Genomic DNA, 72,089 nt, shown 5'->3' with positions numbered 1-72,089 from the left:
GTCTCCTGCCCCTATCTGCATCATAACGAAACCAAATGGAAAAAGAGCCTCCACGTCCACGAGAGAAGAGGCGCCACCTGCTATGAAGAAGCTCCTCGAAGCATGGCTAACTGATACCCTTGTCAGCGTGCTCATCAAATAAGCTTCATGCACGACTATAGAAACCACGAGAGTCCATGCAGCACCACAAGGGGACGAACAAGACGATCAACCAAACCCTCCGACTTCAGGTAAAACTCACAATGTTACCGACAATGCAGGTGATAACGTCTTCGCCACTGTGCTGAAAAGAATGGAAGAAATGAAAAATGAAAATAAGGCGCTCAAAGACCAAATGAAAGAGCACCAGGAACGAGTAGACAAGATACCTGGCACCCCCAAATTGCTGCCAAAAAGTGACGCTGATAGATTCATAAAACAACCATATAGCAAGGAAGCGACTCAACATGCCATACCAAAGACTTTCAAGATTCCCCTGTATCTCAAAATATACGATGGGACGACCGATCCCAAAGACCATGTAACTCACTACGTCACCACCGTAAAAGGAAACTACCTCACTAAAGAGCAGATGTTCTCCATTTTGCTGAAAAAATTTGGCGAAACCCTCACTGGAGGGCCATTGACATGGTATTCACAGTTACCAGCCCGCTCCATAGAAACATTAGAGGAGATGGCCGACAAGTTCATGACGATACATGCTGGGGCTAAGAAAGCTGAAACAAGAGTAAACGACATCTTTGCCATTAAGCAATCCCCAGCAGAGGGACTGAGGGACTTCCTCGCGGGATTTAACAGGGTGAGGATGACCTTACTAAATGTTTCTGAAGGAATGGCCATCATAGCCTTTCAAAATGGGTTGAGCAGAGAGGGTTCAATAGCAACCGGAAAGATGCTGAGCCGGGTAATGAAGTATCCACCAACCACTTGGGATGAAATTCATAATGCCTACTGTGCCGAGGTCAGAGCAGATGATGACGACCTCAATGGACCAACTCGACGACTCATCTCGGTGCAATCTGAGCCCAAGAAAGAACGCAAAGATAGTATAAGGATATATCACCCAGTCTCACGGCCAAGCAAGGAACGACACCAGCCCTACGCCACGATGCCTGCTCCTCCGCCCTTTCGTTATGAAGACGGCCTGTCTAGCCCGAGATCAGGAACTCACAGGAACGATAGAGGTATGCCCCCTTATTATCTGCTCATACTTTTTTGTGTTTCACCTACAGAGGTGGTCCACCCCCTTGAGAAGCTTGGAACAAATGTGAAATGAGCGTCAAAGATGAGGTCTGATCCGAGTACCAGGAAATCTGACGCCCTTTATGAATTCCATCAAGAAGGTGGACATAAAACATAAGATTGCATCGCCCTAAGGCTAGAGGTAGCGAACCAGCTACAACAAGGGCACCTTAAAGAACTGCTCAGCGACAAAGGCAAGAACACCTTAGCAAGGGGTCGAGAACGTCCAGGTCACCCAACACCACATTCACCAGCTCGTAGCATCAATATGATTATTATTGGCAGCGACGACGCTTCTATCAATGGCATCAAGTCCACCGCCACCCACAAGATCAAACGATCGATCACCTACGAACGATATGATGGACTTAAAGAAAGTATCATCTTCGACGGGTCAGATATCGATGGTTTGACATTCCCTCACAATGATGCATTTGTCATTATTTTACGAATTTTAGATACTAATGTTAAAAGAATCATGGTAGATGATGAAAGTGGAGCGTGTATCATCTACCCCTGAGTCCTCACACAGATGAGACTCGAGGATAAGATAGTGCCATGTTGCATCATACTAACCAGTTTTAACAATGTAGTTGAATGGACTTCGGGAGAAATTACACTCCTCGTTCTCACCGGTAGGGTGACTCAAGAGACAATATTCCACATCATGGACCAGGCCACCGCATACAATTCAATCATGGGACGACCATGGATGCACCCTATGAGAGTCATCCCCTACAGCTTATACCAAGTGATCAAATTCCCAACACTTTGGGGGGAATATTCAGCATACGAGGGAAACAGTGCATGTGCCGGGAGTGCTACTGAATCTCCATAGACAGCATGACAACTCAACAAAAGAAAAATAAGAAAAACGAAGCATAGCAATCAACAGGGTCGAGGTTGCTACAAGATGATGCTAAGGAAGTCATTATGGACCCCAAAATTGTCGAAGCCACAGAGTCAAACATAGAAGATCTCGATCCCAGCCAATTAGATCAGAGCGACCTTAGTAAAAAGGCCTACATCGGCTGCAAACTCTAAGAACTAGGTAAATTTAGTTAATTCTTAATAACTAACGCATATTTGTTTGCCTTCAGCCATGCAGATATACCATGAATCCCGAAAGAAATCTCCGTACACAAACTGAACGACAATCCCTTCTATCCCTCGGTAAGGGAAGTCTGACGAAAGTTCAACCCCACCATCAATGATGCCGTCCACGGAAAAGTAGAGAAGTTATTAGAGAACGGCTCCATCAGGGAATCTAAGTACCCCCCAAATAGATTTGCAACTTAATGATGGCCAAAAAGAAAAATGGGAAACGGAGGATGTGTGTGGACTTCACGGACCTGAACAAAGCATGTCCAAAGGATTCATTCCCGTTACCGTATATTGACCAACTCATCGATGCAACGGCGGGGCACGAGCTGTTAAGTTTTCTGGAGGCATATTCAGGGTTACAACCAAATACTCATGGAGAAAGAAGACCAAGAAAAAATCACGTTCATCACCCACAGGGGAACATATTGTTATAGGGTCATACCGTTTGAGTTGAAGAACGCAGGGGATGCCTATCAAAGGTTGGCCACAAAAATGTTCAAAGACCAACTCGGCAAAACCATCGAGGTATATATCAACGACATGTTGGCCAAATATGTGAAGGCAGCGGATCATATCGATCACCCAAAGGAAGCTTTCGATATACTAAGACAATACGAGATGAAACTAAACCTCGAGAAATGCGCATTTGGCGTAGCCTCGGGAAACTTTTTGGGCTTCTTAGTATCGCAACAAGGAATTGAGGTCAACCCAGATCAAATCAAGGCTTTCGACGGGATACCTGAGCAATTGACTACTAAGAAGCAAGTCCAAAGATTGATTGGTCGAATTGCCGCCTTATCTAGATTCATCTCGCGGCCGTCCGATAGATATCACAGGTTTTTCGACATACTCAAAAAGGACAACGGCCTCGATTGGACTCCCAAGTGCGTACAAGCACTGCGAGAATTAAAGGTGTACTTGTCATCACCACCCTTACTATCGAAGCCCGAGCCCGGGGACCACCTTCTCGTCTACCTAGCCATTTCCGAAGTAGCAGTAAGTGCGGTCCTAGTTCGAGAAAACAAAGGTACGTAATATCATATTTATTATATAAGTAAAACATTTGTTGACGCCGAGACGAGGTACCCACACCTCGAGAAATTAGACCCTATTTTCATTGCCACCCTATCTCGGTCGTTTCCACTTTTCCTTTAAGCAACATTTTACATAAACCCGAGCTGTCGGGGAGGCTGGCCAAATGGGCGATCGAGCTAAGTGAGCACGACATCGCATATCAGCCTCGAACAATAATAAAGTCGTAAGTGCTCGCCTACTTTGTCGCATACTTTACCGCAAAAGTAACGTCTGAGGCCTAGAAGGAAGTCACTCAAGATTCTCTTCAACCACAATACCTCTGGGTCTTGTACACTGATGACGCATCCAATGTTTCTGGGTCCGAACTGGGACTCATACTCAAGGTCCTTACCAGCAAAGTAATTCGCCAGTCTATAAGATGTCCGGATATGACTAACAATAAGGCTGAGTATGAGGCCGTAATTGCAGGGTTGAGACTAGCACTCAAATATGCGGTGAAGCAGTTGAAACTCAGTTGTGATTCTCAGCTCGTAGTCAACCAAGTTACATGGACTTTCCAAATAAAAGAACAAATGTTGCAAAAATATCAAGTCGAGATATGTCAATTGCTGCCAAATTTCGACGAATGCCAGCCTGACCAGATCCCACAAACTCAAAACATCGAAGCAGATGGCCTCGCCAAATTGGCCTCCGCCACCAAAAGCATTAAGGCCATAGACAAAGGCGTAGTCCATCTCCTTAACTTGTCACTAGATCAAATCAAGGTAAAATCTGTAAATTTAACTTGGGACTGGCGCAATTGTATTGTTACATATTTACAGGATGACATCCTCCCAAACGACAAAAAGGAAGCTAAAAAACTAAGAATGCAAGCGGCTAGATACAACCTCCTTCATAACGACTTATACAAGAGAACGTATGGCGGTCCTTTGGCAAAGTGCTTAGGCCCAAACCAAACCCAACGCGTTCTCGAGGAAGTCCAGAAATGCCATTGCGGAGCTCATTCCGATGATCGAGCACTCATTAGGTTCCTCATACGGGCCGGGTACTATTGGCACGCCAAGAAAAAACATGCCTCAGAGTTCGTGAAGAAATGCGAGCCCTGTCAGAAGCAAGCCCCAATAATCTACCAAGCAGACGAACACCTTCATTCGGTCACCTCTAAATGACCATTTATTAAGTAGGGAATGGACATCGTGGATCCACTCCCGCCGAGACAAGGTAATGTATGATTTATTTTAGTTTTAACTGACTATTTCTCTAAATGGGTAAAAGTTGGGGCATTTTCCCAAATTCGCGAGCAAGAGGTAATCACTTTCATATGGAAAAACGTCATCTGCTGATTTGTCCTACCTAAAGAGATAAGTTGCAAAAATGGACCCCAGTTCACAGGAAAAAGAACCACCGAGTTCTTCAAAAAATGGCATATCAAAAGAATACTTTCAACTCCTTACCACCCAGCTGGAAACGGACAAGAGAAATCCTCCAATAAGACAATACTAAACATCATGAAGAATAAACTTGAGGCAAAGGGACTGTGGCCGAAAATACTCACATAAGTATTATGGGCGCAAAAGACTACCCCGAAGACGAGTACAAGAGAGACACCTTACTCCCTCGTCTACGAAACAGAAGCGGTCATACCAATAAAATTCGGAGAACCTTGCTTGAGTTACTTCCATGAAAGCGGCATCGACAATGACGAGAATATGAGGCAAGACCTTGACAAGGTAGAGGAGCGACGAGACATGGCTTACATAAGAATGGTCGCTCAGAAACAGCAAGCAGAGCGTTATTATAACAAAAAGGCAAAGATTCGATTACTCAAGGTCGGAGATTACATACTCAAAGCCAAATCCCAAGCAAACAGGGATCCACGAGAAGGTAAATTGGGAACGAACTGGGACGGACCGTAGAAAATTATAGGAAAAGCAGACAAAGGCTCGTTCTAATTGGAAACTATGGAAGGGAAACTCCTACCGAACAATTGGAATATCATCCATCTCAAGTTCTTCAACTTCTAAGAAATAAGAAGTGCCCCGTAAGTCGTATTCTTTTTTCCCTCACTTGAGTTTTGTCCTAATAGGGTTTTCTCAAGGAGGTTTTTAACGAGGCGACGAGAGGGACACCTCGAGTTGGAACGCACGAGAGCAGACATATTTTTCATTGATGACTCCTCAAAATTCTCCAAGTAGAATAATGAAGGGATTAGATATACTAGGACTGGGATTGGAACGCCAGCCAACACCCAAAACATGTAACTTTCTCTAAAGTTTGCCCAAGGGAAAAATGATTTAATCAGAACAACAACGTAAAAAATAACAGAAGTAGACATTTATCGAAATCGCTCCAATGAAAGGTTAAGTTCGATCAAGCTCGAACAACACCTATCGGTTCTCGGCCATGATTTAATGAAAGGTTAAGTTCGACCAAGCATGAATATCACTTATTGGCCCTCAGCCACGATTTAATGAATGGTAAGTTCGACTAAGCTCGAACGACACCTATCGGCTATCAGCCACAATTTAATGAAAGGTTAAGTCGACCAAGCTCGAACAACACCTATTGTCCCTCGGCCACGATTTAATGAAAGGTTAAGTTCGACCAAGCCCGAACAATACCTATCAGCCCTCGGCCACGACAACACATATCGGCCCTCGGCTATAATTTAATGGAAGGTCAAGTTCGACCAAGCTCGAACAATACCTAGTGGCCCTCGACCACGATCTTATGAAATGTTAAGTTCGACCAAGCCCAGACAACACCTATCGGCCCTCAGCCACAACCTAACTTAAAGGTACGTTCGACTAGCTCAAACAACACCTATAGACCTTCAGCCACATCTCAACTAAGAGACATACTCGACTTGTGTAAACAAAGGGCCGATACGGCCCACGGCTATTCGGCCCAAAGGCTACGACCACCTAAAGGATGACAACAATGAAAAGAATAAAGAGGTAAAACATGTAAGTACAGAAGCAAAACATACAAGTACAGAAATGAAATGCATAAATGAAAAAGGTACATGTAAAATAAAAATCAACTTTGATATTCATATTTAGATGAAGAGTTTTTTACAAAAGCGCTCAAAGACGCCAACAAAAAATACAAGAAGTTAAAACAAAAACTAAAGGCCATTACTATCCCGGCCTCCGGCATTCTCTCCATCCTTGCCCTGAGGGTAAGCGGCATCATATCAAGCACCATCTGCGAGCTGGTTTACGCCATCTTCCTCATCATCATCGAAACCAGGCTGAGGCGTGGCAGGATCATAATCACAAGCGAGACGAGCCTCGCGAGCTTTGACTTGAGCATCCTCAAAGTGGTCTCAGAAATAGAGCCCGCCTTAGCAAATCGCGGATCATGTCCAGCCGTGCTTCAGCGTGGATCCATTCCTCGTACTACTCTCGAGGGATGTTGGGATACCCAGAAGCATTAGACATCGAGGGGCCCATAAGTAGTTGAGCCTTCTCGGCCTCAAGAGCGACAACTCGGTCATGCAGCTCAGAGTTCTTCTTATCCAACTCCCCAATCCTCTCCTCGAGTACAGCCTCCGCAGCCGATTGGATGCTATCTCATTCAGAATAGAGAGTTTTGCTTGCCAAGTCAAGGATATCCACCTTCTTCTGAACATCCAATCGAGATTAATCCTCCTGTTCAAGCATCCCCAGCTTCTCAGCAACCTCCCCCTGCAGAGCCTTCACTTGGAGTCAGCTCTCGTCCAACTGACTCTACAGTTGAACCACCTCATTCTGGAGGTTGTTGCATTGGGCCTCCACACCCTTGCTCAGCTCGAGATCCTCCTCATTCCTCTTCACCGCCCCCTCGAGGACGCTGAACCTCTCTACGGATGCCATCAACTTCTCATACTTCTTTTTCAGCTCTTCCCTCAAGGATGCCACGTTACCCTCCTCGTGGAGTCACCTTCGAGCATCCCGGTACTTATTACGAAATTCTTGGTATTTGCCTTTCAGCTTCTGATAAATAGATTTCCTTTTTTTCTACCTTCGCACACTCTTAATCTCCAGTATAATGGTCTACAAAACAAGTAAAAATAAGAGTTAGAGCCCTGAAATAATACGAGGCAAAGGAAAAAGAACGAGAAACGAAGACACTTACCCTGAGGGCGAGACCAGCAATGCTCTTCGACAGGGTGTCATCGATCAAAGTCTAGAAGGTCACCCGCTCGGCTTCATAGCAGAGAGGATCGAGAGCGTTGACCACATCCTCGGGAGTTTTTAGTAGATCGCGATCCCTAAGGATCGTGATAGACCTTGAACCTCTCTACGTCCTTATTTTGATTTGGGTGGTCCATTCGTCAATCATCATCAGGTCATCAGGGTCCATGTCCGAACCCGACTCATCACCATTGTCGGCGGTGCCTTTACCTTTGTTCCCATCAACAGGAGAAGCTTCCCCTGTGGCCTGGAGGAAGAAGCCTCCTCCTGCCCCTTCAGCGCAGAATCTTCGCCAATTGCCTTATTCGCAGCTCCCTCCTCCTCGAGGCACAAAATCATGCCAGCATCAGCAATTTCTAGCTGAGGGGCCTCAGAAGTAGCCCAAACATCATCACCGATGTGTATTATCATTGTTTCTCATATCAGGAGCTCGCCCTATAACATGTCGACGGCCGAGGGAGTTCCTTATATGTCCACGGCCTTCCTCTTGTGAGGCCTCAGGTTTATCTCATAATGAGGAACCTTTTCATCTCCATCAACTGGGAAAACAAGGAAGGAGTGGTTGCGACGGTTGAAACAGGGGCAGAAGCAGAAGGCAAGACAACCCTTCTCCTCCTAAACGATGGCACAAGCGTCATGTCCCTTCTCGTGGCCCCCCTTAACGAAACCTAGAGAAAAACGAAAAGGAAGAGAAAGGTAAATAAGACGAATGTACATCAACGTAATTACGGTATCGACTGAAAGAATGAGATTATCTGTCGAGAGGAGAGCCGGTTTGAACTTCTGAAAGAAGCTCAGTCAGTCACAAATCCCTGCCGTACAGGGTAGGATTTGCCTAATTCAGTTGGTGAGGTGTGCCACTAACTGAACAAGTCGATTGGTGGCTGCATAATGAGGAGAGCTATTCAACCAGCCCAACACAAACAAAACTTTTAACATGAATACTTACGTGTGGGGTTCCAAGCCTCAGGGAAGCCAGTAATGTCAGACACCACGACCTCGGTCCTAACGAAGAAGTAGTCGAGCCAGAACTGTCGACTACCCTTGTCATCCATCCTCACCACCAAGCACTTTCCTCCACAGTGGCGAAGATTCAACATCGTTCCTCGGTAAAAATAGGGTGCAAAAAGATGCACCAAGTGACGTACAGTAACCTCGATCTCGACTAGTTCAGCAAACTTCGCCAACATCTTTATCACTTTGAAAACATATGGGGCGAGTTGCATAGGACACACGTTGTAGTGGCGACAAAACTCCTCTACCAGCGGAGGGAAGGAGAACGTGTAGCCGGTGGTAAACGGATAGGCGTAGAGGGCACAGCAACCAGGACGGTGGATATGTACCTTATCAGTACCAGCAGGAACTAACTCCACGTAGTCATGAAGGCCAAACATATTCTTAAGCTCAATTAAGAGCTCAACCGTCATCGTGGATTGGAACTTTTCGGTCACCACTTCGGGTGGCTTGTGGAAGTCGGGCTTAGCATCGGGATATCGAGGTATAATCTCCTCCATAGAAGGGAGGGATTCCTTCTCAGCGACGACAACAATATCTTCCCCGCGAACGAGGAATATAGTGGCCAAAGGGACGAAATACGTCGGGAATCGGCATCATCATTACGCATGACGTCACCCCTTCTCTCTGGACTAAATGGTTCCAACAAATTACCCGAGAAAGTCAGGGGGTATAAAACTTATGGTACGCAAAGAGCCACGTCGCCTACTCATCACAACACTCATGGCCGCTATTATCTATTTAGTGAACTCGACCACAGAGACAACCATGAACGCTATCATTCGCTCGTTGAACCCACCCGCGAAGATGACCTCAACAAGCGGAGGAACTAACTATATCGGCTAAAAATTATCCTAATTATATGTAGGCTAAACCAACATTAAGAGAGCCTTTGAAGGCTGCCACGCGTCATCCATATGTTCTCGACAAAAGACGAAGGCAAGGTCGAAGTGGTCTAAGAAAGGACAAAGGCGAGGTCGAGGAGTCAACAGAGATCGAGGTTGAGGTCGAGGATGAATACTCTCCTTAACGAAGCAGTAACTGCTAGTTTTAGAGATAAGATTTTAAAGAGAATCTTCCAGTGAATACTCCTGGAATCTGTATTATTAGAGTTTATGGCCCATGCTCCCTTATAAAAAAAAATATAGGTAGTTATAGAGTGGTATTGGACACTCATTGAAAGGAACAAGATATTGACATTCTCTAGATTCTTGCCTTATTACATACATACAAAATATATTTTTTCTTCAAATCTTTGTCTAACTTTTCTCCCACGATCCAAGAAGAATCCAAATATTCAAATGCTCATCAATCATTTATCGTTGTCAGGAGGGATATCACAGGATCTCACCCATTTTCGGTTACCTCACTTGCATTTATTTAGATAAATCCCATTATATATCATTTATTGCTATTTAATGTTATCCTCTTTGTTCTTGGGCTGTTGAATATTGTTTATTGTTACGTATTCACTGCTATTTCCACGGAACTTGTGATATTTTGCCACAAAATCAGTTAAACAATCATTTGGATATTAATATTGGCTAAGATTAGTTTTATTCTATTAGACAATCTAATTGTTTAAATCTAAATCTAAATTTTGGAACAAACATCTATATTAGCAAGAAGACTTGATTCTCCGTTCAAATGGCCATTCAAATTAGAATTTCGAGCAACCACCGAGACACCAATTCGGGATTCATGTTTCTCAGTCGCCCCTTCGAACATCAAAGGAGGAGAAGAAGAAGATCGGAGTGTACCAGCTTTTTTCTGATGTCTGTCAATACCAGTTAAATAATTTTTTTTTTTAAAAAGATATAGCTTAAATAGCAGGGTAAAAACAGGTTATCGATTGCAAATCCTATCATAATAGGCTTTAGAAATCAATTATCCCTAATTGAACATGGACCTTGACAGTAAGACAATGAGCTATATTTTTGGAATTTTTTCGTATGTATACGAGATTTTAAATTTATTTATCCGATTTATTTAAGTTTTCCTATTTATAGAAAGTAACTAATTTTTTTTACAAAATATATACAAATTCGGTCAAAATTAACATTTTATCTACAACTTAGATACATTTTTTTTTTGAATCTAGTCAAAAATTATAATTTACATATAATTTGTCTACAATTATGTCAGTTGTATATATTTTGTATGTCGTTTCTATACCCCGGCATGCAAAATATATATAATTTGTTTATGCCTTTTTTTTTTTTGAGTTTGAAACTGAAATTCTAACCAAAACCACCTCGAATCTTCATCAAATTCTCTCAAAATTGAAATATAAACTCCAAAGAATATTCTCTACCATTTACAACAACACTCAATCCAAACAAATAACAAATACGCAAAATTTAATTTTCGAATTCAAAGCTTCGAACTTTTTGATGGTTGTCAATGGAGTATAAACTCTTAACTAATCACATGAATTTGTGTATCAATGTCCTATTCTGAACAATTTATTTAATCATGGTTTTGTTTTTTCTTTTTTTATTCTCGTATTATTATCCATGAGTTCAAGACTAGGAAGAAATGGTGATGACCTTGCTGCCATGATATCAAATGTTCAATTAACGTTCTTTGTTACTGTATTTTCATTAGTAATTATTCTTCTTTCTTAGTTGAGGCGGACTAAAAAATGCATAACTTTACTAGTAATACAATTAGGTGAAGCCACTGATTTGGAAAGGAAAAGAATAAATGGATGCTGACTGAAATGAATTTGAAGAGGTTTGATTGTTTGAATTTGGGTGTGGAAGAAGAGGAGATAAAATAGGGAAGATCAGATTCTAATACATTATTTTTTATATAATTAGTAAATTGTAGATCAACTTATAATTAAGTTAAAATTTCAATATTGAGGGTAAATAAGTTTTAAAAATAGTATAGATAAGTAAAAATGTCTACATTTTTGATGTCAAAATTAGCATCTTCGGTCCAAATTCAATTTGGACAAGAGGCCCATATCACGTTCATTTTGATATTGGGTTTCATCAGAGTTTGACTGATTCGGCTAGTAATCATCATTTAATAACTTGAATATGTGCAATTATTTAGTTTATGCAATTTTAATTGGGATGTGTCTGAACAACCCCTCTTTTAGTTTATGCATTTGAGTAGTGTTTTAACACATTACCCCTTTGATTAAAGGAACATCCTCAACATACTGCAGTAAATTCGATTAGGCTCCTCACCTATGCCTACACATATCATAATGGAAGACAAAGATCTCTTTCGAATAAGAATTTTCAGCAATTACATCAATTCATTTAAAAAGCAGAAAAATATCACCGTGTAATTGCAATAAATTATTCCAAAGTGACAAGAAAAATATCCTATAAAAGAATAAAGTGAAAAGTACAACAAACTAGGAAAAAAAGAATGAAGAATCCCAATTCTAACCCTTTTACATTTCGCCTCCTCCTTTGTCAAATCGTATCATTTCTATTCTATCACACAGAAGCTTCAATCCTAGGCTGAAAAGAGAAAGCACAACTGAATTTCCTGTTATAGCCATCAACACTACAAGCAGGCAATTCAGTCCACTCATTTCCAACCAAATTGCACAAGAAATACCTACAACTCTCACCAGCAGCATTAGAAATACACACAAACATCTTTTCACCATCTCCTCCAGTGCAGTTGATATCCACTTTCTTCCCATAAAATTCATGTGAAATTGCTGCTGGCATTGCCAAAACCTGATTCCAAATCCAACTCTTCTCGTCAAATTTCCACACTCTCAGACTTGCAGTTTCCAAGAATTCCGAGAGCACAACCACAAGCAACTCTCCTACACATTCAACTAAGTCAATAGAGTACTCATGACTAAGAGGAAGTAATCTTGGGTACTCAAAAAAATACTTTTCAGCAAAATTGCAAACCACAACTTTGCCATTGGAGTTCAAGAAATACAGAATCTCTTGGCCAGTACAACCATTCTTGGTGATTATTGAGGAGTACTGTTTACATGGGGTTTTTTGTATTTCAGTTGCTATTACATTGCCACATTTACCCAAGAAATACAGCATTCGACCATCGTCGTCGTCTTCTTCATCAGTACTGTAAGATTCAGCTGCAGGGCAGCTAGAAAATTTTCTACTCATAATTGCAGATTCTTCCCAGAGATTTGTCACGGAATTGTAGACTCTAAAGGAAAGATTTGGGAATTCACCAAAAACCAGGAAAAGTTTATATGATTCTTGAGTGGAAATCATTCCTATAGCACAAAGGGAATTGCAATAATCCACTAAAGGGAGCTTGCGACATGTGGAAGTAACAGGGTTAAAAATGACGAATTCACCCTTTTCACTATTGTGGAAGCAGAGAAGTCCACCAGAAGCAGCAACAGGGAGGAAATTAGAATCATTTTTCTGATTTTTTTCAAGAAAATTAGATGGGTAAGTGAGGAATTTCTTCCAATTCATTTCAGAAGAATCATACACAAAAGGAGATGATAGTGAAGAAGAATCAACCATGTAAAACCAAGGGTCTCTGGATGTGATTTGAGAGCAAGCTATGTGGAAAGCAGGGGAAGTAGCAGCTGATTTCCATTTTTTGCTAACTGAGGTTAAGCGGAGAAAAGTAGAAGTTGGTAGCCAAGAAAGAATCTTCTCAAGAAGATCTTGATTAAGCTCATCAAGTGGAAAAGCAAAGCTATCTCCATCTTCTTCAGATGATTTCCTCTTCAGATTTCTTCTAAAGGCCATAAGAAAAGAATGAAGAGAAATGGAATTGGGAAGAATGAATAACTTAGTTGGTATATATAGAGAGAGAAGCTCTCAAGTAGTTGTTTTATATTGTTGGCATTTGACATGGGGGTTAGACTTGGAATGGGAAGAGATATAAAGGGTTGTAAAAGAAAAAGAGAAAAAAAAGGGAGAGGGAGGGGGTGTAGGGAAGCTTCGTAAAGGATCTCTTTTTTGTATTTTATTTTGCGTTGACAATTGAGTAAAGGAAAAGAGAGTGGGACTTTTTAGTGTTGAAGATTGACAAAATGAGCAGCCTGGGAATTGTTTGTGTTGCATATTGACAAAAGAGCATCCCATCCAAGGATTGGTTTCCCTGTTTCTAACACATTAGATGGCTATTATCCATAGACTGGTTTAAATTTGCGGCCCGTTTTATTGGGTAACACTAACATACTGAATATGACAAGCCCGCGAGAAGGCTGAGGTGGCTCGGGTTAGAGTCATAGTCGAACATCACGCTTGTTTGGTAGGCTTGATTAAGAAATATTGTTACACCCTTGCTATCAGCTATAACTTTTAGCATAATGGTAAGCGTGTGATCTTAACACATTTATTTATTTATAGAATTCGATCCGAGATATCCATTCCTAACAAGTAGAATAAGCACTTAATGATAAGATAAATATATAAATTTTCTTTTTAGGATTATTTTGTAGACAAACCAATTTGAGAAGTGAGATAGTCTTGGATGATCAAGAACCTCGTAAGGACTAATTTCTGATTTTGTCTTAAATAAAACTAGCTTTAAGTTTATTTCCGTCATAAATATTGTTTAAAGATAAGGATTTTCGGACTGCTGTTTCTGTAGAACCCCTCTTCAACAAAAGATATCTTGATCCATTTAAAGTTCTGAACCATATATATATGTTAAGTTTAATTAGACTTACATTTCATGATAAAAAAAAAAAAGAAATCTATGAATTGAATTGTGTAGAATACTCATATTTGTCCTAGTACGATTAAGACTAGCGTAGAACTATGCAGCTTTTGTCTGTTCTCTTTATAATGAAATAGTGAAATTTGACCATTGTTGCAACATCAAGAGTGTTGAGAAAGTATGTTTTACAAGAGACAATTAAACTAAAAAATCTAAAAAAATTAAAAAGAAAAAGAAAAGCACATGGACACGGAGTAAAAGAGGGGAGGAAAAGGAAGAGTGAAATTGTTTAATAATGTGTCACGAGTGGGCTAAAGAAGAAAAAAGCAGAAAAGCAAAGACTGGTGGCTAATGGTAATAGGTCCCACCATTGAAGAGAACCCAAACCAAACGAGGAAAAAGATAAGTCCTACCTACTATTACGAATATCTCTTGGGAATCACCGTAACAAGGCGCCGTTGTCTTTCTGACTTTTCATGCAAAAACAACACCGCTAAAGAGAAAGCGCTGACTTGGGGTTGGCGGTGGTTGGGGCTTGTGGGGGGTGGGGGATGGGGGTTTACCAATCACAAGTTTTATATATATATATATATATATATATTGTAAATGCAATACATAATTTTACACTTGAAAACAATTAACTTTAAACTTCTCAATTTATTCTTAATGAAAATTTTATAACTGCATAAATATAATGTTATGAAATATTTAACATTATAACTTTTAAAAATTTTATAGTCACACAAATACTATGACATATTTTAGATAGTAAAGTATAAAGGTTTTTTTAAAAAAAAATTGTGTACTAATTCGAACTATGTCATATAAATTGAAATGAGATGAATAATATTTTGTAGATCTATCATAAAATTTTAGTGAAAGAAAGATAGTTTAGGTGTAATAGACATTGTATGGAAAAGTTCAAGTAATACAAACACAACATAATTTAGGTGTAATAGTTGCAAATTTTGCCAAATTTATTAAACTTTTTATGTATTATCTGCTCCTCCTTTTGACCAATTGAGATAGAGGGATGTGTTTCAACCTCAAGGGCTTTGGTCAGATATTGGGGAAGAAATGCTAAATTATGTCGTTTATTCATATTGACTAAAGAAGAAAACAGGAGAATATTATGGTAAAAAATAAAATAAGAAGAAAAGAACTAAAGCCAAACCTAACATTTCTCAATTCCAAGGAAAGCAATTCTTTGCCTGCAGTTGAGGAATCTATGCCTCGTGTTCAAGTACTTTTGAATGTGTACTTTGGTAGTTGTTTTTTTTGTTTTGTCCATTCTGCTTTAAAGTCAAATACTTAGACAACGGAATCCAAAGCTAACCCAGAATTTGTTTTTCAATTTCTCCTTTTATATGGATTTATTTATTTGCTTTTGTTGGTTATAATTTACTTTGGATGCTCGAGGCTGAAGACAAACAATAATTATTAACTGAATATGAATAAAGCCGTCAATTACGATATCCTTTTTCTTTTTTACTCCAAAAAGACTTTTTTCTAATGTCTTTTATATTGTTTTGCTCCGCACCATTTTGGTTGAGTTTTAATTAAGAATTGTTGTAACTAGTTTCTTGGCATGTGCGTTGCACGTGTATATCGAATCATGTAATATTTGATTTGTAAAATAAAATTAATATTATCAAAATAAATTTTTACTAAAAAATTAAACATAAAAGAATAATGTACAAGTTCTTTGAATGACCAATGCGGATCATGTGGTGACTTATTGTTGATGTCAATATGCTTGGATTTTGTATGAACTTACAAAGATGAATAATAAGAAATTAATTAGATACATATGATTTTGTTTATTTATTCTGATTTTATTATTCAAACATATAATGAAGTGTATTTCACGTATTTATGATGTATGCTTATTTCATCCATTTTAGTAGTTCTGTCATAACCATAATTCTCATGGTTGATGTTGATATCCCTCTTGAAAATACAAACGTAAAATTGGTCACATGAGTACACATGTTTCAATTGATTTAAATTCAACATTGAGAATAATTGACTTTGTGCTTTATTTATGGTCATCGCAAAATATAAACGTAAAAGATTATATTCCGAGGAATGAATCAAAATGTCTCAATATTATTGGGTGCCTCAAGTTAGACCTAGTTGAGGCTCGAGCCCTCATATACTTTAACACTAGTATCTGTACCCGCGCGATGCGCGGAGAATTATAAAATTAAAAAATAATAAGAAATATTATTTGAAATGATAATGAAAAGTAAAAAAAAAATAATATGTTATTGATTAATGAAAGTAACAACCTAAAGATGCTTCTTCTAAACAGTATTTGGTAAAACAAATACCGAAAGGGTAATGTTTCTTTGCATTTACAGTGGCGCAAATTACAAATTTTAATCCCCGTAGTTTGATTATTCCTAATATTTTATGAGTCTTAATGAGAATACTCCATTTTTAAGAACAACTCCACTTTTGGCCGAAAACATCTTTAAGTTATGCCAAAAATCTATGCAATATCCTTAAATATCCATGTGGACAATGTGGCCATATATTAAAGAAAAATAAAAAAGAAAATAGGAGGTGCCTAACTTTGTTGAAGAAAATGGGAGGTGCCTAATTTTGTTGATAACTTTGTTAAAGAAAATGGGAGGTGCCTAACTTTGTTGACAACTTTGTTGAAGAAAATGGGAGATGCCTAACTTTGTTGAAAAATTATAGGACTAAATCAACAACAAGACATCTTCTTTGTAGTAGTTGAATGGCATCTCTTACTATAAATAGAGGCTTCCATTCTTCATTTCAATCACACCAAAATAAGAGAGAAGCAATAGAAGTTAGAGAGAGTAATCCACAGATTGTAGTCTGTGAGATAAATAGTGAGTGTGAGTAATATTGTAGTGAAGTATTTTAAATAAAGAGTGTTATTTCTTTCAAGATTGTAGTAGTATCTTGACATTACTAAGTTGTAATATTATAGTGGTTATATTACTCCACTCGGGTATTGTATTTTACCCATTAAAAGAGTTGGTATCGTTGTTACTCTTTTGTGTTATTATTATTTGTCGTGGATATTATTCCTGGGCGGGATTATTATTTTTCCCAACAATGTGGTATCAGAGCCATGGCAAATAATGGTACGTTGTCTTTTCAGTACCTCCGTCTCACAAAAGATAATTATGAGAAATGGTGTCTACGTATGAAAGCCATTCTTGGCTCTGAGGATGTGTGGAAAATCGTAGATAGAGGGTATGCAAAACCCGATAATGAGGAAGCTCTGCCTCAAAATAAAAAAGATGTCTTGGCAAAGACAAGGAAGAAGGATCAACAAGCCCTCACGATCATTCATCAATGTCTGAATGATACCATATTCGAGAAGGTGGCAGATGCTACCACCTCAAAGGAAGCTTGAGAGATTTTACAAAATTCTCTTCAAGGAGTTGACAAGGTGAGGAAGGTAAAACTTCAAACTCTAAGGGCTGATTTTGATGTTTTAAAAATGAAAGAATTTGAATGCATTTCAGATTATTGTTCAAAAGTGAAGGCTGTTGTAAATCAATTAAGAAGATATGGGGAGGACATAAAAGATGTCCGTGTGGTAGAAAATATCCTTCGCACTTTAACACCTAAATTTGATTTTGTGGTGTGTGCTATTGAGGAGTCTAAAGATTTAGACTCTATGATGGTAGAGCAATTGGAGGGTTATTTATAGGCCCATGAAGAAAAGATCAAGAGGAGACAAGAAGTGCCATTGGAGCAACTTCTTAAAACTCAGGCATCCTTCAAAGATTATGGAGGTGAAAAGAGCTATCGAGGGAATGGACGGGGACGAGGTCGTGGCAGTCATGGAAAAGGAAGAAGAAATGCTAACAACTTCAACAATGAAGTTAAAATCCACAAGACATTCAGAGGTCGTGGTCGTGGACATAGAGGAGGAAGATGACGTGGCTACTACCAAGAAAATAATGGACAAAGGTATGAAAAATCCAAAATTAAGTGTTATAATTGTCATAAATTTGGCCATTACTCTTGGGAATGTCGTAGCAATAATCTAACCTTGTTGACGACAAGAAAGAAGAAGTTGAGTCAACGTTGTTGATGGCACTCAATGAAGAAGACAAGGATGATTACAGCTCGTGGTATTTGGACAATGGAGCAAGCAATCATATGTGTGGATGCAAAGAGAAGTTTGTGGAGATCAATAAAATAGTGAGAGGTAATGTGTCCATTGGAGATACCTCAAAGATTCAAATTGAAGGGATAAGTATGATTCTGATCTCCTGTAAAGATGGTAGTCACAAGTTAATTCAAGATGTTTATTATGTCCCAAAATTAAAAAGTAATATTTTGAGTTTGGGCCAACTTCTTAAAAAAGAATATAACATCCACATGAAAAATATGCATCTTTGGCTTAGAGATTCAAGTGGAATTCTAATTGTTAAAGTGCATATGGCTAAGAATAGATTATTCTCTCTGAATCTTAAGACAATTGATGCAAAGTGTTTGAAGGCTAATGTGCAAGATGAATCATGGTGTTGGCACATGCAATTTGGGCATTTAAATTTTGAAGCGCTCAAATCAATGGGAGAAAAGAATATGGTGCATGAGATACCATCAATAAGCCATCCCAGTCAATTGTGTGAAGTTTGTCTTCTTGAAAAATATGCAAGGAGGAGTTTTCCAAAGGAGGCCATGCCAAGATCAACCAAGCCGCTTCAGCTTGTTCACACTGATGTGTGTGGATCAATCAATCCACCTTCCTTTAGTAAAAGTAAATACTTTTTACTTTTCATTGATGACTTTAGTAGAAAGACTTGGGTTTATTTCTTGAACCAAAAATCTTAAGATTTTGCTACTTTTAAAATTTTTAAAGTACTTGTAGAAAAAGAAAGTGACTATGAAATAAAAGCTTTAAGGTCCGATAGAGGAGGCGAATTCACTTCAAAAGAATTTAATGACTTATGTAAATCCCATGGAATTCGTCGCCCTCTAACGATACCTTATTCACCCCAACAAAATAGAGTTGCAGAGAGAAAGAATAGAATGGTTCTTAATATGTCTAGATGTATGTTAAAAGCTAAAAATATGCCCAAAGGAATTTTGGGCAGAAGCTGTATCTTGTGCAGTTTATTTGAACAACAGGTCTCCAACATAGAATGTTAGAGATCAAACCCCTCAAGAAGCATAGAGTGGAAGAAAGCCAAGTGTCAAGCACTTGAGAATCTTTTAGGAGCATAGGCTATGCTCATATGCCACATCAAGGGAGAGCGAAGCTTGACGATCTAAATGTCAAGTATGTGTTTGTTGACTATGATACGAGGTCAAAAGGCTACAAGCTATACAACCCAAGTAGCGATAAGATGGTGGTAAGTCGCAATGTTGAATTTGATGAAGAATTGGCATGGAACTGGGAAGCTTAGGAAGAAACTTCATATGATTTTCTTCCATACTTTGGTGATGAAGAAGAACCAGAGACTGTGGAACCTGTGCAGGATACAACTCCACCTCCTTCTCCAACAAATGTTGCATCTCCCTCTTCTCAAGAAAGTTCAAATGAACAACCGCAAAGGACAAGGAGTATTCAAGAACTCTATGAGGACACAGAGGAAGTTACTAATTTTGATTTTTTATATTGTCTCTTTGCTGATAGTGAACCAATGAACTTTGATGAAGCTGTTGAAGACAAAAGGTAGAGAAAAGCCATGTTGGAGGAGATCGAGTCAATAGAGAAGAACAACACTTGGGAGTTAACAATAATTCCCAAGGGTCATCGAGCAATTGGAGTTAAATGGGTATACAAGGCAAAGAAGAATGTTGATGGAGATGTGGAGAGATACAAGGCACGACTTGTGGCTAAAGGCTACAAGCAAAGGCAAGGCATTGACTATCACGGCCCAATTTCACCTATAAGTCGTGATGGCGCCCAACACTACAGCTAGGCAAGCCAACTAATAAATTAAGCATACATTGATAAAATTTAAAACCAAGAAAAATATAATAAAACCTAATTTCTACCAATGTGTGTGCCAAGATCTGGTGTCACAAGTGTATGAATATCTAGTAGATTATACAAAACCTCAAATACTGTCTGAAATAAAATAGACAGAATAAAAAATACAAAGAGAGACACTAGTAGCTACAGAACGGCTCAGAAAGGCAGCTCACCACTATGCCCCTGGATATCGTGGGTATAAGACGATAGGTCCCCCACTAGTACTTGCCTCAGGTCCTGCACAAAAAGTGCAGCAAGTGTAGTATGAGTACGTAAACAACGTGTACCCAGTAAGTATCAAGCCTAATCTCGAAGTGGTAGAGACGAGATGACCGACTTTGACACTCACTATGGGTCAATAATAATAATTGAAATACAACTAGGATATTTAAATTAACATATTTACAGAATTTAAAATAATTTATTAAATCAGCGAAAATAATCAAATTCTTTCAAATGCAACAATTCTCAATATATTAATTAAATTCCTTCAATTCAAATAATTTTTATTTTATCAATTAAATATCATTTACAGGAATAACAAATAAATTCTTTAACAAGCAAGAATAATAATTCATTAAATTCTAAGAATTTTCCAATTTATCAATTAGCTTCGCAAGTGTTACAACCCAAATTCGCATATCATAGATCATGCCGTAAGGTAGTCGACGTAAATCCAAGAAGAGATTATCTTTGAGATGATAATAAGTTAATCCTATTGGTCTTAAACGATACAAGGGTGTATAAGAGTGGTTAACAAGTATTTGAAGTTAAGCTAATCAAGGATGTTGTAACCCGTATTTTCGGATAACACTAGAGGTGATTAACTGTCCCAAGAGGTCTTGTTTTAATGTATTTGAATCATATAATATCCGCATCATAAGTCTTGAAGTCAAGCGAGTTATGAAATAAAAGTCGATAAAAGTTGTCGCAACTTAGGTTTATAATTTTACTTAAACTTTAGGTCAAATGTTACTGCATTTTACTCCCAATGTGCTTGGAATTATGGGGTGATCTACCTATCAAATTGAAGATCTATGAGTCTAGTTTCCAACGCATTAAACCGTTCGTCGATACGATCTCGGAATAGAGAGATATTCGCGTTTTCGCGAGAGTGCGCCAAGCTGCTCTCTATGGGGCCCACAAAGGCGGTTTAAGACATTTGGACATATATAAGATAACTCAACCCCGTTTTAAGTCATTATTTTTCAGTATATTCAGACCTTATAACCCTAAAAACATTCTCTCAAGGTTCTCTCATGATCCAAGACCCAAACAAAGGGCAAACAACACAAATTAAATGTCGGGAATCCTGTGGTGCTAGTAAGTTTCTTGTTTTTCTTGTTGTTGCTGATTTTTGTGTTGTTCCAGCTCGTGTGGGAGGTTGTTTTAAGTGCTTTATGTTCTGTAAATACACCTTCAAGTTTTTAATATCAACCCTAGGTGATTTCAAGTCTTCTAAAGTAATTCTAGTGCCGAAAAATCCGAATTAATTGCTAGTTTCGCTTCCTTGTTCTTGTGGCAGAATTGAAGGGATATTTCGTGGAAAATTAAGGTCAAATTGGAGTTGTTCTTTCTGTTTAAAGGTAATGAACCTCTTACTCTATATATATTTAAGATTATCCAAGTTGTGGCTAAGTCGTTGATGCTAGAACTTGTGAAATATATATCGAAAGGCTTGGTAGTAATGTTGTTAGTTGGTGGACTGTTTTGGAGGCTCAATATGATTATTAATGATGTTGTTTGGGCTGTTTGGTGATTGTATTGACTTGTGTGAAGTCATATAAATAGGGGAGGTGCTGTCCGTTTCATCGTAAAATAGGTTGCGGTCGATACATAATAGTTACGACGCTTAAACAATAATGATAGTGTCATTTCTTTTATTGTAGACTAAGGAGTCGTGACATTTGCATAGCTTGAGGTTGGGCAGTATATACAAGGTATGTGAGGCTATCCCCTTCATTCTTTTGCACGACTCCAATTGTACATAATGTAATGAACGAGCTCCCAAAGATACTCTACTCTTAGAAGCTAGCAGTACTTACATTGCTGCCCTTCTTATGAAACGATTGATATTGATGTTACTTCTCTTATTCTTATATTATCAATGTTGTTGGTAGTTCCTGATTCTTATAAGATTCTTGATGAAGAGTTAATCCTAATAACGTGTACGAAGGATACCGACCTTACGTCACTCCGAAAGGTTCAAATTATGATTCCAACGAGTCCAGCATGCATCATATATATGTATCTATTTTACTCTACCGAGCCGCGCTATAGTCGGCCGGGTATGGCACCTATTGTGCAACCACTGATCAGTTGGGTTTTACCGAGCTCCACGTGGCCGGGTACGATTCTACCGAGCCCTATGATGGCCGGGTACGTTTTACCGAGCCTATTATGGCCGGGTACGATATGATGATGATGATGCCCACAAAGGCATATGTTTTAAACGTTTATGTATATATATATATATATGTATGTATCATGTATTTCATGTCAGTAGCCCTCAGAGGTACCCAGATGTCACAGGTTGTATATTCCCTATCACTGTTTACATTATTGTTCTTACTTATGCTATTCTGCCTTACATACTCAGTACTTTATTCGTACTGACGTCCTTTTTATTTGTGGACGCTGCATGTCGTGCTGCAGGTCCTGATAGACGGGTAGACGCAGCTCCCCCATCACAGTAGGCTATCCGGTTCAGCGTTATTGGCAAGATCCTTTCTCAGGACTTGCCGTGGTCTTGGTATGCATTTTTGTTATAGACATTATGGGTATGTCGGGGCCCTGTTCCGGCAATGTTGTAGAACTTATGTTCTTTTAGAGGCTCATAGACAGGTGTCGACTCATGTATGGTTTGGAATGCCTTGTCGGCTGATTTTTGTTGTATAGTCTTTCATGGCACCATGGTAGCTCGTACCTTATATATAGTTTCTTGACAGTCTTGTCGTCCCATGTTACGTATGTTCATGACATTATCTTTCATTGTTGGATGTTCATGATCCATGTCTTTCATTTATATTGGTCTTGTCGGCCCTTAAAGATAATAAGGAAGGTTAGAAAATGTACGTTGGTGCTCGGCAAGTATGGCCCGGGTGCTAGTCATGACCCTCCAGTTGGGTCGTGACAAACTTGGTATCAGAGCAAGTCTGTCCTAGGGGTTGTCTATGAGCCGTGTCTAGTAGAGTTTTGATTATGGATGTGTAGCGCGCCACATTTATAATCAGGAGGCTACGTGACATCTAGGGTTGTTACTTTCTTCCTGAATCTAGATCGTGCGTAGAGTTGAGTCATAAGTGTTCATATCTAATATTCACATTGTTTTCTTTCAGCGATGCCTTCGACTAGGAAGCAAGTGATTAGTAAACGGCTTGATACAGCTGTGGGCGAGGGTAACATTCAGGTCCCTCCAGCCAGAGCAGGCCAAAGTGAGGCTCAGAGTGAGATGCCGTCTCATACCTCTCCGTCTCCTCCAGAGGATATTAGGAGGCACCCAGTACATCCAGTTCCACCGTCTGGCACTACAGACCACGATATGCGCAGTGCAGTGCAGTTGTTGACTAGCTTGGTAGCTGCTCAGGCTCAGAGGCAGAATACCGGTGTTGCTGATAAACCGGTTAGTGCGAGAGTTCGTGATTTTATTAATCTAGACCCTCCAGTGTTTACCGGATCAGATCCCAAGGAGGACCCACAAACATTTATTGATCAGGTTCATCGTACATTGCGGGTTATGCATGCTAGTGATACGGAGGCAGTAGAGTTGGCTTCTTATCGGTTACGGGATTTAGCGGTTTTCTGGTATGATAGTTGGGAGAGATCTAGGGGTCCGAACGCTCCTCTAGCCGTGTGGAAGGAATTTTCTGAGGCCTTTCTTCGTCACTACTTGCCAGTTGAGATACGACGAGCAAGAGCTGATAAGTTCTTGAACCTTCGACAGGGTAATATGAGTGTACGAGAGTATAGTATACAATTTGATTCTTTAGCAAGGTATGCTCCCCATATGGTGGCCGAAATGAGTGATAGGGTGCATCTGTTCGTGAACGGGTTGGGACCACATCTGATAAATGAGTGCACAACAGCCTCCTTGGTAGAGGGCATGGATATTTCCCGTATTCAGGCTTATGCCCAGACCCTAGAGGATCGTAAGCGCCAGCAAAGGGCAGATAGGGAGCAGGATAGGGGCCAGCATAAGAGGGCAAGATTTGCAGGGTATTCTGATGAGTTCAGAGGCAGTATCAGGCCCCAATCTTCGAGGAGTTCGGCGCCACCTGTAGCTAGTGCTCCTCCACAGTTTCAGAGGCCTCGGTATGATCGATTTACCTATTCTGGTTCAGGTCAGAGTTCGAGGGCATCAGGCTCACAATTTCATAGAGATACTAGTCAGACGAGACCCCCAACACCTCGTTGTGATCAGTGCGGCAAGGCCCACTTTGGACTGTGCCGTCGAGGTTCCGATGCGTGCTATTCTTGCGGACAGCGTGGCCATATGATGCGGGATTGTCCTAACAGAGGAGGTGGTGGTATGGCTCAACCGACTGGATCTGTGTCTGGTTCTTCCTCATCAGTTCGACCTCCAGCACAAGGTTTTCAGCAGTCGACAGGTCGTGGTAGAGGTAGAGGTTCAGTGCCGAGTTCGAGTGGTGCTCAAAATCGAACCTATGCTCTAGTAGGTCGACAAGATCTCGAATCGTCTCCGGATGTTGTTACAGGTATATTGTCTGTGTTTTCTTATGATGTATATGCGCTAATTGATCCAGGATCTACCTTATCATATGTTACACCCTTTGTGGCTAATAAGTTTGGCATTGAACCTGAATTGATAAGTAAACCACTTGCGGTATCCACTCCGTTAGGAGATTCTGTGATTGCTAGAAGGGTATATAAAGGTTGCACTGTGATGATTTGTAGTCGTCAAACCTCGGCAAATTTATTTGAGTTAGAAATGGTTGATTTCGATGTGATAATGGGAATGGACTGGTTGGCCTCATGCTATGCAACTGTTGACTGTCGTACGAAGATGGTTAGGTTTCAGTTTCCGGGTGAACCCACCATTGAATGGAAGGGGAACATTGCTATGCCGAAAGGTAGGTTTATTTCCTACCTTAAGGCAAGGAATATGATCTCAAAAGGTTACATTTATCATCTTGTTCGTGTTAGGGATGTGGAGGCGAAGCCGCCTACTCTACAATCCATCCCCGTGGTCAATGAGTTTCCAGATGTTTTCCCAGATGAACTCCCAGGCCTTCCTCCTGAAAGGGAGATTGAGTTTAGCATTGATGCGTTGCCTGACACTCAACCGATCTCTATCCCTCCATACAGGATGGCCCCGGTAGAGTTGCGAGAGTTGAAGGCGCAGTTGAAGGACTTGCTGGATAAGGGTTTCATTAGGCCTAGCACTTCACCTTGGGGTGCACCAGTCTTGTTCGTGCGGAAGAAAGATGGGTCGTTAAGGATGTGTATCGATTATCGACAGTTGAATAAGTTTACAATAAAGAACAAGTATCCACTTCCAAGAATTGATGACCTGTTTGACCAACTCCAGGGTGCCAAGTATTTCTCCAAGATTGACTTGCGTTCAGGGTATCATCAGGTGAGGGTTAAGGAGAAGGATATTCCAAAGATGGCCTTCCGGACAAGATATGGGCATTTTGAGTTCTTGGTGATGTCGTTCGGGCTAACAAATGCCCCAGCAGCTTTTATGGATCTCATGAATAGTGTATTCAGGCCCTATCTTGATGTGTTCGTGATCGTATTCATTGATGACATTCTGGTGTATTCTCGTTCGGAGGCGGAACATGCGGGCCACTTGCGGATAGTATTACAGACCCTTCAGGATCATAAGTTATATGCTAAGCTCTCTAAATGTGAATTCTGGCTGAACTCAGTAGCATTCCTTGGCCATGTGATATCTGATGAGGGTATTAGTGTCGACACTCAGAAGATCGATGCAGTGAAGAATTGGCCGAGACCTACAACACCATCAGAAGTCCGCAGCTTCCTGGGGCTAGCAGGATATTATAGGCGGTTTGTAGAAGGGTTTTCCTCTATATCAGCACCATTGACTAAGTTAACACAGAAAGCTACCAAGTTCCAGTGGTCTGATTCTTGTGAACATAGTTTTCAGGAGCTAAAGAATCGATTGACATCTGCGCCAGTGCTCACTCTCCCAGAAGGAACAGAAGGTTATGTGGTATATTGTGATGCCTCAGGTATAGGTTTGGGGTGCGTATTGATGCAACGTGGGAAGGTGATTGCTTATGCATCACGACAATTGAAGAAGCATGAAAAGAATTACCCGACTCATGATTTGGAATTGGCTGCAGTAATATATGCTTTGAAGATATGGCGGCACTACTTATACGGCGTCCATGTTGACATCTACACAGATCACAAAAGTTTACAATACATCTTCAAGCAGAAGGAGTTGAATTTGAGGCAGCGTAGGTGGCTTGAATTACTGAAAGACTATGACGTCGAGATATTGTACCATCCTGGTAAAGCCAATGTTGTGGCAGACGCTCTCAGCCGTAAGTCAATGGGAAGCTTAATACATATTAAGGCAGGTAGACAAGGGTTGACCAAAGAGCTTCACCAGCTGGCCAATATGAGAATCAGATTGTTGGACTCTGATGACGGAGGTGTTACTGTACAGAATACAGCAGAATCATCTTTGGTAGCCGAGGTAAAAGCACGGCAATATGAAGATCCTACCTTAGTAAGATTGAGAGAGGGAATTCAGCAGTGTAAGATTACAGCTTTCAAGATCGGAGGAGATGGGACACTGAGATACCAGGGCCGATTATGTGTGCCTAGTGTGGCAGGGTTGCGAGAGAAGATTATGATTGAGATTCATCAGTCCCGATATTCTATCCATCCTGGCTCGACAAAGATGTATCATGACGTTAAGGAGCAGTATTGGTGGGACAACATGAAGAAGTCTATTGCAGAATTTGTAGCCCAGTGTCCTAATTGTCAACAAGTAAAGATCGAGCATCAGAAACCCAGTGGATTGATTCAGAATATAGAGATTCCGACCTGGAAATGGGAGGTGATTAATATGGACTTCATTATTGGATTACCTCGCTCTTATCATAAGTTTGACTCCATTTGGGTGATAGTTGATCGACTTACAAAATCTGCCCATTTTCTACCAGTTAAGACAACTTACACGGCTGAAGATTATGCGAAGTTGTATATCAAGGAGATTGTTAGGCTTCATGGTGTGCCGGTATCTATTATATCAGACCGAGGAGCTCAATTTACGGCTAACTTTTGGAGGTCTTTTCAGAAGGGTTTAGGCACACAAGTAAATCTCAGCACTGCATTCCATCCGCAGACTGACGGACAGGCTGAACGTACCATCCAGACGCTGGAAGATATGCTACGAGCATGTGTTCTAGATTTTAAGGGGAATTGGGATGACCATCTGGCACTTATAGAATTTGCCTACAATAATAGCTACCATTCCAGTATTAAAATGGCCCCGTATGAGGCACTGTACGGGAGGAGATGTAGATCACCAGTTGGATGGTTCGAAGTCGGTGAGACAGAATTATATGGGCCAGATTTGATTTACCAAGCCATTGAGAAGGTGAAACTGATACAAGAGCGGCTGAGGACGGCACAAAGCAGGCAAAAATCTTATTCCGATGTCCGACGTCGTGATCTGGAATTTGAGGTTGGTGATTGGGTTTTCCTGAAGATCTCGCCGATGAAGGGTGTTATGCGTTTTGGGAAGAAGGGTAAGTTGAGTCCACGGTATATTGGGCCGTACAAAATTCTTCGACGAATTGGACAGGTTGCTTACGAGTTAGAATTGCCATCTGAATTGGAATTTGTCCACCCGGTATTCCATGTATCTATGTTGAGGAAATGTATTGGAGACCCTTCTCGGGTCGTCCCTATCAAAGATGTACAAGTTACAAAGGATCTATCATATGATGAACTGCCAGTGGCTATATTAGATCGACAAGTCCGCAAGCTGAGAACAAAGGATGTAGCTTCCGTGAAAGTATTATGGAGGAACAAGAATATAGAAGAAATGACATGGGAAGCAGAAGAGGAGATGAAGTCTAAATACCCTTACCTATTCCAGAGTGAAAATAACGAGGATACTGGGGGAAAGAAGGACGCATTATAAGGTGAAACGGCTCTATGAGGTAAGCAATAGCTTGTGAATACTCTTTTTTTAATACAAAATGGTGATATGCAGATAATGTACATATCCATAATGCTTTGTATAGTCTTGTATGGCCATAGGTTGGGTTTAACTGCTTGCAAGTTTGGCTAGTGTCCATTTTATAAGGGAAACTCAGCCGGAAATCTCCGTCGGAATCCACGATGAGTTAGACACCCCATAAACCCTTACATTCGAGGACGAATGTTCCTAAGGGGGAGAGGATGTTACAACCCAAATTCGCATATCATAGATCATGCCGTAAGGTAGTCGACGTAAATCCAAGAAGAGATTATCTTTGAGATGATAATAAGTTAATCCTATTGGTCTTAAACGATACAAGGGTGTATAAGAGTGGTTAACAAGTATTTGAAGTTAAGCTAATCAAGGATGTTGTAACCCGTATTTTCGGATAACACTAGAGGTGATTAACTGTCCCAAGAGGTCTTGTTTTAATGTATTTGAATCATATAATATCCGCATCATAAGTCTTGAAGTCAAGCGAGTTATGAAATAAAAGTCGATAAAAGTTGTCGCAACTTAGGTTTATAATTTTACTTAAACTTTAGGTCAAATGTTACTGCATTTTACTCCCAATGTGCTTGGAATTATAGGGTGATCTACCTATCAAATTGAAGATCTATGAGTCTAGTTTCCAACGCATTAAACCGTTCGTCGATACGATCTCGGAATAGAGAGATATTCGCGTTTTCGCGAGAGTGCGCCAAGCTGCTCTCTATGGGGCCCACAAAGGCGGTTTAAGACATTTGGACATATATAAGATAACTCAACCCCGTTTTAAGTCATTATTTTTCAGTATATTCAGACCTTATAACCCTAAAAACATTCTCTCAAGGTTCTCTCATGATCCAAGACCCAAACAAAGGGCAAACAACACAAATTAAATGTCGGGAATCCTGTGGTGCTAGTAAGTTTCTTGTTTTTCTTGTTGTTGCTGATTTTTGTGTTGTTCCAGCTCGTGTGGGAGGTTGTTTTAAGTGCTTTATGTTCTGTAAATACACCTTCAAGTTTTTAATATCAACCCTAGGTGATTTCAAGTCTTCTAAAGTAATTCTAGTGCCGAAAAACCCGAATTAATTGCTAGTTTCGCTTCCTTGTTCTTGTGGCAGAATTGAAGGGATATTTCGTGGAAAATTAAGGTCAAATTGGAGTTGTTCTTTCTGTTTAAAGGTAATGAACCTCTTACTCTATATATATTTAAGATTATCCAAGTTGTGGCTAAGTCGTTGATGCTAGAACTTGTGAAATATATATCGAAAGGCTTGGTAGTAATGTTGTTAGTTGGTGGACTGTTTTGGAGGCTCAATATGATTATTAATGATGTTGTTTGGGCTGTTTGGTGATTGTATTGACTTGTGTGAAGTCATATAAATAGGGGAGGTGCTGTCCGTTTCATCGTAAAATAGGTTGCGGTCGATACATAATAGTTACGACGCTTAAACAATAATGATAGTGTCATTTCTTTTATTGTAGACTAAGGAGTCGTGACATTTGCATAGCTTGAGGTTGGGCAGTATATACAAGGTATGTGAGGCTATCCCCTTCATTCTTTTGCACGACTCCAATTGTACATAATGTAATGAACGAGCTCCCAAAGATACTCTACTCTTAGAAGCTAGCAGTACTTACATTGCTGCCCTTCTTATGAAACGATTGATATTGATGTTACTTCTCTTATTCTTATATTATCAATGTTGTTGGTAGTTCCTGATTCTTATAAGATTCTTGATGAAGAGTTAATCCTAATAACGTGTACGAAGGATACCGACCTTACGTCACTCCGAAAGGTTCAAATTATGATTCCAACGAGTCCAGCATGCATCATATATATGTATCTATTTTACTCTACCGAGCCGCGCTATAGTCGGCCGGGTATGGCACCTATTGTGCAACCACTGATCAGTTGGGTTTTACCGAGCTCCACGTGGCCGGGTACGATTCTACCGAGCCCTATGATGGCCGGGTACGTTTTACCGAGCCTATTATGGCCGGGTACGATATGATGATGATGATGCCCACAAAGGCATATGTTTTAAACGTTTATGTATATATATATATGTATGTATCATGTATTTCATGTCAGTAGCCCTCAGAGGTACCCAGATGTCACAGGTTGTATATTCCCTATCACTGTTTACATTATTGTTCTTACTTATGCTATTCTGCCTTACATACTCAGTACTTTATTCGTACTGACGTCCTTTTTATTTGTGGACGCTGCATGTCGTGCTGCAGGTCCTGATAGACGGGTAGACGCAGCTCCCCCATCACAGTAGGCTATCCGGTTCAGCGTTATTGGCAAGATCCTTTCTCCGGACTTGCCGTGGTCTTGGTATGCATTTTTGTTATAGACATTATGGGTATGTCGGGGCCCTGTTCCGGCAATGTTGTAGCACTTATGTTCTTTTAGAGGCTCATAGACAGGTGTCGACTCATGTATGGTTTGGAATGCCTTGTCGGCTGATTTTTGTTGTATAGTCTTTCATGGCACCATGGTAGCTCGTACCTTATATATAGTTTCTTGACAGTCTTGTCGTCCCATGTTACGTATGTTCATGACATTATCTTTCATTGTTGGATGTTCATGATCCATGTCTTTCATTTATATTGGTCTTGTCGGCCCTTAAAGATAATAAGGAAGGTTAGAAAATGTACGTTGGTGCTCGGCAAGTATGGCCCGGGTGCTAGTCATGACCCTCCAGTTGGGTCGTGACAGCAAGCTTGAAATAACTATTAAAGTATCGTGTAATTATTATTATTATTAAGCACGATTTCTGCCGAGGACGTACGGCCGGATCCAGAGTGTCGTGTATACTGCCGAGGGACGTGCGGCACGATCCTAAATGCATCTATCCTGCCAAGGCATTCGGCCCGCTCCACAAGAAAGGAGGATATTTTCTTATGTACCTCCGGAATGAGAGTATATTTGTTATAAGATAAATTCAGGAGGAAGAACAATTTCTCTTAACAATTAATTAATTTAAACAGAAAAATCAAGTATATGAGATTTTCATCCTTTAATATTTTTATCTAATAATTCACACACACACACACACACACACACACACACACACACATACATATATATATATATATATATATATATATATATATATATAACAATTCACAATATATATATATATATATATATATATCAAATAATATTAATTAAACAAAGAATATAATTTACACAAGTAATTCATGCTTTGAGTCCTAAACTACCCGGACTTTAGCATTAATAGTAGCTACGCACGGACTCTTGTCACCTCGTGCGTACGTAGCCACCATAATTAGCAATAATTATTTAATTTTAATCACCTATGAGGTAATTTTCCTCTCACAAGATTAGACAAGAGACTTACCTCGTCTTGCTCCAATTTAATCCACTAGAAGGTCTTTTTCACTGTTATCCAACTCTGTCTGGCTCGAATCTAGCCAAAAATAATTCGATACAATTGCTAAAAATTATAGGAATCAATTCTATAAGAAAATACTACATTTTCAATAAAAAAAATTCGAAATTAATTAAAAATTCATCAGTGGGACCTATGTCTCGGAATCCGACAAAAGTTACGAAATATGAACACCTACTCAACCACGAGTCTACCCATACCAAAATTACTAAATTCCAATAACAATTCGGCCCTCAAATCCTCAAATCTATCCAAGAGGGTTTGCAAACTTTTCCAACTCAATTCACCAATTAAATGATAAAAATAGTGATGGATTCGGGTAATTTAATCAATATTGAGTTAATAACACTTACCAAATTATTTTCTTTGAAAACCTCCCAAAAATCGCCTAAATCCGAGCTCCAAATCGTTAAAAATGGAAAATGGGTTCAGAACTTAAACTCGCTGCCCAGTGATTTCTTCTACGCGATCGCGTAGCAAAAATTTTACTCCCCAAACATTAACCCTACGCGATCGCGGAAAATCCCACGCGATCGCGAAGCACAGTCTCCGCAAGCCTACGCGATCGCGAGCCTCCTCACGCGATCGCGAAGCATTAAGCGCGTGGTTAGCTTCTGCTTCATTTCCTCTTCGCGAACGCAGCCTTAGCCACGCATTCGCATAGCCCAACTGAATCCAACCTACGCGATCGCGGACTTGCCCACGCGATCGCATATAAGGAAACCAGAAGAAAATTTCCAGCAGGTATCAATAATGTTCCAAAAGCCAAAAATGATCTGTTAGCCGTCTGAAACTCACCCGAGCCCCTCGGGACCTCAAACAATTATACCAACAAGTCCTAAAACATCATACAAACTTAATCGAAGCCTCAAATTACATCAAACAACGCTAAAATCATGAATCATCCTCCAATTCAAGCTTAATGAAACTTAAAATTTTCAACTTCTTCATTCGGTACCGAAACCTATCAAATCAAGTCCGATTGACCTCAAATTTTGTACACAAGTCATAAATATAACGGAGCTATAAAAATTTTCAGAACTGAATTCCGACTCCGATATCAAAAAGTCAACTCCCCGGTCAAACTTCCAAACTTAAATTTCTATTTTAGCCATTTCAAGCCTAATTTAACTATGGACTTTCAAATAAAATTTCGAACACGCTCCTAAGTCCAAAATTACCATACGGAGCTGTTGGAATCGTCAAAATTTTATTCCCGGGTTGTTTTCTCAAAATATTGACCGAAGTCAAATTTAGCACTTTAAGGCCAACTTAAGGAACCAAGTATTCCGGTTTCAACCCAAACACTTTCAAATCCCGAACCAGCCATCCCCGCAAGTCATAAATCATTAAAAGTACATATGAGAAGTTTTATTTTAGGGAACGAGATTCTAAAAGTTAAAATAACTGGTTGGGTCATTACATTGACTATGAAGAAGTCTATGCACCTGTTGCCTGCATGGAGACAATTCGTTTGCTTATCTCTTTGGCGGCGCAAATGTAGTGGAAGATCCATCAACTAGATTTCAAGTCAGCTTTTTTGAATGGCTATCTTGAAGAAAAAGTCTATGTTGAATAACCATTGGGTTTTGTGGTCAAAAACAATGAAGACAAAGTGTTACGGTTGAAGAAAGCTTTATATGGATTAAAGCAAGCCCCACGAGCATGGAATAGTTGCATCGACAAGTATTTTCAAGACAATAGGTTTACTCGTTGTCTCCATGAATATGCTCTTTACCTTAAAGTTCATACTAATGGAGATATCTTACTTGTTTGTCTTTATGTTAATGATCTTATTTTCACGGGTAATAACCCAAGTTTGTTTGAAGCTTTTAAGAAAGATATGGCTCGTGAGTTCGAGATGACAGATGTAGGGCTCATGTCATACTACTTGGGCATAGAAGTGAAGCAGATGGAGGATGGAATTTTCATCTCTCAAGAAAGCTATACGAAGGAGATCTTGAAGAAGTTCAACATGCTCGATTGCAACCCTGTGAACACACCGATGGAGAGTGGGACAAAATTATCCAAGTTTGATGAAGGAGAAAATGTGGATCCCACATTTTTTAAAAGTCTTGTGGGAAGTTTGAGGCACTTGACTTGTACCAGGCCAGATATACTCTTTATAGTTGGAGTAGTAAGCCGCTTCATGGACGCTCCTACCTCCACCCATTTGAAAGTCACTAGAAGAATTCTTCGTTACCTAAAAGATACGATCGACTTTGGGTTATTTTATTCTTCTTCTAATGATTTCAACCTTATAGGATTTTGTGATAGTGATTATGCGGGAGACATTGATGATAGAAAAAATACAACTGGCTTTGTGTCTTTCTTGGGTGATTCTGGTATTTCTTGGAGTTCAAAGAAATAATCCATAGTTACTCTCTCGACTTGTGAAGCCGAATATATAGCAGCAACATCATGTACCTGTCATGCTATTTGGCTAAGAAGATTATTGAAGGAGCTCAATTTGCCACAAATTGAAGCTACAGAGATTTGTATTGATAACAAATCTGCACAGACACTCGCCAAGAATCCGATGTATCATGATCAAAGCAAGCATATAGATACAAGATATCACTTCGTCAGAGAGTGCATTGCCAAGAAGGAAGTCAAGCTCAAATATGTAAAGTCTCATGATCGGGATACATATATCTTTACAAAACCTCTTAAGTTTGAGGATTTTTAGAGATTGAGATCAAGTCTTGGAATGAAAAAGAAAAAGAAAAATTAAGGGAGAGATTTGTGGGGCTCATATTAAAGAAAACCAAAAAAGAAAATGAGAGGTGCCTAACTTTGTTGACAACTTTGTTGAAGAAAATGGGATGTGCCTAACTTTGTTGACAACTTTGTTGAAGAAAATGAAAGGTGCCTAACTTTGTTGAAAAATTATAGGACTAAATCAACAACAAGACATCTTCTTTATAGTAGTTGAATGGCATCTCTTACTATAAATAGAGGCCTTCATTCTTCATTTCAATCGCACCAAAATAAGAGAGAAGCAATAGAAGTTAGAGAAAGTAATCCACAGATTGTAGTCTGTGAGATAAATAGTGAGTGTGAGTAATATTGTAGTGAAGTATTTTAAATAAAGAGTGTTATTTCTTTCAAGATTATAGTAGTCTCTTGACACTACTAAGTTGTAATATTATAGTGGTTATATTACTCCACTCGGGTATTGTATTTTATCCATTAAAAGAGTTGGTATCGTTGTTACTTTCTTATGTTATTATTATTTATCGTGGATATTATTTCTGGGCGGGATTATTATTTTTTCCAACAGACAAAGGATATCCATAAAGCTTATCAAAGTGATGAGCAGATCTTTAATTGCACACTTTAAAAATCAAATAAAACCCACAATCATGTGTGCACGATATTCCACTGTCATACTAAAGATATTCATTGTTTGATCCCTCAATTTTGTTTATAAACTACATATATACATTAACCTATTTGTTATATCAAGTAGTATTTCTTTAGATTGTAATGAACCACTTGACAACATAATGTTAACCAAAACTGAAGCACTTACCTAGAGTGGTTTCGAATGTTAAAATCAGTGTTTTGATACTTCCTTCAGATTCATGTTCCTCTAGCTCTGCCTTCTCAGCAATGTTCAAGAAGACTTCTTCTAGCACTGTAAGACATGTGGATGTTCCATATGCCAAACTCCATTTAACTAATTTCTATCTTAGTAAATAACTTCTGATGGAGACGTGCACACATACACACACATGTAAACAGAATATGAGAAATGTTGTAATATTAATACGTCTGTTGATTCTCCTTGTTGTGAGGAATAACAAATGCCAAGCAAGACTTATCTTCCACTTTTGGTGTGACATCTAAGTCAAGTCAAACAAAAAACTTAAGTGAGGAGCATGAGTTTATTAATAGTAGAAAATATCAAGAAAAACTTCTTAGTAAAAGGACATGTCTGAAGAATTCTTTGACAGTCTTATTACACTTCATGTCTATCATATTACTTGTGGAAATCACATCATCAAAGCAGTAAAGTATGCCCTTTTATATAACTGCAATTTGATCAGATAAAATATTAGCTTCCTCCATATAATGTGTTGTCAAAATGATTGAGCGCTCTTGTTTTATAGCGCCAATAACACTTGCAATGCTATGCCTATTAAAAGTGTCGAAGGCTTATGTAACCTTAGATTCGTTATGTTGTTCGACTTTAGATTTGGCTACATAATTAAGTTTGACATCAACGAAAAAACTTTTAGCTTTCTTAAAGATTGAATTGTCACATGATAGTGTTATGACTTATTAGTATCTCTTACTTTAAAATGTAAATGAAAGTATACTGTCCTTGCATAATTTTGTCACAATGCTTCGGAGTTAAGTCTCAATATCATATTCATACTTTGAGTTAAAAACATGATAGTGTTAAAAACTTTAATCTCAAAGGCTACCTTCAAAATACTTATGTGCATCCTGTTTTCAAAGGTGACGATGAGGATGAAGATGAGGACTTCATGAACAAAATGGAGACTGATAGCATGATTTTCCCCACAAAACGCCAATCAAGATTAAATACCCCAGTGCCCAGCAAAGTCAGTGTTGGCTCGTCTCCATCACTTCCTGATGAATTAAGTCTCAATGTCCCAGTCCTAGTTTGAGTTAAAAATATGTATATAGTCATAAATATATACATTCAGCATTCACACATGGAAGGAAAAAACAGTCAAAAACAGAAGGGAGTAATGCACCTGAGATGCATATTTTCAGAATGATTCAGACGCTTAGCAATTTGCTAATCGACCATTTATGACATACTAATCCAACATTGAAAAATCTCAGAGAACGATTTTGGGGTGTAATTTTTTCCGGCAAATTTTTCGGCAAGAGGAAAGAGGGAACTATGCGTTTTTTTTATCTAATATATGCAAGAGGAGAAATTTAATTAGTTTTAAAACTGATAGTGAGGAGGGAGAATGGAGATAGTGGGAGTAGTTGGTGGTTTGTATTGCTTGAAAATTTTAAAAATTCTGAAAAAAACGGTCCTTCACATTTTTTTAAATAAATTTGAAACTCCAACAAAGTTGGAGGATTGTCCAAAATTTAATACATGTGCCAATTTAATGTTATGCCACTTGTCATCATAATATTTCTTTGCCCCTCCTATTATATATATAAATAAATAAATAGAATAGATATTTAGAGTTGTAACGTGTAAACATTTCAAGCAATGACATTTGGTCAATGTAATTGTGTATCTTCGATCAAAGGATGACCCTTGAAGAACTTATGGATAGAAAATTCAGCACTCCTATATTAGAATGTGATACAAATCAAAAAAGATAAAATAATTAAAAAATATATGCACCATAACCAATGTTTGGTTGTAATTGTAGTTTTCTATTAAATCTCGATTAATTGGATTTCACAATTAAAGTTTTAATGTGTTCTAATTACCAGAATACCAAATCAAATGGAAAACTATTTATTATTCATTTGAGAAGTGATATTTTTTTTCCTGAAAAATGAATGTTAATCAATATTATGGGTAGATCGATATAGAGATAGATTAGGTATAGAGCGTCATTAGTTACTCTTTAGTATCTTCAAAGAAAAATATTTGAAAAGCTTCTCCCTGAGGAAGAGTCCTTTAGTACTAATAGTTTTTAACACTTAAAGATTGATCCACTCACGCATGATTGTGTTATGAATTTCATACAGGTTTATTTCTTATTATTTGCTTACCAAAAGTTGCCAGAAGTAACTTCAGATATTCTGAATTTCTTGTTTTTACATAAAATTTTACAAAAGTCATATTTAGCATCGAAAACATGCAAATTTTCTCTCTAATAATGAATTACCGAAAGAACTCTCTCAAAATTATTAATTTTTAATTATTTAAAACTAATAATCATGGGACATTGAGTGAAGTTGATTATATATTTTCTTACTAATAATTATATGTTACTAAATATTGATATGTTTTGGTAATATCCCATAACAAAGTAATGAAAATATTTAGGAGACGTTCAACATTTGTAATCAGAAAATGCATGAAATCTTTGTAGATAATGATACAAATCATAAAATATTAAAAACTATGGTATCCTTATCAATAGTTACACTTACAAAGAGCAAGTTAAGCTTCAACTAGAAAACATATTGGAAACTTACAGGTTAATCTTGTTGGAGAGAGAAATCACAAGAAATTCACGAAAGAACAGAATCTTTGTTTGACAGTAGAGTCACCAAGTTAAGCGTCGTTTGAGCAAAAAAAATTGAAGTGGTTTGAATGGTGAAGTTTTCATGCAACAGTCGGAGAAGGTATAAATCAAGTATTTAGAATTCTACTGAAGGAGAGCATCCCTTCATATGAATGAGTAACGGAACCTGTTCAAGAACCCCACCCCTTCACATGTAATCGTACATTTTGGGATAGTTGGTAAATGTAGATTTTTTTAAATCTATTTATAAGTAGGATAATTAGTTCCTTTTATATAGGCATATAGAAGAAGCCCATTATAAGAATCAATCAAATAAGGGAACTTATGGTGCGAGAAGAGTGGAGAGTACCAAACAAATTTGTTCAGGAACGGTTGTGACTTTTAACTATGCGTATGAACCTGGCTTGGGATTATATTTGTAGGCATCAATTCTTTTTCTTCTTTTTTTAATTAGGGTAGCTTATTTGGGGGGCATTTAAGTAATTAGGGTAGCTTATTTTGGGTTTGTAAAGGTCATAGGTTTGAAGCTTGACTAAGAAAATGATATTAAATAATATTTATTTATTTTTTTTATTTATGTAAATATGACACCGCTTACAAAAAGTTCTACGTACGCCCTCATAGTTGGCTTGATCGACATGTTGCCTGGTTATTTCAATTTAGCTATTTGATCATGGTTCATATTCCTTTTACATTTTCTTTTCCATATTTAAGAAACCAAAATTTCGAGAAGAAGATTTTGAGATATATCTGTATAGGATGAAATATGATATGGCACGTGGTCGTCTAAAGGGAGGACACGCGGAACCCAAGACGGGAATGACCGAAGACCGAACGCAGCTATTCCGCTTGTCACCGAAAAGGATAACGTTCATAAAGGTGTGTTAAATGCTCTGCACCCGGTAGCATTTAATAAGGAATATTCTTCAGCATTAAGAGCGACAGTCCGTTACAGAGAATTCGGCATTTATGTTCACCGTTACGTCTTCATCAATGACTCTCATAATTAACATTAAAGGAGGGCACGATCCTAGGACCTCTTCCCTAGACATAGCTATAAATAGTGAGCTCAGTTATTATTGTAAACGATACGAATTTTCTGGCAAAACTCATACTATATTCTATTAATACAATCTTATTTTCTTTCTTTTTGATCTCATTATTGCTGTGCCCGAAAACCTTATTATCGAAACTGCCATCTGCTGTTTCGTCTATATTTCAAGGTTAAGTATTGTACATTTCTTTGATTATTGAAAACCGATTGATTGTAGTTTTTTTTAAAGGTTACAGCAATTTGACAGAACGCGAATACAAGCGAGTGTATGCTAGAATAATGTTGAAAAATTAAAAGCTGTCGCGCATTCATTAATAAATTTATAAAATATTGGTGAATGAGTCTCTAGATGTCAAATTTTACTTTCCTCTTTCCTTTTGTATTAAACCTTCTCGTAAACTCTTATTTTTCCTCCTATTACTATTAACTAGCATGATTATTTTTTATTTTATGTACACTATAGATGGTACCAGTGCTTTTAATATACAGCTACGTATAAATATTAATCTATTTCAACATAGTATGTGTTTGTGTGTACATGTACAAGCTATTAGTAGTATGTATGTACTATTAAATTTAGTATTTGCTTTAATAATATTTTGAATAGTAATGGTTTTATTAATGTAGTATTAGTTTTATGAGTCTGTTATTTTATTTGTTCTTGGATATTTAGTTTGCTCTGAAACTTAGTAGTAATCTTATTTCAAAGGTTGTTTTTTTATTTCGAAGAAAAGAGAGATGAGAGAGAAAAAAAAGAGAAAAAAAACGTCTCATATCAGCCGTAGCCCACCAACAAACCAGAACCCCACTTGAATTCTCCAAATAGACCCCAAAACAAACCAACAAATTATATCGATTATTCCTTGAGGGATTGGTCTTTAAATATTATTCTTTTTTTTACCTTTAAATTTTTATACTAATATTCTGCAAAAATAAAGCAATATATAAAAATAACACCGCTTTCTAGCAAAGCTACTTATTGGTCGACTGGTCAAGCTCATATTTGGATTTGTAAAAGTCATAGGTTTGAAGCTTGACTAAGAAAATAATATTAAATAATATTTATTTATTTATTTATTTATTTTTATTTATGTAAATATGACACCGCTTACAAAAAGTTCTACGTACACCCTGATAGTTGGCTTGATCGACCTGTTGCCTGGTTATTTCAATTTAGATATTTGACCATGGTTCATATTCCTTTTTACATTTTCTTTTCCATATTTAAGAAACCAAAATTTTGAGATATATCTGTATAAGGTGAAATATGATATGACATGCGGTTGTCTAAAGGGAGGACACGCGGAACCTAAGACAGGGATGGTCGAAGACCGAACGCAGTCATTCCGCTTGTCACCGAAAAGGATAACATTCATAAAGATGTATTAAATGCTCTGCGTCCGGTAGCATTTAATAGGGAATATTCTGCAGCATTAAGAGCGACAGGCCGTTATAGATAATTCGACATTTATGTTCACCGTTACTGTCTTCATCAATGACTCTCATAATTAACATTAAAGGAGGGCACGATCCTAGGACCCCTTCCCTAGACATAAGGCTGGCAAGTGGGCTGGTCCAGGCCCGGGGCCGGCCCAGGACCGCGGCCCAGACGGGCCAAACGGCTAAACGGGCCAGGACCGTTTGGTCCGGTTTAACGGGCCTGGTCCGATCTCGTGGGCCGGTCCTATGATTGGGCCCGTTAGGCCCGGAACCGTTTGGCCCGCCAGGGCCCGGGACCGGCCCGGTCCCTTAGCGGGCCCAACGGCTATTTTTTTAAATTTTTTTTTTTTTAAAAAAAAAAAACGTTGGACTGTCAAAAATAGCCGTTGGCTATTTATGAAATAGCCATTTAACCCCTCAACTTTGTTTTAATCTCAAACTTTTTATAATTACACGTTTTTCCTATTTTCAACTATAAATACCCCATCATTATTTCATTTTTTCTTACAAAATCATCAATCTATCACAATCTCTCTCTAATTTACTTCTACTATTGCTTACTTTATTGTTACAATTTGTGAAATAATTGTGAAGTTAGTGAATTGAAATCTTCAACGATAATCAATTTCCAACAAGTTGTTCGTCAATTCGGTAAACTCGTTCCAACTCTTAAGTTTTAATATTATAATTTTGTTTGTTTTATTTACTTTGCTTGATTAATTAAGATGGCTTATTCCTTAAAAAATATGTTTAGTAAAAATAAGGAAAAATCGAAGAGTGGTGAATCTAGTGGCCAATATATTCCTCTTCCACTTCCCCGGCTCCCCGACCCAAACATGTTACCCGTCCTACACCTCCTATTCTTGATAGCGATAATAGTTTATTACAATTTACCGAGAGTCAATTTTTCTATAATATTGCACCCGGTGAACAATTAAACCATGAATATATGAATGCTCTTTATGGTAATCCAACTATTGATGAAAATGATGATAAAGAAATAGATTTTGATGAAACGCAACCGGATGATGATACACCCACTAGTCCTGCTCCTGAAGTTAACCTAACTAATAATAATGTAGATGATCCCCCATCTGACCCTCCTATTAGTGCCCCTACTTTTTCTTGACAACCTCCTAAACGGGCAGAAACATCTCTTGTTTGGCAATTTTTTACTCAACTAAGAGAAAAAAATATGGCTAAGTGTAAAACTTGTGGCAAAGAGTTAGTTTTTCAATATGTTGGAAGTCGGGAGGGGGGGAGGGGGGACGGGAAGTTTGACTAGACACATATTGCTACACCCTCAAGATAAAGCTAGATATTTTCGTATGAAAACTTTGGCTGAGGGGACAAGTGCACCTAGTCAGGCTGACCTTAGTACCGGGTCAAAACAATTTCAACCGAAAATTAACACTGTTACCGGTGATATTTTATATTATGATCCAAAAAAAGATCGGGAAGAATTGGCAAAAATGGTCACTGTTATGTGCTTATCCTATAGTTTTCCTTCTAACCCCCACTTTGTGCATTATATTAGAAAAATTTATAATCCTACTTATAAAGGTAATCCTCGCACAACCGTAAAGAGTGATATTTATAAATATAAATATGAATATGAACAATATTTGCACTATTTATTTACTCATATAAATTGTCGTCTTGCTATTACAACTGATATTGATAAAAGTGGTAATGACTGTGATTACCTTACTGTTACCAGTCATTGGATTGATGAGCATTGGATAATGCAAAAGCGCATTATTGCTTATAGAATAATTAATTCACGTCACACAGGGTAGTTTATTTCTAACACGATTGCGGATATTTATAGATATTTTTGCATTAGTGATAAAATAATATCAGTTTCAATGGATAATGCTACTAGTAACACAAATGTTGTAGCCTTACTTACCACGATACTAAGTCCTGTATTTAGTAATATTTTTCATGTTAGATGTATTTGTCATATTTATCATTTAATTGTGGGTGATGGTATGCGAATTTTAAATGTTGAAATTGAAAAGGTTAAAATGGCTCTTAATTGGCTTTTTTATTCAAATCGTAGAAGTAGACTTAGAGAATATTTTAAAAGATGCGATGAATTTGGCCTAAGAGAAAGAAAGGTTCCTAAACCTTGTCCAACTAGATGGAATTACATGTATGAAAATTTAGTTATTGCATATGAATATAGAAACCCCATAAACTCAACATTTAATGCTCATGTAAGTGATGATGATGAGCACCTTACAAATGCGGATTGGGCTAATGTTAAAATGCTTATAGATTTTTTAGAAAAATTCCATATTGCTACAAATAAATTTTCTGGGCAATATTATCCTACTATTTCTAACTGTTTAGTTTATATTACAGAACTTGCAAATTTGTTTGATCATTTTTCAGATGGTGGGAAAATTTATCAACTTGCTATTGATTCCATGAGAAAAAAGTTTAAAAAATATTTTTTCCCTATTCCCCCTATTTATGGTATTGCTGCATTGTTAAATCCTACTATGAAATTAGGAGGTCCTCAATTTTGGTATGAAACTGTTTATAATGGTTTAGCACTTGAAGATGAGGAGTTGTCTAAACTTCCGAACGCAATAGCCTCAATTAAAATAAATGTTCAAACTATTTATAATGCTTATCAAGTTGCATTAGATCATGCTAGACCAAATGTTCCAACTCCTTCTTCTTCTAGTTCTCAATCATCTAAAAGAACTGCGGGAGTAAGAGCACTTAGTGCTTGGGCAGGGTTCAGGGGTTCTCAAGGTTCTAGTACTAGTGATTTTTCACAACTAAATGAGCTTGAAAGTTTATTTGTCACAGGGAATTGAGGAAGTGAATCCCGACGGCTCCTTTAATATTTTGGAATGGTGGAAGGACAAAGAAAAATACTTTCCGATTCTTTCAAGGATGGCCCTAGATATTTTAACTATTCAAGCTTCAACAGTGGCATCAGAGAGCGATTTCAGTCAAGCAATACTTCAACTCGGTGATTATAGAGCGTCTATGAGGGAGAGCTTGAAAAAATTAGTACTTTTCAGAGATTAGATCCGTTCGGAAAGAAAAAATTTTGGACTTGCTGAATCACAACCAGAGGTAGACGAAGCTTATGAAGAAATGCTAGCTGAACTTGCGGAGGATGATGCTTCGCCTGGAAGCGGTGATGAGCAAGCTTCATTTCCGCCACCACCAACGGAAATTCCTCCGGACCTTGAAGGATTTATGAAATTTGTAAGAGATACCATGTAAATTAATATGTAACTTGTATTTTGGCACATCTTGATTAGTTTCTTTTTCTTCTCAATGGTGGTATTAGCACCTTGTTGTGCTCATTCCATAGGGGGAGGAAGACTAAGAAAGATATTGCCATGATTTTTAATGCTATAATAAAAATATAACGCATTGATTTGAATATCTCTTTATAATATTTTTGTTCTTTTATATCTTAAGCTATATATAGTATAATATAGTATAGTATAGTATAAATATAAGCTTATATATATATATATAAGCTTATATTTATACTATACTATAGTCTATACTATATATACATCTCATAAGATATATAAACTATATTCGATATACTATATATACATCTTAAGATATACTATATATACTATACTATATATACATCTTAAAATATATTATATATACTATACTATATATACATCTTAAGATATATATACATCTTAAGATATACTATATATACATAGTATACTAGATATACTAGATATATATAGTAGATATATATGTATATATAGTATATCTTAAGATGTATATATAGTATATAAATCGAATATAGATTATATATAGTAAGATGTATATATATTATAGTATAGTATAGTATACATCTTAAGCTGTATATATAGTATATACTATACTATACTATAATATATATACATCTTACTATATATATATTATATATATCTTAAGATGTATACTATCGAATATGATTTATATACTATGTATATATAGTATAGTGTGTGTGTGTGTATATATATATATATATATATATATATATATATATATATATCTTAAGATGTATATATAGTATATAAATCGAATATAGCTTATATATCTTAAGATGTATATATAGTATAGTATAGTATATATATATAAGCTTATATATATATGTATATCGAATATATCGAATATAGCTTATATATCTTAAGTTGTATATATAGTATATACTATACTATACTATAATATATATATACATCTTACTATATATATTATATATATCTTAAGATGTATACTATCGAATATGACTTATATACTATGTATATATAGTATAGTGTGTGTATATATAAGATGTATATATAGTATAGTGTGTGTATATATATATATATATATATCTATCTTAAGATGTATACTATCGAATATGACTTATATACTATGTATATATAGTATAGTGTGTGTATATAGTATAGTATATATATAAGCTTATATATATATATGTATATCGAATATATCGAATATAGCTTATATATCTTAAGTTGTATATATAGTATATACTATACTATACTATAATATATATACATCTTACTATATATATTATATATATCTTAAGATGTATACTATCGAATATGACTTATATACTATGTATATATAGTATAGTGTGTGTATATATAAGATGTATATATAATATAGTGTGTGAGATGTATATATAGTATAGTGTGTGTGTATATATATATATATATATCTTAAGATGTATATATAATATATCTTAAGATGTATACTATCGAATATGACTTATATACTATGTATATATAGTATAGTGTGTGTGTGTATATATATATATATATATATATATATATATATATCTTAAGATGTATATATAGTATATAAATCGAATATAGCTTATATATCTTAAGATGTATATATAGTATAGTATAGTATATATATATAAGCTTATATATATATATATATATATATGTATATATAGTATAGTATATCGAATATACTATGTATATATAGTATAGTGTGTATATAACTATATATATATCTTAAAATATATATATACACTATAATATACTATATATATACTATAATATATATACATAGTTTATAAGTCATATTCGATAGTATACATCTTAAGATATACTATATATACATCTTACTATATATATATATAGCTTATATATCTTAAGATGTATATATATCTTAAGATCTACTATACTATACTATATATATATAGTATATCTTAAGATGTATATATAGTATATTTTAAGATGTATACTATGTATATATAATATAGTATATATATATATATATATTTTAAGATGTATATATAGTATATAAATCGAATATAGCTTATATATCTTTATTACTATTATTTTTCTCTAACTTCTATAAAAAAAATAATTAAAAATATAAAGTTTCTGTTGGGCCCGTTTAGGCTCGGGACCGGCCCACTTAACCCGGGACCATTAGTTCGCGGTCCCGGTCCCGAGCCGGTTCCAGCAATAAGCCCGCGAAGCCCGGGACCGTTTAGGACCGGACCGCATAGGACCGGCCCACTTAGGACCGGGCCCGCGAAGCCCACTTAGGACCGGGCCCGACCCACTTGCCACTTCTACCTAGACATAGCTATAAATAGTGAGCTCAGTTATCATTGTAAACGATACGAATTTTCTGGCAAAACTCATACTATATTCTATACGAAACTTAATACAATCTTACTTTCTTGGTTTTTGATCTCATCATTACTGTGCCCGAAAACCTTGTTCCCGGAACTGTCATCTGCTGTTTCGTCTATATTTCAAGGCTAAATATTATACATTTTTTCGATTATTGAAAACCGTTTGATTGTAGTTTTTTTTAAAGGTTACAGCAATTTGACAGAACGCGAATACAAGCGAGTGTATGCTAGAATAATGTTGAAAAATTAAAAGCTGTCGCGCATTCATTAATAAATTTATAAAATATTGGTGAATGAGTCTCTAGATGTCAAATTTCACTTTCCTCTTTCCTTTTGTATTAAACCTTCTCGTAAACTCTTATTTTTCCTCCTATTACTATTAACTAGCATGATTATTTTTTATTTTATGTACACTATAGATGGTACCAGTGCTTTTAATATACAGCTACGTATAAATATTAATCTATTTCAACATAGTATGTGTTTGTGTGTACATGTACAAGCTATTAGTAGTATGTATGTACTATTAAATTTAGTATTTGCTTTAATAATATTTTGAATAGTAATGGTTTTATTAATGTAGTATTAGTTTTATGAGTCTGTTATTTTATTTGTTCTTGGATATTTAGTTTGCTCTGAAACTTAGTAGTAATCTTATTTCAAAGGTTGTTTTTTTATTTCGAAGAAAAGAGAGATGAGAGAGAAAAAAAAGAGAAAAAAAACGTCTCATATCAGCCGTAGCCCACCAACAAACCAGAACCCCACTTGAATTCTCCAAATAGACCCCAAAACAAACCAACAAATTATATCGATTATTCCTTGAGGGATTGGTCTTTAAATATTATTCTTTTTTTTTTACCTTGTAGCAAAAATAGGCTTCTTTTCATCGAGAATATCATAGTTCTTCAATATTGAAAGTTTGAAATTCTTGTTTGAGGGTAAAAACTGGTTAATAATTAACTATTGTCAAAATCCTATGAATATTGATAATCTGTGCTTATATTTTTAGTTCAAACACTGATTTAATAATTTATTTTAAAAAAATTTAAAACTTCAATTGATACTTGGAAAGTGTTGAAGAAATCAAAAGGATAAAGTGGATCTTCTTGATTTGATGTTATTTGACAAAATTGGTGATTGAGGATCGCTTATATTGATATTTGAAGATTTTGTTTCAAATTTGAGATCATCTAGAGCAGATTTGGGCCTTTGGGGTAGTTTAATCGAAATTGAAATTGTAATTTTAAAAAATACTTTGTTGAACAATACAAGAAAATTATGTCAATCGATTAGATTTTATTGAACAATTAATAGATGTATAAATTGTAAATAGCACAAACTCATGTCAATCCGATAGAGTTTGATAAATAATTGAACAAGCACAAAATCATGCCAACTGTGTATTCTGAAAAACCTAACAAATATATCGAATGCAGATAACACAAAGTTATGTCCATATGATAGAGTTTGGTGAACAATTGAACAATCACAAAGTCATGCTAATCGGATAGAGTTTGCGAACAAGTAACGATATAGATAGAGTAAATATAACATAAATCCACCAATCCAATAAAGAAGTTCCTGACAAACAATGAGTATGTGTGTGTGCAGGGTCATTTTCTAAATACATTCAGAAATTTGAACAATATATAAAGACCAATCTCTTATAGGACTATTCCTGTCAATCACCCTACAAAACCAAAAACCAAAAACAAACCAAAAACCAAACCCTAAGACCATTTCTACTGCGGCCCACCAAAAAACTAAAGCCTCAAATTGTACTGTCATGAATTCTTTGAAAAGAAATTTTCAGAAACCACTATTGTTTATTGGTTATTAATTTGCTATAGCTATCATTTACTAAATTACTTCATATAGCTATGTTTTTATTTGTTATAGAGTGTATTTGATATATTTAAGCTACTGTGTTCATGAATACAGTAGCAAAACTCGGCGGAAAACAAGGAAGTCCAGCTAAACATAGAATGTATTCATATGTATTCGCGAGCTGTATTCGTGAATACAATAACGTAAATCTGCAGAAAAAAGGCCCCTTCAGCTGTTTAAAAACGGTATGTGAATCAATTAACGCGATAGAATCCTAATATAACTCAACAAACTCAATTATAACACGCAAAATTTGTATTTCCAGTTATAGAAAAGATTCTCAGCCGAAAATACCGCCAAACAGAGCAATCTTCAAAGATTCAATCCATCATTTCTTTTTTGGTATCGTTCGTGAAATTTATGGCACGGTGATATTGTTCGAAATTCATACAAGTATATACAGAAATTTGATTTTACATATGGCAAGTTTAACCGTGCTACTGCATCATTCTGGCAAGTGGAATAGTGAGAATAACTATGTCGATTATTCGATTGATGGGATACTGATAAAGGAGTATGCGTCGTACAATGATTTGGTTGCTTCAATTTTGAAGCAACTTGCCATAGATTTGAGCTCAAAGTCAATTAAAATTGAATACAAAGTGGAAGAAAATTGCACGCCAATGAAAATACACAACGACATGGGTTACATGGTGTATGTAGAGTTGAAAAAAGAGAACAGAGAATTCGGGATGTATCCTTTATGTATAACAACAATGGACAAAGAAGTTGTAGCTGGAGGTAGTTTAGTTCAAGGCGACCTAATGCAAATAGACGAAGCAGATGGGGTGAGTAAATTTGATACAGTTGATACACTTGCTCTTGAGTCAGTCAATTCAGGTGAACCAATTGAGGTGTTCGAACTGGAAAGGGATTTGATTATTTCAAAAACTAATCAAAGAGAGGTCATGGTTGGACAAGTATATAAGGATAAGGCCACATTGAAAGCGGTGATGGAGCATTATGCAATTGCAGAAAGGTTTCAATTCCGGGTTGATAGGTCTAATGCTATCAGGTTTGAGTGTTCTTAATTACAACCTGTTGAACAACATGTTTTATTTAATTGTATGGATATGTATTCTGAATTTTTGTATAATGTATTCATGGCAGAGTTTTTAAAAAACAGCATGTATAATATATGTATTTCATAATATATGATTTCCTTCGTTCTATTTTTCATGTATTAGTGTTTTTGTACTTGAGTTTTCTGAAACAATTATATCATGTATACATATGTAATATTGTATTCACATGTATATGAGTGTATTCTGTAATCATGTATACATATGTAACACTTTATTCATATGTATTCAAAAAAAAAAAGTTATAGCATATTCAAAAAAACAAACATTGTATTTCATTGTATGTTTTCATATAAATAACTTTGTTGGCAAATAAAAATGCTGGGTATACGTAGACAAATTAGTTGTAGTTTCTGTTTATATTTTATATCCATACATAATTGATTGTATGTATTACATAAATGTATTTGCAGCTATACATTATTATGTATTTCAGAGGATTGTGAATCGAGATTTAAGGCTTCTAGCATTAACAAATCATAAATGTTCAAAGTGAAGGAGTTCAATGATAAGCATACATGTCCGTTGAAGGATAAGGTATATGAGCAACGTCAAGCAAGTAGTAGCCTTATTGGTGGTATGATTAGGTCCAAGTTTACTAATCATAAGAGAAAATACACCCCAAAGGATATAATTGATGATGTGAAATCAGACTTTGGTGTAGATGTTAGTTACATGTTGGCGTGGCGGGCTAAAGAAAATACAATGAACTTTTTGAGAGGTGAACCAGCTGATTCATACAATAAATTACCGGGGGTACTTAAATACACTGGATATGACATATCCTGGTTCGCATATTAGAATGGTAAAATCACCAAAAAATGAGTTCACGTATTTGTATATATCGTTGTATGCTTTTATAAAGGGGTTCGATCACTGTAGACCCATCGTGGTTGTGGATGGAAGCCACCTAAAATCGGCATACACAGGGACATTCATCTAGGCTAGCACGTTGGATGGTGCAAGTGAGTTTGTTAAAAAAAAATATATATGAATTATAATAAAATTTGTTAAGTTTACTGCCTAATACAAATTGAATGATATTTTTAAAATATGTATGCAATTGTATTTACAGGTCATATAATGCCACTAGCAAATGGTGTTGTTTATTCAGAGAACGATGCTGCTTAGTCGTGGTTCTTTGAGCAATTCAAGGAAGCATATGGTGAGAGGGAAAACATGTGCATCGTTTCAGATAGGAATGAGAGCATCATCAAATCCGTATCAAGAGTGTATCCTACGGTACCCCATTTTGCTTGTATATGGCATCTATGGAACAACGTATATAAGAAATTCAAAAAGAGTCATTCAAAGTTGAGCAAGATATACTTCTCAATGGCAAAAGCATACACTCAGGATGAATTTGATAGTCGAATGGAAAAGGTGGAGAAGGTAGATATTCGAGTGAAAGAATACTTGGAATTAGCTGGATACGAAAAGTGGGCTAGGTTGTATGCACCTGTTAACCGAGGATGGACCATGACGTCAAATATTGCTGAATCAATCAATGCCGCACTTTTATCAGCAAGAGAATTGCCAATATAAGACTTCCTAGAAGAAGTTAGGAAAATGTTTGGACGTTGGAATTGCAGCAATCGGAAAGAAGCTCCACACACGTACACAATACTTGGGAAAAAATACCAGGAGATGCTTACTTTGAATGAGGCAATGTCTACACGTATGACTGTAAGTTTTTTTTTGCTTTATGTCCTTGCATCATGTATTTAGGCCTGGTATAACATGTATTTATTTCTGATACAATTTCTACAATTAACATATTGCATGCTCATTGTATTATAGCACTTGTGCATGTATTCTGTTTTATGAAACGGTTTTAAAAACTGGTTATTATATGTATACATTACTTGTTTATACATTTGTATTTCATTAGGTGTATTCAATGGTTTTGTTTCAAATTAGATGCATTTCCTAGCAGATATACTATATTTTAATGTATATCACTGTATTCCTCAGTTAAATGTGTTCATCTTTAATAGTCAGTCTAAATATAGTCTGTATTCCGCTGTATTCCATATATTTCACTGTATGTCATTGTATTTCATACATACATATATTATATTTAGATTTCTGAAAGTTTAATATTTGTTGACATGCTGCATATTTAAACTTTTTTTTTATTGTATACATGTATAATGTATTTAATACGTTTATTCTTTGAGATATATATAACTTTTTATAAATGTCCAAAACTTATATTTATCTGTTTAATGTAGGTTGTACCATCCACTGAGCACTTGCATATGGTGAATGATGAAGGAAGACATTACACCGTTTGCCTTCTAGAGAAAAAGTGCAGTTGTGGGCGGTTCCAAGTTGATGAATTACCATGCCCACATGCTTGGGCTATCTTGAAAAGCAAGTTTCTAATGCCAGAAGATTATTGCTCGGACTATTACAAATCAAAGTCTGTTGTAATGACATACGAGGTGTTAGTGTATCCGCTGCCTGACCGAAATGAATGGAATATACCAGCACATATATCAGAGAAAGTTGTCTTACCACCCAAATAGAAAAGACCTCCTGGAAGGCCAAAGAAGAAGCGTGATAAGCCGTTCATTGAATTGTTGCAGAAGAAAAATCAACATTCGTGTAGTATATGCGGGAAGGGAGGACATAATAAGCGTACTTGTAGAAATGCTCCACGTAGGAATTAGTTCATGTTCTGATTTCAATTACTGCAATAACGATATGTCATAGATTTCTTCAAATTTTATATTACATATTGATTTATTGCTGTATTGGATTCTTGCATGATGAATTATTTTAGTACAATTTACTAAAAATATTTTTTAGTAAACTGCTGAATACATACTGCAGATATATTTGAATATATATATATATATATATATATATATATATATATATATATGCTAAATACATATGAATACATCCTGCTGAATATATAGTGCAATACATATGAATACATACTGCAGATATATTTGAATACATATATACATATATACATATGAATATATACTGCTGAATATATAGGTCATCTATAGTGCAATACATATGAATACATACTGCAGATATATTTGAATACATATATACATCTGCTGAATACATATGAATACATAATGCTAAATATATAGTGCAATACATATGAATACATACTGCAGATATATTTGAATACATATATACATCTATACATATGAATATATACTGTTGAATATATAGGTCATCTATAATGCAATACATATAAATACATACTCTAAATATATTTGAATACATATATACATATGTTGAATATATATGAATACATAATGCTGAATATATAGTGCAATACATATGAATACATACTGCAGATATATTTGAAATACATATATACATCTGTTGAATACATATGAATATATACTGCTGGACAAAACAGTGAAACAAAGTGAAGCTTTGAAATTATATAATTACATTGAATACAGTTAAATACAGTGAACTTATTGAAAAAGTAGGAAAAACGAAAGATAGTGAATACAGTGAAATACATGGAATACAGTGAGATACAGTGAATACAATAAAAATAAACAGTATACATATCTAATATTTATTTTTAAAAAAACATAGAAAAAAATAAACACAGTGAATACAATGCATAAAGTGAATACATGACTTGTAATACAAATTTACGGCTGAACATATATTGAAATAACTTAATTGTTATTAATAAAAAATTCATCTGAATACATATATAATAGTAATTAAAAAAAAAGAATATATACTGAAAATACACTGAATAAATGCTGCTGGAAACTTATTGAGGGAATTAAGTGAAACACAGTGAAGCTTTAGATAAAGTGATACAGAAAAAATCGATATCAGTTAACAACTTAACTTAAAGGAAGTTATATATTCCTTCATCAACATCATAAAGACAAAAAAGACATTCATGTATTCTAAAAATAAAAAGGTTGAGTAAAACCATCATATATTATGTAATAAGCTTCAAAAACTATTCTCACAGAAGACTGTTTGTAACGACCCGACTTATCGTTTTAAGAATTAACGCCCCCTTCAGTGACTTAAGGTCTCGAGAAGTTTCGCAATATGTATTATGACCCGCGGATGTGGTCGAGTTTGATTTAGTGAAGATTTGGAATTTAATCAAAAGAACAATCCTTATTTAAAAGCTTAAATGGAAAGAGTTGACCGGAGAGTTGACTTTTGAGCAAACGACTCTGGAATAGAATTTTGATGATGTCAATAGCTCCGTATGGTGAATTTAGACTTAGGAGCGTGTCCGAATTTTTTTTTGGAGGTATGTAAAGGAATTTGGCATGAAATGGCGAAAGATGAATTTTTGAGAAGTTTGACCGGGGGTTGACTTTTTGATATCGGGGTCGGAATCTGATTCTGAAAATTTGAATACCTCCGTTATGTCATCTATGACTTGTGTGCAAAATTTGAAGTCATTCCGGATTGATTTGATGTGTTTCGGCACAAGATATCGAATTTAAAAGTTTAAAGTTCATAGATTTTGATTTGAGGTGTGATTCATCGTTTTGATGTGGTTTGATATGATTTGAGAATTCGACTAAGTTCGTATGATGTATTAAGACTTGTTGATAGGTTTGGTTTAGGTACCGAGGGGCTCGGGCGTATTTCGGATTGACTTTGGACTATTTTCCCTTCTCTTTCCACTACTGTATTCTACTGATATCTGGTGCCTCAATCCTTCATCGCGTTCGCGTGGCAAGTGTCGCGAACACGTAGTACATTTGGATGGCAGTAAAATTTTCTTCACCGTGTTCGCGTACGAGTGATCGCGTTCGCGAAGAGGAGTTGGGAAAGTTGGCAAAATTAACTCTTCGCGTTCGCGAAGGGTGGACAGGAGGTGCATCGCGAACGCGAGAAGTGTTACGCGTTCATGAAGAAGAAATGAAGCAGCTGGGGACCATAGGCGTTTGGCTTTCGCATTCGTGTGGTGTGGGTCGCGTTCGCGAAGAGAGGGGACAACAAACCTTCGCGTTCGCGAAGTTGGGTCGCGTTCGCGAAGAGAGGGGACAACAAACCTTCGCGTTCGCGAGGCTTATGTCGCATTCGCGAAGGGTTAAAATCTGGGCAGTTAAGTTTGTGCTTCGCGAACGCGAAGCATTGGTCGCGAACGCGTAGAAGGCCTATCTGGGCAGAATTAAAAGTCCCAAAAATGGGGGTTTGAGCTCATAACACAAAATCAAATTGGGAGCTCGGTAGATGAAGATATTTTGAGAGATTCTTGCGTGGGTGTTTGGGGGTAAGTGATTCTTATCCAGTTTTGATTAATTTCCATAATTATGCCTTTGAATCCATCATTTAATTCGGATTTTAATGGAGGAAAATCAAGATTTTTGTAAAATCTTCTAGAAACGAAAATTTAAGATTTAGAGGTCGAGTTTTTATTGGAATTTGATAAAATTGGTATGGTTGAACTCGTATCGGAATGGATGTTCGGATTTCATAAAAATTTTATCGGGTTCCGAGGGGCGGGCCCCACGTTGACTTTTGTTGACTTTTTAGAATAAATTTTTAAGTCGACGTATTATTATTCGTAATTGTTTCCGATGAATTTTAATGAAGTTATGCAATTAATTTGGATAGATTTGAGCTGTCCGGAGGTCAATTCAAGCAAGAAGACGATTTTGAAATATCGACATAACTTCAAAAAGGTAAGTGTCTTGCCTAACCTCGTGTGGAAAAATTACTTCCTTAGGCATCGAGTCTTATGTGCCATTTGTGAAATGTGAAAAGCCGTGTACACGAGATGACGAGTACGTACTCGGGCTTATATGTGCAAAATTCATTGAGATAAAGTCTTAGGCATATTGTGCAGTAAATTAGATAATTGTTGGCATATATTTAATCATCTATTTGTCGTGCCTAAATCCTTGTTGTTGAATCTGTTGTTATATGACAATTTGATGTGATTGTTACTTGATTATTTATGTAAATCCGTGAATTTGTTGGTTTGATAATGTAACGACCCGGTCGGTCATTTCGAGAGTTATAGCCCCGTTTTATCTATTTTTACTTCTTTTTGTGTTATTCAGCTATATTATGTTATATCAGGTTAGTTGGTTTGGGACCAAAGTGGTTTTAGAGTGAATTGAGATACTTAGTATCTTAAGTTGGAAAAAGTCAACCGAATATTGACCTATATGTAAATGATCTCGGATTTGAATTTCGATGGTTCCGTTAGCTCCGTTAGGTAATTTTGGACTTAGAAATACGTCCGGAATGTGATTTGGAGATCCGTGGTAGAATTAGGCTTGAATTGGCGAAATTGGAAATTTGGCGATTTCGGTCGGCAGTGGAAAATTTGACATCGGGGTCGGAATGGAATTCCGGAAGTTGGATTAGGTTCATAGTGTCATTTGTGATGTGTATACAAAATTTGAGGTCATTCGGACATGGTTTGGTTGGTTTCGGCATCGGTTGCCGAATTTGGAAATTTAGAAGTTCTTAGGCTTGAATCCGAGGGTAATTTGATGATTTGATGTTGTTTTGAGTGATTCGAAGGTTCTACTAAGTTGGTATCTTGATATATGACTTGTTGGTATTTTTGGTTGATGTCCCGAGGGCCTCGGGGTGATTCTGGGTGGTTAACGGAATTGTCAAAGTTGGAATTTGCAGCTGGAGCTGCTGCTTCTGCTATTTCCGCACCCGCGGAAGGAAGAGTTGCAGGTGGGAGGCCACTGGTGCGCGTGGGGAGTGCTCAAGTGCGGGCAACGCTAGGCTAGGTAGGATGTGCAGATGCGAGTTGGAGGTCGCATCTGCGAGCCCGCAGGTGCGAAACCTGGGGCGCAGATGCGGAAAAAGAAAATGCTGGGCAGGCTTCGCAGAAGCGGAGGAAACGCGCAGGTGCGCCTTCGCAGGTGCGATGGGTTTGCCACAGATGCGGAGTCTGGGCGTGTAAGTGAGTTGCGCAGGTGTGGCTCCTTGGACCGCAGGTGCGGTCACGCGGGTGCGAGAAAATGGCCGCAGGTGCGAGATGCCTGGGCAGAAGGTATATAGGAACACTTCGCGAATTTTTGAGCATTCTTCACGATTTCTATTCGGATTTGGAGATTTTTGGAGAGTTTTGAAGAGGGAATCAAGGGGGTTTTCATTGAGGTAAGTTACTTGAGCCTAATACTCGTATATATGGTGATTTTCCTGTTGTTTAATCATGTAATTAGTGAAAATATGGGGTTAGGGCTTGGAATATTTGGAGAGTAATTTAAGGATTTGAAGGACCAAACAATGTCAGATTTTGATGAATTTGGTATGGTTAGACTCGTGAGTGAATGAGCTTTCTAGTTTTGTGAATTTTGTCAGATTTTGAGACGTGGGCCGGGAGGCCGGGTTTGAGCCAATTTCGAATTTTGGTCTAATTTTGTAGCTTTTCTTGTGGAATTCATTCCATTAGTGTATATTGATGGTATTGTACTGATTATGAATAGATTTGGAATATTTGGAGGCCGAGTCCAGAGGCAAGAGCATTGTAGGGTAGAGATTTGACCGGTTTGAGGTAAGTAACGATTGTAAATCTAGTCCTGAGGGTATGAAAACCCGGATTTTGTATCATTCTACTATTTTTAGTGACGCGCATGCTAGGTGACGGGCGTGTGGGCGTGCACTGTTGGAGATTGTGACTTGGTCCGTCCCGTAGCAATTGTAAAGTTGCATACTTTGTTGAAACTATATGATACTTATATGTTTTCGAAAGAGTTTCTGTAAATTGGGCTGAATGCCATGTTTGGGCCTTGCGCCAGTGCTGTTTGGACCCTTAGGGGCTTTTTCTTACTATAGTCTCATTGTTTTAGATTGAAAATATACACTCAGTCATGTTTATACTTGTTTACCGCATAACTTAGTTTTATGACTCTATTTTGATGCATATAAATATTTTGCGCCGAATGCCCTGTTTTACTGAAATGCCCGAGTGGCTTGAGAGGTTTATGACTGAGTGCAGCCGAGGGCCTGATTGTGAGGATGAGTGTGGATCGGGGCTTCCCGCCTGCAGCATACATTATTATTATAGCATGTAAGTTGTCCGTACAGCACGTGAGTTGTCCGTGCAGATTATAGTGCTTGGGCTGAAGGAGCCCCTCCGGAGTCTGTACACACCCCCAGTGAGCGCAAGTACCTACTGAGTGCGAGTGCCGAGTGCTGAGTGACTGGGAGGTATGAGTGATTATGAGGTATGCCCGAGTGGCAAGAGTGATTATGAGGTATGCTCGAGTGGAACGAGTGACTGTGAGGTTTGCCCGAGGGACTGTATATGAGTGATGTTTTGCCTGAGGGGCTGTTTATGATTTCATCATTTTGCTCACCTTTGCATTTTTCCTCTGTCTGAAAACTGTTGAAAAATATCTTTAAATGATTTTTACTGGAACTGGGTTAAACGAGATGTTTTGATTCAAATCCTGATTTTAAAAGCATGTGGTATTTTACTGAGATTTCCCGATATGAATGTTATATGATTTATTGCTAGTCACTACTGCTCAGTCTTTATTTATTGTTGTTACTTACTGAGTTAGCGTACTCACGTTACTTGCTGCACCTTGTGTGCAGATTTAGGTGTAGCTGGACACGGTAGCAGTTATAGATTGTTCTAGTTGCAGATTTTCTTGGAGATAGCAAGGTAGCTGTTTGGCGATCGCAACCCCTGCTCTTCTCCCTCATATCTTCCTCTAGTGGTATTTAGCTATTTTTCCAGGCTAAGTTAGCCTCGATATTGTTAGACAAATTATAGTAGATGCTCATGAATAATGACACCCCGATGTCAGGCTTTTCTTTTCGCACTTTTATTTTGATTTGAACTCATTTACGAAGGTTTTTATGTTAAATGACATTGAAATTATCTTTGAAATAAAAATATCGGTTTGTTTTGGAAATGAGTCGGCTTGCCTAGTTCCGCGATAGGCGCCATCACGACAGGGGTTAGTTTGGGTCGTGACTGATAATTATTGGAATTTAATTTCATTATGGATTTTTCCTCTGCAAATAATTAATTAAATGAGCTTAAGAAGAAGTGTTTATATAATTATATAAATTTGGATTAATGAAGGCTTTGCTTTATGCTGAATAATTTCTATCTCTATTGATTTGTTTTTGTGGTGTTATATACATTGCGTGGAGTCTTCGACTATTTATATTTTGTTGTGAAATTAATTGATTTGATTGTATCTTTGGAATTTGGTTGTGGCAATAAGAGCGATAAGGGTGGCTATTGATATTGTCAGGGCGGAGGGATAAGGGTGGCTATTGATATTATCAGGGCAGAGGGATAAGGGTAGCTATTATAGGAGTGATAAGGGAGACTATAAGAGAGATAAGGGTGGCTATTGTCAGGGATGATATGTGATGATGTGGAGTGGTTGCATTGGTGATGTTATATGATGTTGTGATTTTTCTTGTATTTATTTTTATACCTTGTGCAATTTGTCTTATTGTTGGTAAATTGAAAATAGTCTGATTTATGTTGAAATTGGGAGTCTGTGGCTATTGCCAGGAGAATTATGAAAAGAAATGTGGGCACGAGGTGCTATAAATAAATAATGATGATATTGGCACGTGAATTGTCCGTGAAGTTGAGATATGAAACGTGGGTATGAAGTGCCGGGGAAAATATAATGATTTTTTTATTGGCACGTGTGTCATGACCCAAATTAACCTTCCGTAAGGTGTCGTGATGGCACCTAGTCTTTATGACTAGGTAAGCCTAATATTACGAAAAATGTAAAGAAAACACAACATCTTAAAGATAAACAGCATATTGTGAATAGCCAAAAGTAGTACTACTCGGCATATATAAAATAATTTCCCAAGACCCGGAATATCACTAAGTCACAAGCTGCTATAATCTATGTAGCTCTATACAAAAGTCTGAAGATAATAAAGAAAGTCTCTAGGCAAGGGAGTAGAAGGGGACTCCGAAGATCTGCGGACGCAAGAAGAAGTACCTTGAAGTCTCCTAGAATCAGCAGCACGCACTAACCCCAAGGCTGATAGCTCGTACCTGGATCTGCACACGAAAACATGTGCAGGAAAGGGCATGAGTACACCACAATGGTACCCAGTAAGTGCCAAGCCTAAACTCGGTCGAGTAGTGACAAGGTCAGGTCAAGGCCCTACCGGAGTAAATATAATAAATTAAACAATAAAAGATATAAGTAAAATTTACGGTAACACAGTTAAAGAAATTCTCAAAAATTTAACAGTTAAGGGAGCCCCCGGCTCAGAACAAAGTAAACACAATGGGGAATCTCCCGGGATACCGTCCCGTGGTTCTGAATGAATATGCAGTACAGGGGAATCTCCCGAAATACGTCCGCAGTCCCAAAGTAATTATGCAATGCTGGGGGATCTCCCGGAATACGTCCGTAGTCCCAAAGTAAATATGCAGTGCTGGGGGATCTCCCGGAATACATCCGTAGTCCCAATTTAGATATGCAATGCAATATAAAATGACAGGTGTGGCCTTGAATTATACAGTTTACACTAATCACATATAAGGAAAACAGGGATTTAACTAAGCATGGCGCACAAAATGTCAAATGGACAGTTAAAACACGTAAGCATGCCTTTTTAGTCTAAACAAAACAATTAAACATATTGGTGCGATTTAATAAGAGAAACAATTTATGATTTAAAAGGATAAATAGGATTTTTGAAATAACAACCCGTGTACGTACTCGTCACCTCAAGTACACGGCGCCCACATACCAAATAATATCAAGATATCCCGAGGGGAAAGTTTTCAACACAAAGTTAGGCAAGCCACTTATCTCGAACCGCTCAAATCAACTCAATATCACGTTCTTGCCACGAGTATCTGCCTCCAAATGGCCCGAATCTATTCAAATTAATTGCATAATGTAAATATAACTACAAGTAAATAATTTAACTAATTAATTCGAAGCTAAGGCGTGAAATTAGGAAAAACGCCCAAAAAGTCTCCCCGGGCCCATGTCTCAGAATCGGGTAAAAATTATAAATTGTGAACATCTATTCACTCACGAGTCTAACCATATCAAATTTACTAAAATCCGACACCATTTGGTCCTTTAAATCCACAAATCAAACTTCCAAATTCCTAGCCTCCAACTTCCAATTTCCACCTTAAATATACACTAACTAGGTGAAAAAATTCATGGAAAAGCAAGATTATTGATCAAAAATAGGCACAATGGACTTACCTCAAGAAATGCCTCGAAAATGCTCTCATAAATTGCCCTAAAACGAGTTTGCAAAGTCAAAAATAACAAAAATCGCAAAGCCCTTCGGTTTTAACCACTGCCCAGGTATTTCTGCACCTGCGGAACCTGGGCTCGCACCTGCGGGTGCGCTTGTGCGGGAAAAGTGCGCATCTGCGCAATTCACTTGCCCTCTGCCTTCGCACCTGCGACGAAAGGGCCGCACCTGCGCGTGTGCACCTGCGGAAATCCCTTTCGCTTCTGCGTAACTTGCGCACTTGCGAATGGTCTTGCGCATTTGCGGGTTTCGTAGATGCGGACTTTTCCCACGCACCTGCGACCCCTGACCAATCCAGCCAACTCCGCTTCTGCGCCAATTTTCTCGCACATGCGGGCATCCTTGCGCAGGTGTGATTACAGCAGAACCACTAAAAACACCTGATTTTTCCTAAGTCCAAATTCATTCCATTAAGCATCCGAAACACACCCGAGGCCCCTGGGACCTCAACCAAACATACCAACCAATCCTAAAACACCATACAAACTTAGTCGAGCCTTCAAACCACATCGAATAACAAAAAAATCATGAATTAAGCACGGATTCAAGCCTAAGAATTTAAAATTTTCTAAATTCTACAAACGACGCCGAACCACATCAAATCTAGTCCAAATGACCTCAAATTTTACACACAGGTCACAAATGACATTATGAACCTACAACCACTTTTGGAATTCCATTCCGAACTCGATATCAAAATTTCCACTATCGGCCGAAATTGCCGAAAAACTAACTTTCGTCAATTCAAGCCTAAATATACTACATGCCTCCAAAACATATTCCGGATGCGCTCCTAACCCCAAAATCAGTCAACGGAGCTAACGGAGTAGACATAATTCCATTCCGGATCCGTCTTTATATAGTTCCAACTACGGTCTAAATTCTAAGGCTTAAACTCACAACTAGGGACTTAGTGTCCCAAAACTCTCTAAATTTCATAACCAATCACTCCGGCAAGTAACAATAGTGGAAACAAACGTGAGAAAAATAGTTATTAGGGGATCGGGGTTCTAATTCTCAAAATGACCATCCGGGTCGTTACATCCTCCCTTTCTTAAAATAATCGTTCGTCCTCGAACGAGTATAAAGACATACCTGAAACTGTGAAAAGATGAGGGTACTGGCTGCCGATATCCTGCTCGGTCTCCCAAGTCGCCTCCTCGACCGGCTGAACTCTCCACTGGACCTTTACTGAAGCAATATTCTTTGACCTGAGCTTTCTGACCCGCCTGTCCAAAATGGCTACTGGCTCCTCAACATAAGATAGATCTTTTTCCAACTAGACTGAGCTGAAATCCAATACATGAGTCGGATCACCGTGATACTTCTGGAGCATAGACACGTGGAATACCGTGTGAAATCCTGCTAGGCTAGGAGGCAAGGCAAGCTCATAAGCAACCTCCCCAACTCGCCGCAATATCTCAAAAGGATCGATGAACTTCGGGTTCAGCTTGCCCTTCTTCCCGAACCTCATGACACCCTTCATAGGCGATACCCGAAGCAAGACCCGCTCACCAACCATAAATGCCAAATCACGAACCTTACGGTGTGCATAACTCTTCTGCCTGGACTAGGCTGTGCGAAGTCTCTCCTGAATCACCTTCACCTTATCCAGGGCATCCTGGACCAAATCTGTACCCAACAATCGGGCCTCGCCCGGCTCAAACCATCCCACTGAGGACCGGCATCACCTACCATACAAAGCCTCATACGGTGCCATCTGAATGATGGACTGGTAACTGTTGTTGTAGGCAAATTCTGCAAGTGGCAAGTATTGGTCCCATGACCCTCCGAAATCCATCACACAGGCACATAGCATATCCTCAAGAATCTAAATCGTGCGCTCGGACTGCCCGTCCGTCTGAGGGTGAAAGGCTATGCTCAACTCCACCCTAGTACCCAACTCCTGCTGTACAACTCTCCAAAACCGTGATGTGAACTATGTACCTCTATCTGAAATGATGGATACTGGAATACCATGAAGGCAGACAATCTCTATGATATAAATCAGAAGAATAAGTGGTCAACACTAGAATAAAATGAGCTGACTTGGTTAGCCGATCCACGATCACCCAGATAGCATCGAACCTTCTCAAAGTTCGTGGAAGTCCAACTACAAAGTCCATGGTGATCCGCTCCCACTTCCACTTTGGGATCTCTAACCTCTGAAGTAACCCACCCGACCTCTGGTGCTCATATTTGACCTACTGACAGTTGAGACACTTGGCCACAAACCTAACTATATCCTTCTTCATCCTCCTCCACCAGTAGTGCTGTCTCAAATCCTGGTACATCTTCGCGGCACCAGGATGAATGGAGTACCGCAAGCTGTGGGCCTCCTCGAGAATCAACTCCCGAAGCCCATCTACATTGGGCACACAAATCCGGCCCTGCATACTCATCACACCGTCATCACCAATAGTCACATATCTGGCATCACCTCGCCGAACCCTGTCCTGAAGAACTAGAAGATGAGGATCATCATACTGGCGCTCCCTGATACTATCATAAAGAGAAGACCGAGCAACCACACAAGCTAATACCCGGTTAGGCTCTGAAATATCCAATCTCACGAACTGACTGGCTAAGGCCTGAACATCCAAGGCTAAGGGCCTCTCACCTGCCGGAAGATATGCCAAACTCCCCAAACTCTCTGCCCGGCGACTCAAGGCGTCGGCCACTATATTGGCCTTCCCCGGGTGGTATAATATAGTGATATCATAGTTTTTAGTAGCTCCAACCACCTCCACTGATGCAAATTAAGTTCCTTCTGCCTGAACAAGTACTGTAAACTTCGGTGATCAGTGTAAATCTCATAGGGAACACCGTACAAATAATGATGCCAGATCTTCAGAGCGTGAACAATAGCTGCTAACTCAAGATCATGCACCGGATAATTCTTCTCATATACCTTTAACTGTCTAGACGCGTAGGCAATCACCCTACCGTCCTTCATCAATACCGCTCCAAGGCCAATCCTCGAGGCATCACAATAGACAGTGTAGGACCCCGAACCTGTAGGCAACACTAATACTGGGCTGTAGTCAAAGCTGTCTTGAGCTTCTGAAAGCTCTGCTCACACTCCTCGGTCCACCTGAACGGAGCACCCTTCTAGGTCAGCCTGGTCATAGGTGCTGCAATGGATGAAAATCCCTCCACAAAGCGACTGTAATACCCCGCCAAACCAAGGAAACTGCGGATCTCCGTAGCTGATGACGGTCTAGGCCAACTCTGCACTGCCTCCACCTTCTTCGGATCTACCTTTATCCCATCACAAGACACTATGTGGCCCAAGAATGCCACCGAATCAAGCCAGAATTCACACTTAGAAAATTTTGCATACAACCTTTTCTCCCTCAAAGTCTGAAGCACGGTCCTCAGGTGCTGCTCATGATCTTCCCAAGACCGGTAATATACCAGGATGTCATCAATAAACACAATGACGAAGGAATCAAGATAAGGCCAGAATATATTATGCATCAAATGCATAAAGGCTGATGGGGCATTGGTCAACCCAAATGACATGACAAGAAACTCATAGTGACCATATCTGGTCTTGAAAGCAGTCTTCGGGATATCCGGCTCCCGAATCTTCAACTGATGATAGCTAGAACGCAAGTCAATCTTGGAAAACACCCTGGCATGCTGTAACTAATCAAATAAATCATCGATGCGAGGTAAAGGATACCTGTTCTTCACTGTAACCTTGTTCAACTGCCGATAATCAATACACATACGCATAGAACCATCCTTCTTCTTCATAAATAAGACCGGAGCACCCCAAGGTGATACACTGGGCCTGATGAAACCCTTATCAAGCAACTCCTACAACTGCTCCTTCAACTCAGGAGGAGCCATACGGTAGGGAGGAATAGAAATGGGCTGAGCGCTTGAAAACAAATCAATGCCAAAATCAATATCTCTGTCAGGTGGCATGCCCGAAAGATCAGCTGGAAACACATCTGGAAAGTCCCTCACTACTGGAACTGACTCGACTGTAGGGGTATCAATACTGACATCTCTAACATAGGCCAAATACGCATCACACCCCTTCTCAACAATTCGCTGAGCCTTAAGAAATGAGATGACCCTACGAGTATACTCTAAGGTACCTCTCCACTCTAATCTCGGCCAGCTTGGCATAGCCAGCATCACAGTCTTAGTGTGACAATCAAGAATAGCATAATGAGGCGACAACCAGTCCATGCCCAAGATAACATCAAAATCTACCATACTGAGTAATAACAAATCAGCTCTGGTCTCAAAACCACTAAGAGCAATCAAACACGACTGATATACGTGGTCCACAATGAGAGAATCTCCGACGGGAGTAGATACATAAATAGGGGAACTCAAAGAATCCCGAGATATCCCCAAATGTGGAGAAAAATAAGAAGACACATATGAATACGTAGATCCTGGGTCAAATAATACTGATGCATCCCTATGATAGACAGGGACGATACTTGTGATGACTGAATCTGAAGCAACGGCCTCTGAACGGGCTGGAAGGGCATAGTACCTGGCCTGACCTCCCCCTCTAGGGCAACCTCGACCTCCCTGACCTCCACCTCGAGCTGGCTGAGGAGATGGGGTGGCAGCTGGTGCTGGAAGAATGCTTGGAGGACCCGGTGGAGCACGTGGAGGCTGATAAGTCTATGGAGGTGCACCCCTCCTAGCTCCGAGGCAATCTTTAACCAGGTGATGAGTGTCACTACACTCAAAACAACCTCTCGGGGGATGCGGCGGCTGAGACTGACTCGGACCTGGCCTGCTGGACTGGCCGGTGATAGCACCTTGAGTAGGAGGCATACTGGATACTGACGGTGCATAATAGGGCTCCTGAGGTCTATGAGGAGCTAGAACACCGCTGGCTGCTGGAAGAGCTGAATGAACAGAGTGACTCACAAAACCCCTACCATAGCGTGCAACTGGTGCACGAGCTCCTGAATAATGACCAGTCTCTTGAGACCTCTTGGCCTCTCTCTCCTCTCTGTCCCGGGCAAACATGCCCTCCACTCTCCTGGCAATGCTCACTGCCTACTGATAAGTGATGTCCATCTCCAACTCCCTAGCCATGCTAGTCCGAATACTGGGGTGGAGTCCCTCAATGAAGCGACGGACCCTCTCTCTGACTGTAGCAACCATAGCCGGTGCATGGCGAGCTAACTCACTAAAATAGACTGCATATTCCGACACAGTCATAGCACCTGACGCAGTTGCTCAAACTCTGCGTGCCAAGCTTCCCTAAGGCTCTGAAGAACATACTCACACAAGAACATCTCTGAAAACTAAGTCCAAGTGAGTGAGGCTGCCTCGTCTGGACTACTCAGTTCAGAGGCACGCCATTACTGATATGTTGCTCCCCTCAGCTGGAAAGCGATGAAAGAAACCCCACTCGTCTCCACAATGCCCATAGTGCAGAGAATACAATGACACTCCTCAAGAAAACCCAGAGCATCATCTGAAGCTAGTCCGCTAAAAGTAGGTGGGTGGTACTTCTTGTACCTCTCAAGTCTGAGCTGCTCTGCCTCAGAAGCAGCTACCCTGGTCTCATGCTAAACCGGAGCCACTGGGGGCATAGGAATATACTCTGGGGCCTGATCAACTTGGACCCTCTGCTCAGGAGTGCGGGCTGCGGGAGTCTGTGCCCTTCCCCCGGCCTAAGATGTAGTGGGTGCTATCGGAAATAGTCCAGCCTGAGCCAGAGTGCTGAACATGCTCAAGAACTGAGCTAAAGTCTCCTGGAGGGCTGGAGTAGCAATAGGGATCTCCGGTGCTGGTCCTCCAGTTGGAACTGCTGGGGGCTCCTCTGACGCAGCTCTCGCAGGTGCTCGGGCTGCACCGCTAGTTCGTCCTCTACCCCGACCCCGGCCTTTGGCGGCTCTGGCAGGGGGCTCGGGTGCCTGATCGTCGGTCCTCCCAGTATGGGTCCTCACTATCTGTGAGAAAGAATAGAATTGAATCTTAGAATTTTTGGTGTCAATAACTCGCACGACAAGGAAATCAAAGAAATATGATTGTTCTTAACAGTTACATAGCCTCCCGAAGATAAGTACGGATGTCTCCGCACCGATCCGTGAGACTCTAATAAACCGTCTTGTGACTCGCGACTCCTATGAACCTAGTGCTTTGATACCAACTTGTCACGACCCAAATTAACAATCTGTAAGGTATAGTGATGGAACCTAGTCTTTACGACTAGGTAAGCCTAATATTACGAAAAATGTAAGGAAAACACAACATCTTAAAGATAAACAACAAAATGTGAATAGCCAAAAGTAGTACCACTCGGCATATACAAAATAATTTCCCAAGACCCAGAATATCACTAAGTCACAAGCTGCTATAATCTATGTAGCTCTATACAAAAGTCTGAAGATAATAAAGAAAGTCTCTAGGCGAGGGAGTAGAAGGGGACTCCGAAGATCTGCGGATGCAAGCAGAAGTACCTTGAAGTCTCCTAGAATCAGCAACACGCACTAACCCCAAGGCTGATAGCTCGTACCTGGATCTTCACACAAAAACATGTGCAGGAAAGGGCATGAGTACACCACAATAGTACCCAGTAAGTGCCAAGCCTAACCTCGGTCGAGTAGTGACGAGGTCAGGTCAAGGCCCTACCGGAGTAAATATAATAAATTAAACAATAAAATATATAAGTAAAATTTACGGTAACACAATTAAAGAAATTCTCGAAAATTTAACAGTTACGGGAGCCCCCGACTCAGAACAAAGTAAACACAATGGGGAATCTCCCGGGATACCGTCCCATAGTTCTGAATGAATATGCAGTACAGGGGGATCTCCCGGAATACGTCCGTAGTCCCTTCCGCAGTACAGCTACGACGACGAAAGGGCCGCACCTGCGGAAATCCCTTCCGCTTCTGCGTAACTTGCGCACTTGCGAACGGTCTTGCGCATTTGCGGGTATCGCAGATGTGGCCTTTTCCCACGCACCTGCGACCCCTAACCAATCCACCCAACTCCGCTTCTGCGCCAATTTTCTCGCACCTGCGGGCATCCTTGCGCAGGTGCGATTACAGCAGAACCAGCAAAAACACATGATTTTTCCCAAGTCCAAATTCATTCCATTAAGCATTCGAAATACACCCGAGGCCCCCGGGACCTCAACCAAACATACCAACCAATCCTAAAACACCATACGAACTTCGTCGAGCCTTCAAACTACATCGAACAACACCAAAATTATGAATTAAGCACTGATTCAATCCTAAGAATTTAAAATTTTCCAGACTCTACAAACGACGCCGAACCACATCAAATATAGTTCGAACCACATTACGAACCTACATCCACTTTCGGAATTCCATTCCGAGATCGATATCAAAATTTTCACTATCGGCCGAAATCGTCGAAAAACTAACTTTCGCCAATTCAAGCCTAAATCTACTACAGGCCTCCAAAACATATTCCGGACACGCTCCTAACCCCAAAATCACTCAACGGAGCTAACAGAGTGGATGAAATTCCATTTTGGATCCGTCTTCACACAGTTTCGACTACGGTCCAAATTCTAAGGCTTAAACTCACAACTAGGGACTAAGTGTCCCAAAACTCTCTGAATTCTATAACCAATCACTCCGGCAAGTCCCAATAGCGGAAACAAACGTGAGGAAAATAGTTATTAGGGGATCGGGGCTCTAATTCTCAAAATGACCGGCCGGGTCATTACAACGTGAACTGTCCGTGCAGATGTGATATGAAAAATGGGCACGAGGTGCCGGGAAAAATATGATGATTTAATTATGGGCGCGAAGTGCCGTGGAAATATGAAAATGGGTCGAGACCCGTGTTTACGAAAATTAAAATATAAAAAATAGACTGAGACCCGTATTTTTATAATTATGAAATGAGGTGTCACATGGTGACTTTTTAATTGAAATAATTATATTCAAAATATTTAATTGAACGGATTTTTATGCAAAAAGATTTATTGGAAAGGATTACATTCGAAAGATATTTACTTAAAGAAATTATATTTGAGAGAAATTTATTTAAAGGAAGTATATTTGAAAAATAGTTATTTGAAAAAATTATATTTGAAAGAGAGTTATTTGGAAGAATTATATGTGAAAGATATTTATTTGAAGGATTTGATTTAATTGGGTGTAATTGTAATTATTAATTGTTGAGCGATATTAATGGTGTTCTTATTGTCTGCTGTGCATATCACTGGTTGTTTTAAGTTGCGCTTATTGTTATTTGTTTCCTATTATTTTGTATATTATGTTGCACATGCTATTAGACTAGTGAGTGTATTGACTGTACCTCATCTCTACTCCACTGAGGTTAGTCTTGATACTTACTGGGTACCGACCGTGGTGTACTCATACTACACTTCTGCATATTTTTGTGCAGATCTAGGTATTGGAGATATCGTACTTGAGCAGAGTTAAAGCGGGATCGTAAGGATTCAAGGTAGAGCTGTTTGGTCATCGCAGTCCCTTGGAGTCTTTTCATTTCATTGTACTATTAATTTTAATGAAACAGTATTGTATATTCGGTCCTCGTGATCATTCCATGTATTCAATTAGAGTTCGTGAGTTAGTAATACCAGTCTTGGGAGGTTGTTTATTCATAATTGTTCCGCTGTTAGTTTTGATTACTTATTTAATTCAAAAAATAAAATGGCTTAAAAAATGTAATTGAAATCGGCTTACCTAGTCTTAGAGACTAGGTGCCATCATGACACCTGTGGTGAGATTTTGGGTTGTGACAAGTTGGTATTATAGCTCTAGGTTCATAGGTTCTACGAGTCACGAACGAGTCTAGTAGAGTCTTGCGGATCAGTACGGAGACGTCTGTACTTATCTTCGAGAGGCTACAGAACTGTTAGGAAATTTCCACTTCTTTCATTCATGTCGTGCGGATTTGTTGATTGTAGAATTTGAGCCTTTTTTTCTCTATTTTCTCACAGATGGTGAGGATACGTGCTACCGGGTTAGCTGAGCAGGCATCCACACATACTGCTAGGATTGCAAGAGGTCGGGGACGAGGTAGAGGTCGAGGCAGAGGTCGAGGAAGGGCTAGTGTCGCGACTGGAGTACCTATCAGGGCAACAGTTGAGGAGCCGCCAATAGCTCCAGTGGGGGGACAGGTACCAGAAGCAACTATTGTTACCCCCGGACTTCAAGAAACTTTGGCACTGTTCCTGAGTATGTTTGGTACATTAACCCAGGCGGGATTGATCTCTGTTGCACCAAATATTTTGCAGATTGGGGGAGTAGCTCCGACTCTTACCACAACTCCAGAGCAGCAGGTTCACTTTTGTCAGGTTTCGGGTGTAGTACCGGTACAACCTGTTATTCCGGTTCGGCCTGAGGTCAGGCCAGAGGCATCAGAAGAAGAACAAAAGAGACTTGAAAGGTTTAAGAGGTATAGTACACCTACTTTCAGTGGAACTGCTACAAAGGATGCCCACGGATTTCTAGAAAATTGTCACCGTATTCTCCGTACCATGGGTATTGTAGAAGTGAGCGGAGTTCCCTTTACTACATTTCAACTTCCAGGCGTAGCGTATCGGTGGTGGCAAATCTATGAAGAAGGTAGACCAGCCGATGCAACACCATCAACTTGGGCTCAATTTTCGGAAATATTCTTGAAAGAGTTTGTTCCCCAGACTCTCCAAGATGCGTGGCACACAGAGTTTGAACGGTTGCGTCAGGGCACTATGACAGTGTCAGAATATGCTATCAGGTTCAGTGAGTTAGCCCGTCATGCACCTATCTTGGTTCCTACAATCAGATAGCGGGTCCGCAGATTCATTGAGGGGCTCGAATATGATATTAAAATATGCATGGCTCGAGAATCGCAAACTGATACTCCATTTCAACAAGTAGTGGAGATTGCGAGAAAGATTGAGGGTGTTTTACGCGAGGAAAGGGAGTGTAAGGAGGCCAAAAGATCTCAAAGATCTGGAGGGTTCAGTGGATTTTACTCTTCAGCTAGGACCCATTATAGTGGAGGCTCGAGCAATCGGCCAGCTCAGTCCGCACATTAGATTACTCGGAGTGCTCCAGTAAGTTCTTACAATGCACCACCGGCTCGAGATTTCTATAATGATTATTTCAGTTATCCGGCACAGACTCAGTACGAGCAACCGCAATCTCAGAGGGGTTGTTATGAATGTGGTGATACTAAGCACATCATGAGAGATTGTCCCAGACTTGGGAGGGGTGGATTTCATCAGAGCACTCAAGCTACAAGCTTTATTCCAGTTAATATTCCATGTACACAGTCAACTAGAGGTGGAGGACAGGCGGGTAGAGGGCGCCTAAGAGGTGGAGGCCCAACCCGTTGATATAATCACTATGATTTGGCTAAGGCCGATACACCGGATGGTGTCGTTACAGGTACGATCCCGATTTATTATAAAATAATATCTTCCCTTAATTTGATTCGGTTATGAATATTGAGGTGAGTCCTCCTATTATGCTCCGCTTATGGGTGAGCTTCGTAATTTTTGTGACCCACTTATATGTTTATCCCTGTTGGGAGATTTGAAGATGTGAGCCCGTGTCTGTCATTATTTTTTGTACACCATTGAGGGCTATAAGTTCAAAAGTAATTTTTATTATTCATTACAGTGGGTTTAAAGTATTTTGGAATAATTTATTCCAATTTTTATGAATTATATGCCCTACCAGTATGAGAGTTCATTATGAGTTGTGAAAACTGTTTATGAAATATATTGAAAAGAAGAAAGAAAGGAAATTGAAGTTTCAGTTGGCACAATGTGCAAAATACTTGTGATTTGGAGTTGAGGACGAGTTTCTCGCATTTTTATATGATGTGAAATATTTAAACCGGGCTACAAGTCACGGTGAAAGTTATATAAGGACAGGGTCCTTGTGGTGAAATATTAATGAGTTTAAAATTCTCCCTTTATGAAATTTAATTTGTATAATAATATTAATAAGGAGTCATGCCTGTTAGGCTTATTTGATAATTCTCGTATATTTTCTGTGCATATTCAGCCATTTTTGTGCTGTAAACATTGAGTTTTAGCCTATGAGATGAGTGCCCAGGTGGCATTAAATGTGACTCATTAATCCGAGTAAGTAATCATGAGGTCTTCATGCCTCACCTTCTGTTGTCAGTGTTGTGAACAAATTTGAAATGAGGTGGTGGTTAATATGAGATTAATTGATGATGATGGAATTAATTATGAACGACTTTTAAGACCAGAGATATGGTGATGAGCATATATATGATGTGCTTCATGTCCTGATATCATTATGATAATGCAGTGCTTGTAATGCTGAGATTAGTGTTATTGATATATATATATATATATATATATACCTTGTGGTATTTTGTTGGGTTGTGGAGGTGTTGTTAGGAGTTATTTTGGTGTTACTCTGGCAGGTGGATAGGCCCAATTACAGGGGAGACTCTGCCAAAATTTCTGAAATAATAATAATAATAATAATTTGGGGGAGTGAGATTTGCAAAAGAGGAGATAAGTTATGTTATGTGTTTGGGGGCGAATGATCCTAAGCGGGGGAGAGTGTAACACCCCGAAGTACGTCAACACTATCAATAAAGTTTATGTGTGCCTAGGCATGAGTTGCTATAGCCAGTTGAGACTAATACCGTGCGTCGAAGTGAAAATCAGACATTTTGGAAATGATTGGAGAGTTAGGGATTTTGCTTTAAAGCTTATAAGGATAGGAAAGAAATAATCTCAATTGAGATGGTGTTGTCGAACCCGTGTTAAACTGCGGGAA

At 38.4% G+C, this 72,089-nt stretch overlaps 2 protein-coding genes across 2 annotated transcripts; one reads left to right on the top strand and one right to left on the bottom strand.

Moving 5' to 3' along the window:
- Window positions 1-11,794: 11,794 nt before the first annotated feature.
- LOC104096635 (F-box only protein 13) lies at window positions 11,795-13,557 on the bottom strand. Its single transcript, XM_009603039.4, has one exon. The coding sequence runs from the start codon at window positions 13,286-13,288 to the stop codon at window positions 12,032-12,034; it is 1,257 nt and encodes a 418-aa protein (XP_009601334.1). The 5' UTR covers window positions 13,289-13,557; the 3' UTR covers window positions 11,795-12,031.
- A 37,122-nt stretch (window positions 13,558-50,679) lies between these two features.
- On the top strand, window positions 50,680-51,641 carry LOC104089106 (uncharacterized). The gene is made up of 2 exons (XM_009593926.1): window positions 50,680-50,796; window positions 51,345-51,641. The coding sequence occupies exons 1-2, from the start codon at window positions 50,680-50,682 to the stop codon at window positions 51,639-51,641; spliced, it is 414 nt and encodes a 137-aa protein (XP_009592221.1).
- The last annotated feature ends 20,448 nt before the right edge of the window (window positions 51,642-72,089 follow it).

This window comes from Nicotiana tomentosiformis, chromosome 8, assembly GCF_000390325.3.
Source record: "Nicotiana tomentosiformis chromosome 8, ASM39032v3, whole genome shotgun sequence".
Lineage (NCBI taxonomy): Eukaryota > Viridiplantae > Streptophyta > Magnoliopsida > Solanales > Solanaceae > Nicotiana > Nicotiana tomentosiformis.
The sequence above is the reverse complement of the archived record's forward strand: the minus strand, read 5'-3'. Positions and strand labels throughout refer to the sequence as shown.

Bases quoted from the DNA above. Each gene is read 5' to 3' on its own strand.
- LOC104096635 (XM_009603039.4), bottom strand. From the start codon at position 13,288: ATGGCCTTTAGAAGAAATCTGAAGAGGAAATCATCTGAAGAAGATGGA.
- LOC104089106 (XM_009593926.1), top strand. From the start codon at position 50,680: ATGTTTGGACGTTGGAATTGCAGCAATCGGAAAGAAGCTCCACACACG. The intron at 50,797-51,344 runs GTAAGTTTTTTT...TGTTTAATGTAG, and splicing joins CAATGTCTACACGTATGACT to GTTGTACCATCCACTGAGCA.